We start from the raw sequence: 72,089 nt of genomic DNA, 5'->3' as shown, positions 1-72,089 counted from the left end.
AGCTTCCTCTTTCATTTCTTAGCCCCAATCCATATTCACCTACTACGTTTCCTTCTCTCCCTTTTCCTACACTCGAATTCCAGTCACCCATGACTATTAAATTTTCGTCTCCCTTCGCTATCTGAATAATTTCTTTTATTTCATCATACATTTCTTCAATTTCTTCGTCGTCTGCAGAGCTAGTTGGCATATAAACTTGTACTACTGTAGTTGGTCTGGGCTTCGTATCTATCTTGGCCACAATAATGCGTTCACTATGCTGTTTGTAGTAGCTTACCCGCATTCCTATTTTCCTATTCATTATTAAACCTACTCCTGCATTACCCCTATTTGACTTTGTGTTTATAACCCTGTAGTCACCTGACCAGAAGTCTTGTTCCTCCTGCCACCGAACTTCACTAATTCCCACTATCTCTAATTATAACCTATCCATTTCCCTTTTTAAATTTTCTAACTACCTGCCCGATTAAGGGATCTGTGACATCCCACGTTCCGATCCGTAGAACACCAGTTTTCTTTCTCCTGATAACGACATCCTCTTGAGTAGTCCCCGCCCGGAGATCCGAATGGGGGACTATTTTACCTCCGGAATATTTTACCCAAGAGGACGCCATCATCATTTAATCATACAGTAAAGCTGCATGCCCTCGGGAAAAATTACGGCCGTAGTTTCCCTTTGCTTTCAGCCGTTCGCAGTACCAGCACAGCAAGGCCGTTTTGGTTATTGTTACAAGGCCAGATCAGTCAATCATCCAGACTGTTGCCCTTGCAACTACTGAAAAGGCTGCTGCCCCTCTTCAGGAACCACACGTTTGTCTGGCCTCTCAACAGATACCCCTCCGTTGTGGTTGTACCTACGGTACGGCTATCTGTATCGCTGAGACACGCAAGCCTCCCCACCAACGGCAAGGTCCATGGTTCATGGGGGGGAGGGGGGTAAAAACCACTAAAACAACCCCGGAACATGCCATGGAGGCCGCGTTGTCATCCTCAGCCCACAGATGTCACTGGATGCGAATATGGAGGGGCATGTTGTTAGTACACCGTTCTCCCGGTCGCATGTCAGTTTACGAGAACGAAGTTGCTACGCCTCAATCAAATAGCTCCTCAGTTTGCTTCACAAGGGCTGAGTGCACCGTACTTGCGAACAGTACTCGTCAGACTGGATGGCCACCCATTCAAATGCTTGCCCAGCCCGACAGCGCTTACCTTCGGTGAGCTTACGGGAACCGGTATTACCTCTGTGGCAAGGTCGTTGGCTTGGAGAAATCACAACAGGTCAAAATATAGATGGCCGGAAGGAAATTCGAACTACTGTCCTTCCGAATGCGAGGCCAGAGCTGCCACTCATTAAGTATAAACAGCACAGGCATCCATCATAACCATCGGCATTATACGTGTAAGCGCTCAGACACTTCCAATCAGGACAGAGGGAAGTAATGGCCATGTGGTGGCGAAATACGTTTGTTGGGGCTCGAACAGTCAGTCGGATGAAGAGCGTGGCAAATTTCTGTTGTTGCAAGGGATGTGAGTGTCAAGAACTCTGAGACGCCATCACCAGGCGATCTTCAGCCGATAATTTGTCTTGGTATGACGTGGAAATATCGCTCAATTTTAAAGCTCGCATAAAGCGCAATGCCCTAGAATTATTCGTTCAAGACGTCGGCCGATATATATACCAGTCTCACAATGACTCCTGTCTGAAAACTTACCCATCTAAGTTTCTAGAGCATCTCCATTATACTTTTGTATGTGGTATCCCACACTGTTTCAAAAGTAAGACATCTGGAGGTACCGCCGTCACTGTACAACCGTTTCCTAGACTACGGTAAAGACCGAGTAGTCGAGTGGCAGATGGACAGCCGGAAAGTAAAAGAATTAGCAAACGCTGTCCTCAAGGTCCGATCTGCGGCCCCACCTTATGGGACATAACAATCGAACCCCTCCTACAACTTCTGGATGGGGATGACAGGTCAGACGGAATTGTCGCCTACGCAGATGATTTACTAGCTGTAGTCACTGCAAACAACAGAGTCCAGTTAGAAGAGAAAGCCAGTAGAGTACTACAAACAATTACACAATGGTGTCACAACAATAAACTCAGGATAGCCGAAAACAAAACAACATACACATTAGCGAAAGCATCACTCCAGGGGATTCCTTCGGTTAAAATTGGGGACACAAATATCAAACGAGCACACATTACGCGCTATCTTGGGGTACACATAGATGAAAAATTAAACTTCCACGAACACAAAAGGCTAACAAGAGACAAAGCAGAAAAAATACTACAGAAACTGGTGAGCCTAAATTCAAAACAGTACAGACTACCTCTACCAGTCACACGGACATGCCACTGTGCGCTCTTCGAATCAGTACTCAGCTTCGCAGCTAGCACGTAGGCACATAGACTGCACAAGGTCACCAACAAAGCATCGGTCAGACGAGGGCAGAGAAGTGTCCTACTTAGGCTATCTGGAGCCTTCAGCACCATTTCAGCGGATGCCCTGTGTGTCTTGCTCGGAATATGTCACATAGATATCACGATCAAATTCGGAGGTGCAAGGTACTGGTTACAGATGGGGAGAATATATAAGGTACACACAATAACTGGCGTACCGATGGAGACGATACGTCATCTTAAAAGCCGGCGTTTGGATACATGGCAAGGTGTGTGGGATATAAGTGATAAGGGACGTAGACTGCACGACTTCCTCCCTGACATAAGGGAGCGGTTGAGAATGAAACATATCGATCCCAGCCAGCAGCGGTATGGTACATTTCTTAACCGGACACGGACCTTATCCCACGCACTTAAACCGCGTGAGTCTGAAGCAGACACCTAAATGCACTTGCGATGAAGAAGGTTCCCCAGAACACACTGTCTTTTTCTGCGGGCAATGCGGGAACAACGGACATACAATACACTTAGACTCACAGATACAGATATAGATAGCAAGAAGAGAGGAAAACAAAGGGCACAATTAAATGTGTTGACAAACAGTATTTAAAAAAACAACACATGAAGAGTACATGCGGACACGACACAACAGACATGCCTATGTGCAACGTAACAACAATCTCCAGAGGGAGCTCAGCGATACACACAGTGACAGCGAGAACAGTGACAATGAAGAGGATCAGGAGCAGGAAGCCAAGATGTGACAGTAAATGAGCATAGTGTGGTGGCGATCTAGCCAAGGAATCACAAAATGCTTTACACGGATGTGCATCTAAAGTTAATGAATATGATTAGTAATAAACAGGATAAGCAATACTATTTCTGTCCTAATAACCATTTGTGTGTGTGTGTGTGTGTGTGTGTGTGTGTGTGTGTGTGTGTGTGTGTGTGTGTGTTCACCATCAGTCACATTCGGTGATGGTACTAACAAATCTCTGCTCTATCCTATTATCTTTTATATTCTTCTTAAAAAACAAAAAAAATTTATTTACATTTCAACCTTAAATTGTTATTTTGGAAAGTACTGTTCTTTGTAAATGATGTAGATAAAAGAAAAGAAAACTGTAAAAGATGAATAATGAAAATTGTAAGATGTACGACCTGTTTTGAAACATCAGGTAACAGGTCTATAATTTGGCAATAATATGGTATCCTGATATAGCATAATACCGACACTGCAGACGAATTAAATCATGCGATGCTCGGAGAATTTGATTAGGAAACGAGGCACTAAAGAAAATAGATGAGACTTTCTGTCTGCGAAGCGAAAACACTGATAACGGCCAAAGGTAATATAAAACGCGGACTAAAAAGCGTTTTTCAAGAAACGGAATTGTAATATAAATGTAAGAGAAAGGAATCCTTTCGTAGAGATATTTCCTGGAGTGTTGCCTTGTACGGAAGTGAAATGCATACGATAAAAACTTCAAGCTTTTGAAATATGGTGGTACAGGAAAATGCTGAAAATCGGATCAGTAGTTTTAATTACTGATGAGGAGGTATTGAATCAAATTGAGAAAAAAGAAATTTATGGAAAGAGTTGACTAAAAGAAGGGATTGGTTGAGAGAACATATTCTGAGACCTCAAGGAATCATCAATTTGGTAATGAAAGGAAGTTCAAATGGCTCTGAGCACTATGGGATTTAACTGCAGTGATCATCAGTCCCCTAGAACTTGAACTACTTAAACCTAACTAACCTAAGGACATCACACACAACCATGCCAGAGGCACGATTCGAAACTGCGACCGTAGCGGCAGCGCGGTTCCAGACTGAAGCGCCTAGAACCGCTCGGCCACACGACGAGCCAGAGTGGCCGAGCGGTTATACGCGCTACAGTCTGGACCTAGGGATGTTTAGGAGGGTGGAAATCTCGCGTACAGACGTACGACACAAGTGACACCCAATTACCTGCCCACGATCAAAGTCCGTGAGTTCCGCGGAGCGCCCCATTCTGCCCTCTCACAACGTGTAATGACTACTGAGGTCGCTGATATGGAGTATCTAGCAGTAGGTGGCAACACAGTGCACCTAATATGAGAAACTTATGTTTTTGGGGGTGTCCGGACACTTTTGATCTCAGAGTGTATGTTACACTTTCTTATAGGCTACCCTGACCTTGTCCTGTGGTGAACAGAGCTGCTACGCCCTTTGTAACGACGTTAGCGTCGACAGTACCTAGTGCAAACAACTTCCTTCCTTCCTTCCTCCCTCCTTGCGAGACTGCCGGCAGGGCAGTATTTGGTGCCTCTATTGGCACAGTGCGCCGGTCTCTTCTTGTTGTGGTACTCTCGACCAGCCCTGTCTCCGCGCTCTCGGCGGTCGCACAGAAGACGCCGGCAGACGGGGGTCTCAGCATTACCTACCGCAGCCCGAGGCAATTAGAACGCGCTGCCGTCTACCGGCCGTCTATTTGCGTCCCGGCTGGGGTGGTCTGGTGGCGGACCGGAAAAAATGAACGCGGGGGCGCCGGCGAGATGACGACACAGATCGCTTTGAAGTGTAGGCGCGGCGCGGCGCGCCCCCAGGGGGGCAAACTGACATTTATTACGGGCGGTCGCCCAAGGGCGTATCGCTTCGAATCCTATTCGTCCAGCCAGTGGCTGTACATCGTCTTGCCTCCGAGACACTGGCAGCCTCCAAAGAGCGATTTCTTGAAGTATGTGACAGGTATCAGGAAACAGGCGCCGGCTGGCAGGTGTCCTTGTGGTCTTCAGTCAGAAGTCTGGTTTGATGCCGTTCTCCACGACAACTGTTCCGCACGAGCCTCTCCGAGCCAACATAACTGTTGCAACACACGTTCACCAGAATCTATCTTAACGTTCGTCATCAAGTAGCATACGAGATATGTGAACATTATATAGACTTGAATCTTTATCCAGTGCTGAACAGATCGCAAAGATTTTCACTTTTCTGTCCACAAGTGATTTATTGACGCGTTTCAGGTTCTGCCCATTATCAGGAATATCAGCCAAGGAAAAATGAAAAGTCATAACTACAAATGTAATCAACAAAAACATCACTTGAAGTAAATTTTATGAAATATCTAAAACAAGAAAATGGTCTTCAAAAAGAGTTTGAAGTTATGTGTATCAAGTATCAGTTGTTGTTGTGGTCTTCAGTCGTGAAACTGGTTTGATGCAGCTCTCCATGCTACCCTATCCTGTGCAAGATTCTTCATCTCCCAGTACTTACTGCAACCTACATCCTTCTGAATCTGTTTAGTGTATTCATCTCTTGGTCTCTCTCTATGATTTTTATCCTCTTCGCTGCCCTCCAATATTAAATTGGTGATCCCTTGATGCCACAGAACATGTTCTACCAACCGATCCCTTTTTCTAGTCTAGTTGTGCCACAAACTTCTCTTCTCCCCAATCCTATTCAATACCTCCTCATTAGTTACGTGATCTACCCATCTAATCTTCATCATTCTTCTGTAGCACCACATTTCGAAAACTTCTATTCTCTTCTTGTCCAAACTATTTATCGTCCATGTTTCACACCCATATATGGCAACACTCCATACAAATACTTTCAGAAACGACTTCCTAACACTTAAATCTATACTCAATGTTAACAAATGTCTCTTCTTCAGAAACGCTTTCCTTGCCATTGCCATTCTACATTTTATACCCTCTCTGCTTCTACCATCATCAGTTATTTTGCTCCCCAAATAGCAAAACTCCTTTACTACTTTAAGCGTCTCTTTTCCTAATCTAATTCCCTCAGCATCACCCGACTTAATTCGACTACATTCCATTATCCTCGTTTTGCTTTTGTTGATGTTCATCTTATATCCTTTTTTCAAGACAATATCCATTCCGTTCAACTGCTCTTCCAAGTCCTTTGCGGTCTCTGACAGAATTACAATGTCATCGGCGAACCTCAAAGTTTTTATTTCTTCTCCACGGATTTTAATACTTACTCCGAATTTTTCTTTTGTTTCCTTCACTGCTTGCTCAATATACAGATTGAATAACTCAGGGAGAGGCTTACTACCTTGTCTCACTCCCTTCCCAACCACTGCTTCCCTTTCATGCCCCTCGACTCTTATAACTGCGATGTGGTTTCTGTACAAATTGTAAATAGCCTTTCGCTCCCTGTATTTTACTCCTGCCATCTTCAGAATTTGTAAGAGAGTATTCCAGTCAACATTGTCAAAAGCTTTCTCTAAGTCTACAAATGCTAGAAACGTAGATTTGCCTTTCCTTAATCTTTCTTCTAAGATGAGTCGTAATGTCAGTATTGCCTCACGTGTTCCAATATTTCTACGGAAACCAAACTGATCTTCCCCGAGGTCAGCTTCTACTAGTTTTTCCATTCGTCTGTAAAGAATTCGCGTTAGTATTTTGCATCCGTGACTTATTAAACTGATAGTTCTGTAATTTTTACATCTGTCAACACCTGCCTTCTTTGGGGATTGGAATTATTACATTCCATGGCTACAGGTATCAGTATTGGAACGTAACTGATAGTGGGGTGGCGTTGCAAAGCCAGGTAGCGTGAATCTATGACAGTGGCGCTTCGTGCAACCAAAAAAATAGTTGAACAACCTTGTATTAAAACTAGAAGTAAAAAAAAAACTGTAAGTATAAAACTATAATTATGATAAAACAAGTTTACAGACAATAGTGTGTACAGAATATAGTACTGAATAAGCAGCTTTACAAAAGGTAGCTCGCATGAACTGCCGGCAAGGCGTGAGAGTGAACGCAGAAATGACGTCATCTGCCCCACATAAAAGAAATGATAAAATACAAACTACTCATAAAGCATAATTCAAACAAAAACCAAAACCAAAAGTTAAAGAGTTATCTATTATGTAGCCACAAAGCGTAGCAGTAAACAGGCATATTTAGGATGAGGAGAAGTAGGTTTATTGTGTACGTGGTGCCACCGCGACTATACAGGGTGAGTCACCTAACGTTACCGCTGGATATATTTCGTAAACCACATCAAATACTGACGAACCGATTCCACAGAACGAACGTGAGGAGAGGGGCTAGTGTAATTGTTTAATACAAACCATACAAAAATGCACGGAAGTATGTTTTTTAACACAAACCTATGTTTTTTTAAATGGAACCACGTTAGTTTTGCTAGCACATCTGAACATATAAACAAATACGTAATCAGTGCCGTTTGTTGCATAGTTAAATGTTAATTACATCCGGAGATATTGTAACCTAAAGTTGACGCTTGAGTACCACTCCTCCGCTGTTCGATCGTGTGTATCGGAGAGCACTGCAACATACATCGCGTTTCTAATGAATGATCTGCCAACGTTGCTCGAAAATGTCCCACTGGAAACGCGTCGACATATGTGGTGTTAGCATAATGGTGCACCTGCACATTCCGCAATTAACACTAGGCTGACCCTTGACAGGATGTTCGACGGGCGTTTCATAGGACGTGGAGGACGCATAAAGTGGCCATCCCGTTCTCCTAGTCTTACACCTCTGGACTTCTTTCTGTGGGGTACGTTAAAGGAGAATGTGTACCGTGATGTGCCTACAACCCCAGAGGATATGAAACAACGTATTGTGGCAGCCTGCGGCGACATTACACCAGATGTACTGCGGCGTGTACGACATTCATTACGCCAGAGATTTCAATTGTGTGCAGCAAATGATGGCCACCACATTGAACATCTATTGGCCTGACATGTCGGGACACACTCTATTCCACTCCGTAATTGAAAACGGAAACCACGTGTGTACGTGTACCTCACCCCTCATGGTAATGTACATGTGCGTCAGTGAAAAAGACCAATAAAAAGGTGTTAGCATGTGGACGTAATGTGCTGTTCCAGTCTCTTCTGTACCTAAGGTCCATCACCGTACCCTTTGGATCCCTACGTAATTCGGTGCTCTCCGATACACACGATCGAACAGCGGAGGAGTGGTACTCAAGCGTCAACTTTAGGTTACAATATCTCCGGATGTAATTAACATTTTACAATGCAACAAACGGCACTGATTTCGTATTTGTTAATATGTTCAGATGTGCTAACAAAACTAACGGGGTTCCATTTAAAAAAACGTAGGTTTGTGTTAAAAAACATACTTCCGTGCATTTTTGTATGGTTCGTATTAAATAATTACACGAGCCCCTCTCCTCACGTTCGGTCTGTGGAATCGGTTCGTCAGTATTTGATGTGGTTTACGAAATATATCCAGCGGTAATGTTAGGTAACTCACCCTGTATATGAAGTGCGTGAACAATTGTATAATACAAAGGACTTTGGCAGCCACAGCCGTTAAACTTTACACGGAATGGAAGTAAAATGAACCCCAAGACAACTGTAAATGATGATTTCTTTATTGACGATATCGATTTAGCGCCATTAAAACAGCGTCCTCAGGTGAAAACAGTGTTACCTGACCGCTTTCCGTGCTGCACGCACAATTCGCCCCGACGTCCTGGTTCATTTATTTTCTTGTCTTTCCGTCTTCAATGGTTTGCTATTTGACTACGAACGGTGTGGGCTTGTTGGTGCACCTGAGGGTGCTGTTTCAGTACAATGAAACCTATGTGACAATGAAGAACTCACCAAGTACAGCTGCCTTGCAAGGTCATTTAGCTTCCATTTATTAAGAATTTTACAATAATCATTCACTAAAGTCATCCGTATGTGAATTTACACTCACTTCAATCTGTCGTTACAATGTTGTTGTTGTTGTTGTGGTCTTCGGTCTGTAGATGGGTTTGCGCAGTTCTCTGTGCTACCCTATCCCGTGCAAGTCTCTTCGTCTCCTAATAACTACTGCAAACTACCTCGTTCTGAATATGCTGCTTTGTTTACCTCTCAGTTTCCCTCTACAATTCTTACCCTCTCCCACTTTGCCCTCCATTACTATGATGTTAATCCCTTGCAGTCTCAGAATGTGTCCAATCAACGATCCCTTGTTCTAGTGAGGTACTGCCACAAATTTATTTTTCCACTGTTCTATTGAGTAGCTCTTCATTAGTTATGCGATATACTCACCTAATCTTCAGCATTCTTCTGCAGCCTATTTTTCAAAAACCTCTATTCTCTTCTTGTCTAAACTACATATTTCATTTCCTTATATGGCTACGCTCCAATTACCTTCAGAAAAGACTTCCTAACACTTAGTTCTATATTCGACGCCAACAAATTTCTTTTCTTCCGAAACGCTTTTGTTGCCATTGCCTGTCTACATTATGCAGTATATCCTCTCTACTTCGGCCGTCATCAGTCATTTTGCATTCCAGATAGCAAAATTCATCTACTACTGTAAGTGTCTAATTTCCTCAGCATCACCTGATTTAATTCTACTACATTCCATTATCGTTGCTTTACCTTTGTTGATGTTCATCTTATATCCTCCTTTCAAGATATTGTCCGTTCTACTCGTCTTATCTTCCAGGTCCTTTGCTGTCTCTCACAGAATTACAATGTCATCAACAAATCTCAGAGCTTTAATTTCTTCTCCATTAACTTTAATTCCTACTTCAAATTTTCTTTTGTTTCCATACATGCTTGCTCACTATACAAATTTCGTAACATTGGGGATAGGCTACAACCCTGTCTCACACCCTTACTTACCACTGCTTCCCGTCCATGTCCCTCGACTATTAAAACTACCGTCTGGTTTCTGTACAAGTTGTAAATAGCCTTTCACTCCCCGTACTTTACCCGTGCTGCCTTCAGAATTTCAAAGAGAGTGTTCCAGTCAACATTGTCAACAGCTTTCTCTAAGTCTACAAACGCTAGAAACGTAGGTTCGCCTTCCCTTAACCTATTTTCTAAGGTAACTCGCAGATTCAATATTACCTCTCGTGTTCCTGTATTTCTCCGGAATCCAAACTGATCTTCCTTGACGTCGGCTTCGTCCAGTTTTTTCACTCTTCTGTAGACAATTTGTATTAGAATTTTGCAACGGTGACTTATCAAGCTGATAGTTCGGTAATTTTCGCACTTCTCAGCAACTCCTTTCTGTGGAATTGGAATTATTATACTCTTCTTGAAGTCTGAGGGTATTTCGCCTGCCTCATAGGCCCCTACATCTCGCAGATCAGATGGAAGAGTTCTGTCATGGTTGGCTCTCCAAAGGCTATGAGTAGTTCTGATTGAATGTCGTCTACTCCCCGGGCCTTGTTTCGACTTAGGTCCTTCAGCGCTCTGTCAAATTCCACTCACAGTATCATATCTCCCATCCATCTTCCTCTACGTCCTCTTGCATCTGCCTATCATAGACCCTCTATATCTCTACATACTACTTCCACTCTTCAGCTTTTCCTTCTTTCCTCAGGCGTGGTTGTCCATCTGAGCTCCTGATACTCTTACAGTTGCTCCTCTTTTCTCCAAAAGTCTCTTTAATTTTCCTGTATCAGATATCTATCTTTCCCCTAGTGAAATGTGTTTCTAAATCCTTGCCCTCTAGCCGTTCCTGCTTAGCCATTTTGCACTTTCTATCAATATAATTTTTAGGCATTTGTATTCCCTTTTGCCTGCTTCATTTGATGCTTTTTATATTTTTTTCTTTCATTGAGTACATTCAGTGTCTCCTGTGTTATCCAAGAATTTCTACTAGGCCTTGTCTTTTACCTATCTGGTCCTCTGCTGCCTTTACTATTTGATCTCATGAAAGCTATCCATTCGTCTTCTACTGCATTTATTTCCACTGTTCTAGTCAACTGTTGCCTAATGCTCCTTCTGAAATTCTCAATAACCTCTGTTTTTTTCAGCTTATCCAGGTCCATCTCCGTAATCTATTACTTTTCTGCAATTTCTTCAGTTTTAACTTACAGTTCACAACTAATAAATTGTGGTCAGACTCCGCACCAGCCGCTTGGAACGACTTACAATTTAAAATCTGGTTGTGAAATTTGTTTTCATTATATAATAAATCTGAAATCTTTCGCCGTCTCCAGGTCTGTTCTACGTATACAGTTGCTCTAATGATACCTAAACCAAGTGTTATCGATGATTAAATTATGCTCTCTGCAAAATGCTACCAGGCGGCTTCCTCTTTCATTCCTTTTCCCTCGTCCATATTCACCTACTACTTTTCCTTCTCTTTCTTTCCCTCCTACCGAATTCTAGTTTCCTATCACAATTAAATTTCCCTCTCTCTTAATGATCTGATTAATTTCTTTTATCTCAACATATATTTCTTCAGTCTCTTCATCATCTGCGGAGCTAGTTGGCGTATAACCTTGTACTACTATGGTAGGTGTGGGCTTCGTGCCTATCTTGGCTATGTTAATGCGTTCACTATGATGTTCATAGTAGCATGCCCGCATTCCTATTTTTTTGTTCATTATTAAACCCTCTCCTGCAATATCCTTATTTGATTTTGTATTTATAAGCCTGTACTCACATGCCAGGAAGTCCTGTTCCTGCCACCGAATTTCCATCTATATCTAACTCCAACCTGTCCGTTTCCATTTTTAAATTTTCCAACTTACCTAGCCGATTAATTTATCCAACATTCCTCGCTCCCTTGCTCCTGAGTAGTCCCGCCCGGAGAACCGAATGGCGTACTATGTTACCTCCAGAATATTTTACCCAAGAGGACGCCATCATCATTTAACGATACAGTAAAGCTGCGCGCCCTCGGGAAAAATTACGGTTGTAGTTTCCCCTTGTTTTCAGCCGTTCGCACTACCAGCGCAGCAAGGCCGTTTTGGTTAATGTTACGAGTCCAACCATCCAGACTGTTGTCCTTGCAACTACCGAAAAGGCTGCTGCCCCTCTTCGGGAACCATACATTTGTCTGGCCTCTCAACAGATACCCCTCCGTTGTCGTTGCACCTATGGTACGGCTATCTGTATCGCTGAGGCACACAAGCCTCCACACCAACGGCAAGGTTCGTGGTTAATTGGGGGAAGTTAAAATACAAAGAACAAATAACTTACAAAACATAGGTAAAATAGTTGACTTACAACTTCTTCTCAAGACACTATGTCTTCTGTTACATTAATCTTCCAGTTCCTTTACCATCTATGACAAAAAAGGAATGTCACTGGCAAAGCTTAAGGATTTTATTTCTTCTAACGTCAGTTTCTCTCACTGTGACCGAGCCTCTAATGCAATTCACACATCTGGCCAGGTTTTAGTTTTCGTGATCTTGTCGACTTGAAGATTTCGCGAGACATATGTAGGAGAAAGTAGCGTCTGGCACTGGTGTTTGTCGATCATCTCTTTAACTTCCTCGCACTTACTGGGCAAAGTGTGATGAAACAAGTTGCTTTTCGTTGGATCTTCCCCATTCTTTCTATTAATTAAACTTTGTCTCTTACTGTCTGTGGAAAGAACAGTGTCATTCATTCTTAGCTCTGAATGTTTCTTATCACTGTAAACGGCAGAAAATGCGTTCTAACTGGGAGACAAGTGGACAGTTTTTGAACAGAACTAAGATTCGACATCAATATCTAAATGACGTAATAACGTGTGGCACTTTCTCTTCAGCTGTCTCTTGCCCCCTTTCCTGTGCACAGTCACGACGATTGTTGCAAGCTTTGTGTGAGATCTAATTTCTCTGATTTTATGTACTTAGTGTTTGCGCGTTGTGTACGTAGTAGGAAGCAACATGCTGGGTTATTCATAACTACTTCCGGGCTTACAGAAGACGACTGCACGATAACTGCAAGACATGCAGAAAATAAGCACACTTCAATGGTTAGAGCATTTCCCCAAGTTTTTAACTCACACTGCAGGTCCTCAGCATGGATACCGTTTGCTTTGCGGCAAACTTCAGTATGCGTGTGCAGTTAATAACTGAATTCACTGCTGCTGGCGCCCAAAAAGGCGCTGTTGCTTCTGCAATCGTGTAATCGTACAGTAACTGCTCTTTGGTTCAAAAATGGTTCAAATGGCTCTTAGCACTATGGGACTTAACTTTTGAGGTCATTAGTCCCCTAGAACTTAGAACTACTTAAACCTAACTAACCTAAGGACATCACACACATCCATGCCGAGGCAGGATTCGAACCTGCGACCGTAGCGGTCGCGCGGTTCAAGACTGTAGCGCCTAGAATCGCCCGGCCACTTCGGCCGGCAACTGGTCTTTGCAACGGTTTATGGTCAATACGTTCTACCTACGTCTTCATTGCCTTTTTTTGGGAGGGGGGGCCTTCTGATTGGTTTGATGTGGCCCGCCACGAATCCCTTTCCTCTGCCAACCTCTTCATTTCTAAGTAGCAACCTGCGTCCTCAATTACTTGCTGGCTGTATGCCAATCTCTTTCTTCCTCTACAGCTTTTGTCCTCTACAGCTCCCTCTAGTACCATGGAAGTCATTCCCTGATGTCCTATCATTCTGCCCCTTCTACTTGTCAGTGTTTTTCACATATTTCTTTCCTCTCCAATTCTGCACAGAACCTCCTCTTTCCTCACCTTATCAGTCCACCTAATTCCTAATATTCTATGTAGCACCATGTCTCAAATGCTTCGATTCTCTTCTGTCCTGGTTGTGCCACACTCCATATGGCACTACCATACAGTGCTGTACTCCAGAAGTATATTCTCACAATTTTCTTCCTCGAAGTAAGACGTATATTTGATACTAGCAAACTGCTCGTGGCCAGGAGTGACTTTTTCGGCAAAGCTAGTCTGCTTTTGATGTCCTCCTTTCTCCGTCTGTCATGGGTTATTTTGCTGCCTACATAACAGAATTCCTTACATTTGTGTATTTCGTGTCTATCAATCCTGATGTTAAGTTTCTCGCTGTTCACATTTCTGCTACTTCTCATTACTTTTGTCTTTCTTCGATTTACTCTCAATCTACATTTTATACTCGTTGCGCAGATCATCCCATTCAGCGTATTATGTAATTCGTCTTCACTTACACTCAGGATAGCAATGTCATCAGCGAATAGTATCACTGATATCCTTTCACCTAGAATTTTAATTCCACTCCTGAACCTTTCTTTTATTTTCAACACTGCTTCTTCGATATACAGATTGAATAGCAGAGGCGAAAGACTACAACCGTGTCTTAATCCTTTTTAATCCGATCACTTCGTTCTTGGTCGTCCACTCTTGTTTTTCGTCTTTGTATATTATTCGCCTCTTCCTGTGGTGTACCCCTATTTTTCTCAGAATTTCGAACATCTTTCACCACTTTACATTGTCGAACGCCTTTTCTAGGTCGAAAAATCCTATGAACGTGTCTTGATTTTTCTTTAGGCTTGCTTCCATTCTCAAACGCAGCGTCAGAATTGAATCTCTGGTGCCTTATCTTATCTGAAGTCACAATCATCGTTATCTAACACATCCTCAATTTTCTTTTCCGTTCTTCTGTATATTATTCTTATCAGTAATTTGGATGCATGAGCTGTGAAGCTGACTGTTCGCACCTGTCACCTCTTGCAGTCTTCGGAATTGGTATGTCGCCAGACTCATATATTCTATACATCAAATCGGCGTTTTGTCGCCACTTCTCTCAATTATTTTAAAAATTCTGATGGAACATTATCTAGACTTTCTGCCTTATTTGAACTTAAGTCCCTCAGAGGTCTCTTGATTTCTGATTCTAATACGGGATCCTCTATTTCTTCTAAATCGACTCGTGTTTCTTCTTTTACCACATCAGATAAATCTGCCCCCTCATAGAGGACCTCAGTGTACTCTATCCACCTACCCGTTCTGTCCTCTGCATTTAACAGTGTTATTAGCGATGCACTCTTAATTTTACCACATTTGCTTTTAAATTCACCGAAGGTTGTTTTGACTTTCCTATATTCTGAGACAGTCCTTCCTTCTACTCTCCACTCTGCAAACGACCTTGCAGTGGTTACATTTCTTCAACATGAGAATTGACAGCAAGCTGTGGGGCGTAGGGTGGAATAATAGAATAAATGTTTTGTATTTATGCTGTTTGCTGTTCTCAACACTGGTTCTCTAACTACAATATTGGCAACCAGAAAGTGATTAGCAAAACATGAAGACTGTAATTAGAATTCCTAGTGCCCACTTCATCTGAGAAATACATTTATGGCTACAGATTATAGCTCTGAGGAATTAGGAGATTGTCTGGGATTCATAATCAAAAACCATTCTCTCTAAAATATTCACTATATTCTGAAAGTCACAGACCAAAAAGAATCCACACAATCCAACTATCAGAGCAGTTCAGAGTCTAATGCGCTGATGCCACTATAACTGTTCAAATTAAATGTTTAAGTGAATGCTCGCCATAATTTGATGGTAATGTTCATCAAACGCCACGCTAAATAATGGTAGAATGTCTGTCCTGCGGCGGCACGTGAAAATACGATATACGCAAACTGAAGATAGATCATTAAAGTCATCCCAGAATTAACGCTTCACTCGAAAACGATTTCATGGTTACACGTATCCCGAGTAACTTATTACGGCATCCGAGGCTGTTTCGACTCCCGGCACAGGTGGTGCGCTAATTAGCGTCTGGAGAGAACTGGGGCCTTCTTCTCTCTCGCGCAGCGTTCTTACATATAAAGCCGCGGTGCGGACGGCTAAGGGAACGCCTGATCAAATCTGCTCTCCCGACTAGCCGCTGGGCTAGTAATGCACCACTTTAAGTTATCGAATAAATCATTGCTTCCTATGCTGATGGCCGTTCAAGCTTTCGATTTAATTGTGCAATCAGCACACAAGTAAGTAATCATAATAAAAGTCTGACGTGGCTAAGTCAAATATTTTGGGCGAGAGAATTAATTTAATTACACTACACGCAGTAGACGAGCTCTGAACTTGCTCTTTGGAGATACGCTATAGCTATAGTTTTATAGTTATTCTGTTGAAACTTCTCAAATTTTTATGATTATAGCGGATCTCCCTTGTACTTAAATTTAAACACCCTAGCTTTATTTATTCGCCTACTTAATCTATCTTGCTTCCTTAATTTCTAAGACAAAAACCAGAAAATCATGAATTTCAACTAAAATTTTAATATGTGAAATCCTGAATACTGTTTCTACTAAATTATTATGCAAAAGGAATCTAAATACAAATTTTTAAGTTGCTAGCTCTTTTCTGTTGCACCAATGATTTTTACAGAAAAACGTTCAAATTTCGAAAATGGTTAAAGTTATTGAACTGATATTCAACACATATTGATTTTGTATTACTCCTGACATGCTAGAAACGTTTCAGGTTATTTACTTGATTTTTAAAGTATTGCGCAACATTTATGACGTCAGAGCTAGTTACAGCGGACTGGATGGCACACAATGGAAAGACTGATGTGGATTTTATAAGGCGTGAGTATGCTGCTTCCCTACAAAGCCCCTGCTCCTAGCGCCGATCTGCTACGAGCGTATTCTGGTTTCCACCTACGTTTCTTGCATGATCTGGATGTGATATACACTATGTGATCAGAAGTATCCGGACACCCCCAAAAACATACGTTTTTCATATAAGGTGCATTGTGTTGCCACCTACTGCCAGGTACTCCACATCAGCGGCCTCAGCAGTCATTCATCACACATCATGAGAGAGCAGAATGGGGCGCTCGGTGGAACGCACGGACTTCAAACGTGGCCAGATGATTGGGTGTCAGTTGTGTCATACGTCTGTACGCGAGATTTCCACACTCCTAAACATCCCTAAGTCGACTGTTTCCGATGTGACAGTGAAGCGAAAACGTGAAGGGACACATACAGCACAAAAGCGTGCAGGCCAACCTCGTCTGTTGACTGACAGAGACCGCCGACAGTTGAAGAGGATCGTAATGTGTAATAGCCAGACATCTATCCAGACCATCACACAGGAATTCCCAACTGCATCAGAATCCACTGCAACTACTATGACAGTTAGGCGGGAGGTGAGAAAACTTGGATTTCATGGTCGAGCGGCTGCTCATAAGTCACACACATGCCGGTAAATACTAAACGACGCCTCGCTTGGTGTAAGGAGCCTAAACATTGAACTATTGAACAGTGGAAAAACACCGTGTGGAGTGACGAATCACGTACACAATGTAGCGATCCGATGGCAGGGTGTGAGTATGGCGTATGCCCGGTGAACGTCATCTGCCAGCGTGTGTAGTGTCAACAGTAAAACTCGGAGGCGGTGGTGCTATGGTGTGGTCGTGTTTTTCATGGAGGGGGATGTTCCCCTTGTTGTTTTGCGTGGCACTACCACAGTGCCGGTCTACATTGATGTTTTAAGTACCTTCCTTCTTCCCACTGTTGAAGAGCAGTTCGGGGATGGCGATTGTATCTTTGAACACGATCGAGCACCTGTTAATAACGCACGCCCTGTGGCGGAGTGGTGGCAGGACAATAACATTCCTGTAATGGACTGGTCTGTACAGAGTCCTGATGTCAATCCAATAGAACATGTTTGGGATGTTTTGGAACGCCGACTTCCTGCCAGGTCTCACCAACCGACATCGATACCTCTCCTCTTTGCAGCACTCCGTGAAGAATGGGCTGGCATTCCCCAAAAAATCTTCCAGCACCTGAGTGAACGTATTCCTGCGAGAGTGGGAGCTGTCATCAAGGCTAAGGGTGGGCTTACACCATATTGAACTCGAGAATTACCGATGGAGGGCACCAAGAGCTTGTAAGTCGTTTTCAGCCACATGGCCGGATGCTTTTGATCACATAGTGTATTAGCTGTAAGTTTTCTTTCGGATACGCAATGAACCCAATTTCAGCCCACGAGGACAGAACGTTAACGAGTCGCAGTTCCAAGGGCGGTAGACAGCCACCCCACCCTTGCGGTGTTCCAGCGGTGCTCCCGGAATCTGGCCACGATCAATCGCCGCCCCCGGCGTCGCTTGCCTGGAGGCGGCAAAGATTCCTGCGGCCCGCCGCCTATCAGGGGGCGCTCTCCACTGATTGCTGGTCGCTGCTGACGGCTGCCAGGGGAACGCCATCTTCCTCACTAACAACGCAGACTCTGAACATTGCAGGTAGCGCAGGACGATCGTGACAGTAAACATTCCTTATCTGCCACGACCCCCACCCATGGCATCACGTCCCTAACTACCTGAGATACTAGGAAAAAACTTTCTAGAACCGAGATAATATAAATGTTTTCTTATTTACAACAACTGTTTTCGACATACTCCGCTGCGATCTTCGGATCTTCAATAGTTTTCGTTATAATACCTGTCCATTCTGAGTTGGAACCACACTTTAAGTTGTCATGTTTGTAATATCTCTTTATAATCGATGAATTATTCTGATACAATTCTACCCTTGAATGACGTTTACTAATTTTCTATCCTCATACTCGCAGAATCCATGCGCAAAGTAGTTTCATACAATAGCTATACCATGAGCGCATAATTATTCTTTGTAGTACTCTCTCTGGGGGTTGTTAGAAAAAAGCTTCCGAGATTGTCTTCGTGCCGATTAGCCTGAGCATTGTTTGAAGAATTGTAATCTGAATATTGAGATTTATGACCAAAGATAACTGATACGAAATTGTACGATTAAAAGGGATATATATATATATATATATATATATATATATATATATATATATTGCTCCTTCATATAAAAGGTGTGTAACAATTTACATTATTTGACATTTGAGAATTGATGATATTCATCTATGTATTGCGTAGTTGTTAATCAGAAGGGAACTTCCGAAAGACTGGATACGAACCTGCATTTAATAATCCAAGAGCTCCATTACTTCTTCGGAAGGTTAAACTTCATCAAAGCCAAATATCCGCTTGATCTCAGGTTTCCCGACCGATTATACAACGCTCCCAAAAATACGAGGCATTTTATTTGTACAGATTAGCAGACTGCCGCATAGCACGAGCCTGCAGAGAAGAAGAATCATCGCCTGATTTCATTCTAACAAGTAAAATTTCTGAATCATTTTGAGTGACAGAGTTATGAGTGTGTTTCCTATTATGAATGATTGATTGCTTGAACGAATTGAGAACTACATAACTACATAATTACATAGATTGGAGGAAAAATTACATGTTAATAGCTAAAATGTAGCACCTTATACGAAAGTTTGTTATAAATAAAACATTTAAAATCAAAAGGACCTTGTTCACCTGGCCATGTACCGCTCACAGATGAGTCTTAAAAAGCAAGCACAAAACAAGACACACAGCAGCACACATGTTTTCGTTAAGTGGACATTTTCTAATTATTGAAGATCCACCTTAGACCGCTCGTAAGGTGGAGGTCATGCCATATACCTGTCTAGAGTGGATCTTCAATGATTGGAATATGTGCAGCTAACGAAACATAATGTGCCACTGTGCATTTTATTGTGTACTTGGTTCCCATGACGTAATATTCATGTGTGAGTGATACGTGTATCGACAGGCGAAGTGCACGAGACGCATTTTGTTCAAATGTTCAAATGAGTGTGAATTTCTAAGGGACCAAACTGCGGAGGTCATCGGTCCCTAGACTTACACGCTACTTGAACTAACGTAAACTAATTTATGCTACGAACAACACTCAACCATGCCCGAGGGAGGACTCGAACCTCCAGTGGGAGGGGCCGCGCAGTTCGTGACATGGCGTCTCAAACCACGCGGCCACTCCGCGCGGCGACGCTTTTTGATTTTAATTGTGTTATTTATGACAAACCTTTGTCTAACGTGCTACATTTTAGCCAATAACATGACAACATGGCGTGAGTTTCCTACTCAGAATGGACACGTTTTGTAACAAAAATTATTGGAGATCAGAAAATGGCAGCAAATTATGTCGAAAACGGTCGTTGTAAATAAAGAAACATTTATAATATTTTGGCTTTAGAAACTTCTTACCAAGTAAAAGAGATTGCTTCTTCTGACCTCTCAAATTATTCAAATGGCTCTAAGCACTATGGGACTTAACGTCTGAGGTCATCAGTCTCCCAGACTTACAACTAACTACTTAATCCTAACTAGCCCAAGGACATCATACATATCCATGCCCGAGGCAGGATTCGAACCTGCGACCGTAACAGCAGCGCGGTTCCAGACTGAAGCGCTTAGAACCGCTCGGCCACAGCGGCCGGCTTAATTCATCTGAACATGAGGAGATACTATCGGTGAGGTTCTGAGAGGCTTAGTCTTTTATCCAACATATTGGCACAGTTGTTCGGTCCTTAACTTTCCACCACTACCTCTCCGTCTCTTGGCGGCCAAATGCTGGTGACGATAAGTTCTTTCACCAACTGGTTGCGTCTAGGCGTGCAAGATTCACCAAATTACGTTGCCGGCATTCGTGAATATTCACTATAGATGTGGGATTTGTTCTCAGTCCAAGCAGCAAAAAAAAGCGTTCCTTCTGGTTTGATGAATCTGCATAATTTACCTTTTCTTTTACTCTTACTTTATACGAACATCTCTATCTACGGCTACACTACAGTAAAACTCTACAACCGCCGCGTTTTTCGAACTGGTTGAGGTTATCGTAGGTAATCTGAGTGTAACTTTGGGCAACATTACAGGCTTTAATTTGTCAATATCGGTCCTCGAAACAAAAGATACCGTAATGTAAAGTCTTAGGAGTCTGCTGAGTTTAATAGTTCGAATATTATTCTTATTGGCCGCTTAGTATACCTAAGGACCAGTAGATGGCGCGGTAAGTTTCGTAGTACACAAAAAAAAAAAAAAAAAAAAAAAATTGGATGGCGCCGTTAGTTCTTTTACCTCAGTGACAGAAGTATTTGCGGAAGTTTACGTCAGTTACAGTATTAAGAGCCGCAGTCTTATCTTTAAAAATACAAACTAACATTGGATTCACTTGGTTACGATACACAGATTTCCTAATTTCGCTTTCTATACTAAAATATTTGCTTGATTCGACAGGTTTTCTTTTATTATTTTTCAGTTCATATCTAGGAAAAACTGATTTACTGACAAAACGATCCTATAAGAGTACCGCTATAGCGAGTGAGGTACGGAATCCTAAAAAGCGGCGATATGCAGAGGCCGCTGTTTAACAACCGTTACGTAGGACGGGCATATAGCTCGTGCCACATATACGGATACATTCGAGCAGCTCACTGAAGACTGTTCTGGATTCACGTACATTAAAAGTGACACTGTTTTTAATATGGCCGGCTGCAGTGTCCGAGCCGTTCTAGGCGCTTCAGTCTGGAACGGCGCGACCGCTACGGTCGCAGGTTCGATTCCTGCCTCGCGCATGGATGTGTGTGATGTCCTTAGGTTAGTTAGGTTTAAGTAGTTCTAAGTTCTAGGGCACTGATGACCTCAGATGATAAGCCCAAAGAGCTCAGAGCCATCTGAACCATTTAATACGAAGACGTAATGAAAATCAACGCCTCCGATTTTTTCATTCTGTTTTCAATATCGATTGAGATATTGTATGTCATGCATATCACTCTGTTGAATTTCCCTCTGCTACTAGAAGACTCTGAATTGTAGCATGTGTAAGTAGGCTGTTCAGGTTTTTTTATTGGTAACGCCACGTAGCGCTCTGTATAAAAATCACTGGCTGTGCTGTGTGCAGTCTGTGGCTGGTTGGCATTGTTGTAATACTCGCCATTGTAGCGTTGGGCAGTTGGCTGTTAACAGCGCGCAGCGTTGCGCAGTTGGAGGTGAACCGCCAGCAGTGGTGGATGTGGGGAGAGAGATGGCAGGGTTTTGAGAGCGGATGATCTGAACGTGTGTCCATCAGAGACAGTAAATTTATAAGACTGGATGTCATGAACCGATGTATATATTATGACTTTTGAACACTATTAAAGTAAATACATTGTTTGTTCTGTATCAAAATCTTTCATTTGCTAACTATGCCTATCAGTAGTTAGTACCTTCAGTAGTTAGAATCTTTTATTTAGCTGGCAGTATTGACGCTCGCTGTATTGCAGTAGTTCGAGTAACGAAGATTTTTGTGAGGTAAGTGATTCATGAAAGGTATAGGTTATTGTTAGTCAGGGCCATTCTTTTGTAGAGATTATTGAAAGTCAGATTGCGGTGCGCTCAAAAATATTGTGTGCCAGTTTAGTGTTGATCAGAATAGGTAAAGAGCGAAATGTCTGAGTACGTTCAGTTCTGCTCAGCTGTTTGAAAATTAAATAACGTACAGGTTTACCAGCACTGTCATCCATTAATTTTTCCAAGGGGACGTTTCACGTGTAATATGGCGGTGTGTAACGCAACTACGTCTTTAAGTGAGAAACAGCGTTCTGTAATCGAGTTCCTAACCGTAGAAAACGTCAGCCCATGGAGCATAACGGTGCCAGACCACACACGAATGCTGTGACGATCTGTAACAAGCCGACGCCTTGGGTTCATTGTCATCGATCATTCTCCATACAGTTCCGAGTTGGCCGCATCCGATCTTCAGGTGTTTCCAAAACATAACGCTTTCGTGGACCTCACTTTGATTGTGATGAAGCGGAGGTGGGGTTGTGGCTCCGTCAACAAAGTCGAACATTCTACAGTAACGGTATTAGCAAACTGGTCTCTCGTTGTGAAGGAAGGAATATTGGGTTTCACGTCTCGTCGACATCGAGGTCATCAGAGACAGAGCAGACGCTCGCATTGCGTCAAGGATGGGGAAGGAATTCGGCCGTGCCCTCTCAAATGGACAATCCCGGCATTTTGCGGATCTAGGCGCTACTGTCTGGAACCGCGCCACCGCTACGGCCGCAGGTTCGAATCCTGCCTCGGGCATGGATGTGTGTGATGTCCTTAGGTTAGTTAGGTTTAAGTAGTTCTACGTTCTAGGGCACTGATAACCTCAGAAGTTAAGTCCCATAGTGCTCAGAGGCAGCAATCCCGGAATTTTCCTGGAGCGGCTTAGGAAAATCACGGAAAATATATATCTGGATAGCCGGACGCGGGTTTGAAGCGTCGTCCTCGCGAATGCGAGTCCACTGCCCTAATCACTGCATTACCTCGCTCTTTATCTCTTTCGTTTGGAGAAATGTGTTTGCCGTCAGATCCACTATCTTGAGAAATAAATACGTAGACATGATGAACAATGATGTAGAATGTTATCAAAGCTTGTTTTTTTTTTAACAGCTGTAAGAGTTTTCACTTAAAAGTTTCGGAGAGGTTACTCTTCAGTACATCCTCGTGTATTGCGTTCTATCCCTCTTTCACAACATAACATAGACGATTTCAGTTTTAATTCTGTGCTGTAAACGAATACAGTTACTGAGCAGTATTAACAAAAACACGGCCAAGCCACAGATTGAAACCTTAAGCTGTGTTTGATCGAAAGAAATCTTCATGCGTCTGAGGGATTATACTGTTTCGCACAAAATAGTGGAATACATGTAACATGCCTTGTGAGATATTTTGCAGCACCAACATACTGTGAAGAGATTTACAAACTTTCCTACACCAAAGTAATTTTTCCCTGTAAATTTAAGTAATTAATTCTATCCTCTTTCCCTCACTGTTGCAGATACAGACTTGAAAAAAGCGACGCTGACGGCGGCTTTTGCATTATGGCAGGTGAGAAGCAGACGTTTCATAATCTCATTACACCTGTTAATTAAACAAGTATTCCGGAGCACATACAAACACCAGAAGTAACTCGAAAATATACGTGGCAGGCTTTGCTTGAGTACTACGTTCATTCGGGATAAACGCGGAAAAAATAAACTACGAAAATCTGTGGTACTGCATCTAGTCTCCATTAAATTATGAAATTTGAGCACTGGAAGGTGAAAAAATAATTATTCTAATTAGGAATCTAATTATTAGGACTACTTCGTCGAACATTCAGGACAGTAGTTGCTATTTCGAAGTACGACTTTACAATTCCGAGAAGCCGACCATATATAGTGAAGAATACAGAAATTCACAACCGGCGTGCATTTCCTTGGGGATACAGCTTGATTTTCTTTCAGATATATCCTGCGACAGACGTCATCAGTGATAATATCTGCGACGCGTATTGCTTCGAAAAATGTTTTCCCAGTCGTTGATGTCGTCTTCTGAAACAAGCACCGCAACTTTTTGTACGTTTAGCTGTCTGTCAAGAAGATGGGATGCTCGAAGTTTTGGCTAACACATAAAAGACAGAAATTTTTAATTCCCAAATAACCTCAAATTAGTATAAATTAGGAAATGCTCCCATGCGTGGTCGAAAGCTATTTCAAGGTCTGAAATAGATATTGTTACTTCGACATTTACGTCTGTAACAAGAGCATGACTACAGATTTCCCTTGAAAGGTACCTTTTGTTCCACCACATATTGATCTTCCTTCCCAACTGCATTAACGGACGGAGAGTGGAGTGCGTGCTTGAATAAGTAGGGGGTCAATGATTAATTTTTGTTTCCGTCATGAAATTCGATTTCTGGAATTTTTAGAGCAGATTATTATGAGATGCACTGTGTGTTTCCTCAAGGGCCTGCCAGTTGATATTTTTCGTTTGTGTTACACTATCGCGTCGATAAAGAACAAGATAGTGGCCGTTCCCACTTCCCTTCTGCGTCTACAATTAAAATCCTATATTAACTAAAACTGGAATGTATCTCGCACACTTTGTCGTACAAATGTTTTTCAAACCATCCTCTTGCAGACGAAATGCGGTTGCTCCATATCCTACCAATAAATCAAATCAGTTAATTTGTTTTGCCTACAACTGAGTATACGATCGTTCCACAGTCGTCATACCTCGAAGTGATAAATACTTATTCACTTTAAGGTATGACATGACAGATTCCAGTTGTGATTAATAGTCGTGCAGTCATAGGTTGCTAAATTTTTATGTTTTGTAGGATCTTCAACTTTATATACTCTACATAAACAGCTGGCCGCCAGTCTTTGCTCCGTCCTGATATTTTGTAATGATCATTTTTTTCAGTTTACTATGACAAAGACTTTTTAGAAAATCTCATACAAAGAAAACGTGGCTCGTTGTCGTTTGTCTCGAATAAGTCTCGTACAGTTACATAGTTATCGCTAATATGGTGATTAGATTTTTAAAGATGCAGCTGCAGTGTCAAAATCGCACTTCTTCAGCCACCATATTTTTCTCTCAGTGTAACGTCCAGTTTGCAGTTAAGGTAAAGGTACTTTAATTTCACAGCCGGTACCTTTCCGCTCTGTTACTACATGTATGTTGTATACTGTTTAACACAATGATAAGATAGTCACACTACTGTCTGGAAAGCTGAGAAACGAAGACAGAGATGTAATCACAATGAAAATTATTCCACCGTTTCGGGACACGACGCTACACACATGATTAGCATTACAGACCTGTAAAGGCACCGTGACTGTGTAAATTCAGTGGCGCCACCTCGTGCAGCAATCAGAGCTGCTAGTCGTCATGGAATGGATTCAAAGAGCGCCTGAATATGCTGTTGGGGAATACTCTGCCACTCGGTTTGTAAGCACATCCACGAAGCAACAGCCGTGGCGGTAGGAGGACCTGACCGAAGAAATTTCCAAACGATCGGCCATGTTTGATGGGCGACATGTAAGGCGAACGGGCAGGCCAGGGAAACTGTGGTGCCAGTACTTCTGCAAAGAAGGTTTGCGCATTCCTCATCACATATGGTCTGTCGTTGTCCTGCTGAAGTATGACATGTGGAAGGGCCTGCATAAGGGGTAGTGTTCCAGGCTGTAAGATCTCCCTCATGTGGCAGTAGCTGTTCAGACTTCCCTCAAGACATAGGAGGCAAGACCGCGTGTTACAAACAATGACGCCCCAAATCATCATACTTGCTATTTGTCCGCTATGCTGCCCAACAACAGAACCTGCCTGACTGGGTTCACCGTGGCGGCATCGAAGCCGTATGCGGCCATCTCTATAGGACAAAATGAAGCGGGACTCGTCCGAAAACACTATATTTTGCCACTTAGCGCGGCAGTTTTGGCGTTCACGTGCCCAGTGCGGGGTCCACATCAGATGGGACTGACGGAGGACATCGAAAAAGTTTCGTATTATTGCGATATAGGGGAGAGAATGCCACGGATATTATACGTGAGCTTGGGTTGCATTCATTAAGACAAAGGCGTTTTTCGTTGCAGCAGGATATTTGTGAAATTTCAATCACCGACTTTCTTCTCAGATTGCGAAAATATTCTGCTGGCGCCCACCTACAAAGGGAGAAATGATCATCATGATATGAGAAATCAGAACTCTCACAGAAGGATTTAAATGCTCCTTTTCCCCGCGCGGCATTCAAGAGTGGAACGGTAGAGAAATAGCGTGAAGGTGTTTTCGATGAACAGTCTGCCACACACTAAATTGTGAACTGTAACGTAATCATGTAGATGTAGATGTAAGTTGAATTACAGATTTCTTATCTCTGTATGAGGGATAAGGGTACCGAAGCTAAAGATTTAGGACACGAAGTTATACCTTTATTTTATTTGATTAAGTAATAAATTTCTGAACAAAAGCATGTAAAAGGAAATATTAGCCGCAGCAATGGATAATAACCAATGAGTCTCTATTGACAGCCTGACACATGAAAGGGGTGTTATGGTTTTATTTCGACAACGAAGTCATTAGACAGAGCGCTAACTGTGATGGGAAAATGATGAGAAAGGAAATCGCCCGTTTCCAAGAAACCATTCTAGCATGATCGATTTCGGGGCTCTATAATAGTTGGATATGGGTTTCAACCCGGCTCCTCTGCAGACCAATGTCTTGGTGACTACACCGGCGGTTGAGGGGTAGCTTCGTCGTGACGTATAACGGAGAAAATCGCAGAGGCAGCAGCTGCTCGAGGAGGCACAAGAAGCAATGAGATGTTAAAGGTGTGGACGTTGCGTCAATTAGCACCGACCCCACGACAGGTGTTGGAAGGTTCCTGGTTATCAGACAGCAGGTGTTACGGCGCTATGACGCACACTTCCGCCAGTGTAAGAAAAGACTGACGCCATCTGAAGTGCGGGCACTGCCGAATTTGTTCTGTAGCCTTCAGACATTCGTAGTTCAAATTATACTGAACCAAGTACTGTGCAACAAACGACAAAGCAACGTCTTCCGATAAGAAAGTGGGTAGATGCGATCGCTTTGCAATGCTGCATTCGGTACCTGTGCTAGAAATTATTCTTGCACAGTTGCTTTTGAAGCGTTAAATCCACGATTAAAACTGCGGTTTGTCTTTTGACGACGTCGGCTTCACCACTCGGCTCTTAACTGAAGTTTTCTGTCCTGTGACTCAGTGTTACTGCAGCAACAATCTGGAAATAGCAGGGTCCTCCTCTCCAACGCCTCCGAAATTTGTCGATACCTTGTTAAACGTTACCCTCAGTTGATCGGTTAGCTACAAATCTTGTCCATAATGTGAAGGACAATTTAAAAGATGCTAAAATAATCTACGTTGAACTGAGTGAAAATCCAAATCCGCAACAGCTGCTTTTTTTTTTTTTTTTCTATATGACGGCCGGTGTCATACCCTGAAGGTACATATGTTCAGTTCATACAAAACCAATACTTTTAGTGCCGCGACTTACAATTGCGCATAAGAACGTGTCACTCTGTGTTAGAACAGTGGATAAACCGGCAAGTGGGCATCCGATCCGAACCGTGGATTATTAGTAAAAAGACTCTAAAACTCTTGTTAAAAGACAGCACATGAGAATCCACGTCTGATAGGATAAAACGGTTGCCAAACTCTACAGCGGAAACTCCTTGGGAGTCGTCAACGTTCTGAAACACATTGGTGCGCGTCAAATAGAAGTGCACCTCACAGTCCTAGCCACACACTGTAGTTACAAATCTGTTACTGTCTCAAGTTTCACAAGGATTTCACAAAAGCTTATTTGCTCTTTGCGTTGCATCAGAGAAAGAAATTTGTTGTATCGCTTTCTCTCTTTCATTTTGTTATGTGGATTATCTTTGAGATATAGACAGCTGCTTTACATTACACCAAATGTTTGCACCGTCTAGTTCAAAAATGGTTCAAATGGCTCTGAGCACTATGGGACTTAACGTCTATGGTCATCAGTCCCCTAGAACTTAGAACTACTTAAACCTAGCTAACCTAATGACAGCACACAACACCCAGCCATCACGAGGCAGAGAAAATCCCTGACCCCGCCGGGAATCGAACCCGGGAGCCCGGGCGTGGGAAGCGAGAACGCTACCGCACGACCACGAGATGCGGGCTACTGTCTACTTTCTTCTGTGTTTCTTTATAATCATTCAGCAGTTATACGTTTCTACAGACGATAACAAAGGGTGCTACTGACTTGTTTAAATACACAGGATGAGTCGCCGAAGACATAACACCCCCTTTATTTCTTCGGCGGCTTAAGATAGCTGAACGAGGTTTCCGGCGATGAATGGCACACTGAAGTTTGCGTCGTTTTCTTGTATATTAACCTCTTACCGCACGACTCAAGTGTGAACTGCCCGTGCCCGAAATGCAAACACGACAGGCCGGCCTTCGAGCCATTCCGCAATTTGGCAAATCGGTCCGTTGTTGTACCAACCGCGCACTACTTACGGAATGTAAGTACAAGTGTAAGATCTAGCTGGTTTAATTTTGTGAAATATCTGATAAGTAATCACAAGCTCGTGTAATAATCGTGTCAGAAATACTACAAAATATTTATTATCATGCAATACAATATAATGTAAATCACTACCATTTATCTCCAGTTCCCGAAAACTCACAATTCACATAATTAGCACTATTCCCAAGTCACTAATATTCATGGGTGTGATGTCGTTCGAAACATACAGGTAAATGGAACTTTGCATCTCTTGCAGTCCCACGTTCTTTCACTGCATTTCTTTTTTTCATTTTTCGGGCAAAGTTTGCCTGGCCGACTTACCACAGGGCAGGCTTGTGATAATCACATTTTGCCCGAATACCGTACCACGTGTCTCACACGCGGTTGTAGATTAAGGGGTTAAACGAGTTTCACTTTTATATCAATTGCGATATTGAAGGAAGTATGTCTTTATTGAACAATATAATCGTTTGAACAAATCCGAAAGCGCAGCGATGTAAAGCTTGTTAATGTTAAAAGTTATTCCAAAAATGTCCGAGGTGTGCTAGGAGCACGTCTCCCGCCCCAGACCCCATCTTTGCATGCAGCCTGTTTACCTGTTTCCAAACAAATGTACAAATGTGTGTGAAATCTTATGGGAATTAACTGCTAAGGTCATCAGTCCCTAAGCTTACACACTACTTAACCTAAATTATCCTAAGGACAAACACACACACACACACGTGCCCGAGGGAGAACTCGAACCTCCGCCGGGACCAGCCGCACAGTCCATGACTGTAGCGCCCACCTCTTTCCACTCAAGCTGACCACTTAAACGTATGTCTGGAACGGTGGTGCAATAACTGCAAGTGCCTCTTCGAGACTGTGTCGGTAGCCCTTTGTCTAACCGCTTCTGCAACGTTCCTTACCTGTGCCAAAGGTATCCCCCTTGACAAGTGATCACAGATTGGGCTCCGCTCAACTGTCACTTGTGTAACTCAGCGCACCTAACATAGCAGCTTCGATCAACACGCGTGGCAGAGTACGCGCAAGGCATGAAATACTGATTACGATTCAAGGGAAGCTGTGTCTCAGCTTGTTCCTGTCAAATCTACATGGGACTTCTACCAAAATAGGTACGAATTTTAAAACATCGCATGAAAAATCAAATGTTTCACTGTTACCCAGTCAGCCTCACATGCCAGATACCTTTTGACGTCCTGTTGATACCCTGTATACGTTTTTAGAACATTATGAAATAAAGAATGTGGAAAGGAAGGAATGGGATGGGTAGGAAATCGTGTAATGTATAAGTACATTGCTAGAACATTTCAGTTGAAAATTTGTCGTCCAGTACACTGTACTAAAAATTCTTTGAACCAATCTGTCGCGCGACCTTTTGTAGGCAATTTTCCTTGTAGACTAACTGCACATCCTTAGTATTACACCAATGAACCACAATCTGTCACTTGCCTTACCTAAAACGGAGACTGTCCCTTTGTTCCATTTCATATCACTACAAGTTATTACATACAGGTATTTGTATTAATTGACCGATTAGAACTTTGACTCGATGATATTGGAGTCATGGAATATTACATCTCTTCGTTTTGATAATTTTACATTTCTGAACATTTAGAGCTAGTTTCCAGTCCTTGCACCACCTTTATATCTTGTGAAGATCTGACTGAATATTTGTGCATATCTTTTCACAGTACTTCAAGACAGTTGGATCATCTGCGAAAATTTGAGAATAGTGATGGTACCTGTAAGGTTATTAATATGCATGAACTGCAAAAACTCCAACACATCGCCCTGAGGCACAACTTCAATTATTTCTGCAACTGTGCATGACTCTCCATTTGAGGTGCACTCTAGTGAAACTATTTTCGGTGGTTTTGTTACGGCAAATAAATGATGTAGTAAATGTTAAGATTACCGATATATTGTTGGCATAGGAAAGGAACATAAGTGAATGTGTCAGAGAGAATCTAGGATACGACGTCGTCTCTTTTTTATGCACATAATTTACATAGAAATGCACAACACTCATTGTTAGTCCATTGTGTATCTTATATCCTTACAGTATATAAACTGCCTTTTATAAATAACGAAAATTAGTTGACCGCGTAACTTTTGCATTTTATGTAACCAGGGCAATTATTTTTTATGTAAGTACAGTTGACGTGCACGAACACAAGAAATGTATATAATTATGGTTGTTATTTTATTCTCAGTGGAACGTTCTTCATAATGACGAAAGGCAAGTTTCCTGCGATTATTGATAACTGCGAAAGTTGTCTATGAATAATAGAAACATGTTTTATATACGTTCTGTGAAGTATTGAACCGACATTTCACATATTTCTGTTTTACAATTTTTCTAATTTTACCTTTTTTTTAAGGAAATTGCATTTCCTAACGCCGTATGATAAAGCTATAATGTTTTCTTTTTTTGCTGCAATATCCCTCTGTGTCACATTACAAACCAACAACTTTCGAATAAAATCTCAGTTAAATACTGAAATCTTCAAGTTTGCTACAGATGCTACTTATGTGTAAGTAACAAATTGCAGGATAACTCTGTAGAATAAAAATGTTCCATAGGTTACACAGCCGTTTATATGTTACCACACAGTCTCTAGGCGGTTCACCGCTTTCGGCTTCAAGTGGAATCTAGTAAGACACTGACGACACACGCAGAAAAATCGATCGTTATGAGGTAACGCTTGATAGGTAAGCAACACACCTAATCTACAGGCAACGTGGTGTGGGGCGGCGAGTACGTTTCCTCTTACACTGGTTTAAAGTTTTGATGCCGTCTTTAATCACGCGACCCTGGCAACTAATTTGGTGGTCAGCCAGAAAGCGAAGGGAAACATACTGACCTTAGTTTCCAGTCTGCACGGCCACATTCTGGTCCAGCCCCCTGAAAGAAAAGTGCCTATTTCCCATATCTTTGCGGGATCAGGACTATGACTTCAGTAGAAGTTTAAAGTTCCAATCAAGATTTAATTTAATTGTAGTTTCTACAAACAACACTTAAAATAGCGTTATGTTCAATTGAAAACAAGTCTTTCTAATCTAACAGTACCTTTAGCAGTTCAGAGGCGACCTCTACGGTAACTTCCTACCAGATTGTTTTTCGCCCTGACTAACATCACTCAATTGAAAGACCGCAATAAATGTTCAAAAATTGATGCTCTCGATAAAACTGGAAATAAATTCATCACTTGCCACGCGGAATTGAATTTCACACGGACGGCACACTAACAGTTATTTTACCGAATTCTAAACGACCGAGGACGGTGTACAGTCCTCGCGAGTTCACCAACCGTTTTCACTGCCAAATATGCGCTAGTCACAACTCGGCTCTGACGTCATCCGAGGCAGAGCGCGACCAGACGTTTAACTGGCGTGGACCTCACAGTGTCTGAGAGCGAAGTGAACCTTCCTACTGCTTCAGGGGCTGCCTTTATTAGGTGCCGGTGCGGACTGCCGAGAAAACATCTGTTGTCTCTGTCTATTTGCATACGGCGGCTGTCTACAAACGACCGCTATCTCGGGCACATAATCTTTAATAATATAGTTACCAATTACTTCAGAAACTTTTAAATTTTTGCTGGTATGCAGATAAGCAGTTTGAAAGCACGTAGAAAGTTTCAGCTCGCTAGAATGAAGACATTGCTTAATAGAAGTTATTTAGTGGAACTAACAGTAGATTTTTACCTCTGAACCATACCTTTGATAAGACTTATATCAGTTGCTATTTACGTTACAAGTCTTAAACTTGGCGCAGCTCTATTATTTGATATATTTGATCATCTGGTTTAACCAAAATCCTCTATCATTAAAAGTTCAAGTACTTAGTCTACAACACTTAGGTACATTTTAGTTACAAAATTAGTTTTTATTTAATTACTCAAAAACTATAAGTGGTACATTAACGTGGACTCTCTGTTATTATTTTTGGGGTGTACTGGAGCATAAAACAAATTTTCAAGTTTCTAAGTCCATTATTTAGCGCTTCTGATTTTTCCGAAAAACGTGGATTCTGGCGTTAATTTTTGTTTTATGGTTTTGGAAACCAGCATCACTTATTTATAACTTCTAACTGCACCTTCTGGCCAAATTATGGCTTCCTAGCGTCATTATTTAGCGCCTCTGATTTTTCTCTTAAAACGGCACTTTTCTGTAAATGATTAAGTTTAGAACATCAAGCCTTGGTATTTGGAACATTATTACACTAAACTATAATTTAACAAAGTTTTTAACATAAATTTTAATTTTTAGTTACATACTAAATTGTGGCGCAATACTTGTGCGCTACATGCAGACGCGTTAAGGTGACGTGGCGCTACTAGCAGTGAACTGGGTAAGTCACGGTGCACTCGCTCGCCTCTGTATCTCACACATGATACAGCGCTTGGTTTGCTTCAGTGGGGACGGCTTTAACTGATCCAAGCTACCTGGAAACCTAGCACAGTCTACGTTTATTGATGACAGTCTGTGGTAGCCTACAGTAGATTTACAATTTTACTCTCCGTCCAAGACAACCTGCTTCATCTTAGCTGCTAAGAAGTCATCAATCCAAATTTCGCTTGGAACTGCAAACGTTGAAACGTCCCCTTGGAAAAATTTATGAATGTCTGTGCTGATAAACCTCTTACATTACTTGATTTTCAAACAGCTGAGCAGAATTGAACGTACTCAGACATTTCGCCCTTTACCTATTCCGATCAACACTAAACTGACACAATATTTTTAGCACAGCGCAATCTGACTTTCAATAATCTCTACATGAGAATGGCCCTGACTAACAATAACCTATACCTTTCATGAATCACTTAACCTCACAAAAATCTTCGTTACTCGAACTACTGCAATACAGCGAGCGCCAATAGTGCCAGCTAAATAAAACATTCTAACTACTGAAGTCACTAACTACTGATAGGCATAGTAAGCAAATGAAAGATTTTGATAGAGAACAAACAATGTATTTATCTTAATAGTGTTCAAAAGTCATAATATACACTCCTGGAAATGGAAAAAAGAACACATTGACACCGGTGTGTCACACCCACCATACTTGCTCCGGACACTGCGAGAGGGCTGTACAAGCAATGATCACACGCACGGCACAGCGGACACACCAGGAACCGCGGTGTTGGCCGTCGAATGGCGCTAGCTGCGCAGCATTTGTGCACCGCCGCCGTCAGTGTCAGCCAGTTTGCCGTGGCATACGGAGCTCCATCGCAGTCTTTAACACTGGTAGCATGCCGCGACAGCGTGGACGTGAACCGTATGTGCAGTTGACGGACTTTGAGCGAGGGCGTATAGTGGGCATGCGGGAGGCCGGGTGGACGTACCGCCGAATTGCTCAACACGTGGGGCGTGAGGTCTCCACAGTACATCGATGTTGTCGCCAGTGGTCGGCGGAAGGTGCACGTGCCCGTCGACCTGGGACCGGACCGCAGCGACGCACGGATGCACGCCAAGACCGTAGGATCCTACGCAGTGCCGTAGGGGACCCCACCGCCACTTCCCAGCAAATTAGGGACACTGTTGCTCCTGGGGTATCGGCGAGGACCATTCGCAACCGTCTCCATGAAGCTGGGCTACGGTCCCGCACACCGTTAGGCCGTCTTCCGCTCACGCCCCAACATCGTGCAGCCCGCCTCCAGTGGTGTCGCGACAGGCGTGAATGGAGGGACGAATGGAGACGCGTCGTCTTCAGCGATGAGAGTCGCTTCTGCCTTGGTGCCAATGATGGTCGTATGCGTGTTTGGCGCCGTGCAGGTGAGCGCCACGATCAGGACTGCATACGACCGAGGCACACAGGGCCAACACCCGGCATCATGGTGTGGTGAGCGATCTCCTACACTGGCCGTACACCACTGGTGATCGTCGAGGGGACACTGAATAGTGCACGGTACATCCAAACCGTCATCGAACCCATCGTTCTACCATTGCTAGACCGGCAAGGGAACTTGCTGTTCCAACAGGACAATGCACGTCCGCATGTATCACGTGCAACCCAACGTGCTCTAGAAGGTGTAAGTCAACTACGCTGGCCAGCAAGATCTCCGGATCTGTCCCCCATTGAGCATGTTTGGGACTGGATGAAGCGTCGTCTCACGCGGTCTGCACGTCCAGCACGAACGCTGGTCCAACTGAGGCGCCAGGTGGAAATGGCATGGCAAGCCGTTCCACAGGACTACATCCAGCATCTCTACGATCGTCTCCATGGGAGAATAGCAGCCTGCATTGCTGCGAAAGGTGGATATACACTGTACTAGAGCCGACATTGTGCATGCTCTGTTGCCTGTGTCTATGTGCCTGTGGTTCTGTCAGTGTGATCATGTGATGTATCTGACCCCAGGAATGTGTCAATAAAGTTTCCCCTTCCTGGGACAATGAATTCACGGTGTTCTTATTTCAATTTCCAGGAGTGTATATATCAGTTCATGACATCCAATCTTACAAATTTACTGTCTCTGATGGACACACGTCCAGATCATCCGCTCTGCAAACTCTGCCATCTCTCTCCCCACATCCACGACTGCTGGCGGCTCACCTCCAACTGCGCAACGCTACGCGCTGTTAACATCCAACTGCCCAACACTACAATAGCGAATATTACAACAATGCTAATCACCCACAGACTGCACACAGCACAGCCAGTGCATTTCATACAGAGCGCTACGTGGCGTTACCAATATAAAAACCTAAGCAGCCTACTTACAGCGTTTGTATTTCCTATAATAAGTGTATGAGTGGTACTGTATCAGAAGTTTCTCAGAAGTCAAGAAATACTGCATCCACCTCATGGATTGATCCATAGCTTTAGGAAGTCATGTGGGAGAAGCATGTTGTTGGTTTGACGTGATGGATGTTTCTTGGGTATCCGGGAGTTATCTCGAAGATTTTGTCCAAGCAGTGTACGACGCTGGATAATTTTGTCCAGTTCTCGTACAGTCCGTGTTACGAGTAAACTTCGACAGAGAGACTATTGCTGGTGAGGGAGAGAAGGCCCTGGAGGATCCACGTGGGTCGCACGGACGGCGCTCCTCTGCAGGAGGCCGCCTTGAGCAGACAGGGCAGCGCAGCGCAGCCGTCCGAAACACCTGTCGCTGGGGCGTTAGCAGCGAGCAGCGAGGCGCCACCCCGGGGCGAGCTGACCGGACTGGTAGCCATTGGCAACGGCGCCGTAACAAGTAGGCGCTGCTGTGAATCCCTGTTTTCTAAGAGAAGTCTGGGTGTATGAGCATCTGAAGGGCATATGTATTAGGGACGTCTGCTATAGGGTTCAAATGGTTCAAATGGCTCAGAGCACTATGGGACTTAACATCTATGGTCATCAGTCCCCTAGAACTTATAACTACTTAAACCTAACTAACCTAAGGACATCACACAACACCCTGTCATCACGAGGCAGAGAAAATCCCTGACCCCGCCGGGAATCGAACCCGGGAACCCGGGCGCGGGAAGCGAGAACCCTACCGCACGACCACGAGCTGCGGACTCTGCTATAGGGGCAAGTAACAAAAAAATACATAGGATGTAAGGGGTACAAGTGCTGCTATTCATATTGGTGGCTGAGAACATTGTATTGAATAACATTACTCCAGCATTTACTTCATTTGAAGACTAATAATTATAATTATCACAAGTCATATGTGTGGTGTCACCGCCAGACACCACACTTGCTAGGTGGTAGCTTTAAATCGGCCGCGGTCCATTAGTACATGTCGGACCCGCGTGTCGCCACTGTCAGTGATCGCAGACCGAGCGCCACCACACGGCAGGTCTTGATAGACGGACTAGCACTCGCCCCAGTTGTACGACGACTTTGCTAGCGATTACACTGACGAAGCCTTTCTCTCATTTGCCGAGAGACAGTTAGAATAGCCTTCAGCTAAGTCCATGGCTACGACCTAGCATGGCGCCATTAACCATTTCTAGAGAGAGTCTCACTTGTATCATCAAGAATGCTGTATACAAATGATGGATTAAAGTTAAGTATTCCAGCAGCTACGTACTTTTCTTTATAGCATTCATTACGTATCCTTTTTCAGACCTAAGCCAGTCTGCGTGAGTTGACGCGTGCATTTCGGCCTCCTTCTCTAAAAACAGTGTCGGCACGTCTGCCGACACTTCAATATGTTTGTTGGTTGGGTAGTATCTCCAAGTACTTGTGGCAACAACAAGCCATTGAAGTTTATTTTTCTCTCTGAAGCATGTCAGACGTTGAAGTGTGGACGCTTGGACAAAAGAGTTAAGTTTCTACTGACAGGTGTAATCCACTTACAAGGGGAAGGCCTCAGACACGGCCAACCGATTCGGCTCACATTTGGCAGGCCGCTTGTGTACAACCTAAAACGAAGGAATCTGAGATATTTTGGGTCAACGCCCCCGCGTTTTTGAGAAAATCACCCCTAGAGATTATGACGAGCAATCGACTCAAAACTGGAACGATCGATAGATAATTGTAAATAGAGCTCTTTTCATCGCCAGGTACCAGGTCCGAAAACGCACACTTTTCTAGATATCGAGGTAAGAAACTTTTACAACAGCCGCTCCTGTACCCAGATGGTAAACGCTTTTTGCCGACAGCACCGATAGCGCAACGGCCAAGGTAACGCCGGCACGGTAGCTCAGCGTGTTCGGTCAGAGGGGTTAGCTACCCTCCATAACAAAAAAACTGAGTGAATGAATCAACATAGAATCTAAACGAGTGCCATCGGAAGTCCGCACCAAACAAATTCAACGAACAATGTGGAACAAAATGAGATAAAGAAAGGTAACTGCCTGGGAATCGGAGAACCCGAGTTCGAATCTCGAAGAAACCTATCGGATGTTCTTCTTTTCGTTTGTCTTTTTCCATATCTCAACTGATAGGGATAGAAGGGTTAATAAGGTAAGTAAATCAATAAGGAATGATAATAATATTTAACCCTCCTATCTCTGTCAATTGAGATATGGAAAAATACAAACGAAAAGAATAACATCGGCTAGGTTTCTTCGAGATTCGAACCCGGGTTTTCCGATTCCCAACCAGTTTCCTTGCCCGTTGCACTATCGGCGCTGTCGACGAATAGTGTTTACCATGTGGGTACAGAAGCGGCAGTTGTAAAAGTTTGTTTCCTTGATTTCTGGAAAAGTTTGCTTTTGCGGACACCATACCTGATGATGAAAAATGCTCTATTTACAATTATCTATCGATCCCGCCAATTTTGAGTCGATTGCTCGTCATAAACTTTAGGGGTAGTTTTCTCAAAATTGCGGGTGTGTTGACCGAAAATATCTTAGAGTCCTTCGTTTTAGGTTGTACACAAGCGACCTGCCAAATTTGAGCCGAATCTGTTGGCCATGTCTGACGCCTTCCCCTTGTTAGTGGTGTAGTTACGGTCGTACAGAAAACATCAGGTCACAGAGTTTGTGTGATAGTCTATCCTGACAGGAATAATTCACTTAGTGGTGTACTTACGACCGTGCAGAAAACATCAGCTCATAAAGTCTGTGACATAGTTGTGGGAAGACCATTAAACACAGTGTTTTCAGCTGTGGGCCTTGTTGTGAAGCTGTGTCTTACAAGAAAAGCCTGTGTGTGTTTGTGTGTGTGTGTGTGTGTGTGTGTGTACTAGTGGCGAGGAGGGAGGTGCAAATGACAAATAAAAAATGTAAAATGTGTAACAGGTATAAGTGCAGACATTTTTATTCGTGGCTGAGGATGGTGTACTGACAACATTACATCAGTATTTTTTTCATTTGCAGAGTAATAATTGTAAATGCCACAAGTCACATGTTTTTAGGTTGGGTAGTACCTAGAAGTACATATGTCAAGAGGTGGTCATTAATTCTTATTTTCCTCTGGACAGCAAGTCAGGTGTTCAAGTGTAAATGTGTGTACACAAAAAGGTTAGTCTAAAGTGACAGATGTAGTCTACTTATTGGTGCAGTTATGACTGTGCAGAAGACATTAGGTCGTAAAGGTTGTGATGTGATTGTGTTATGACTGTTCAGCACAGAGAAAAAACAATCAGTACACTGATGTATCTACATATTAAGGTGCCACCCATACACCCATTACACCCTGTGTATGTTCCTCTCTGTGACTAACCATATTCTTTATTACTTAATCACTGTTCCTAATGGAAAACTGTCTCAAAGTACAATCATATTCAGAAAAAATAGAACACCTAGAACGACTAGAGATAGAACGTTCACATTCACAGGACATGTGCATTGGTATGATCTGAAGCAAATGATTAGCATTTCAGTCCCCTAGGATCAACATGTGTCTTGTTGCGTAGCACACACAGGGTATGCAATGGTCCCTGATAACTTGTTCCATGCACAATGGCACGAAACGTATAAGTTGCGAATGGGTCCTGTGGTATAGCTATGCTGCATTCACCTGGTCCCAAGGTTCCTCTATGGTGGTTGGCACTGGGTCTTAGCGCTGGACCCATTGTTTCACCATACACCACAATTTTTGATTGGCGACAAATCTACTGATCTGGCGGGCGAGGGTAAAGGGCTGACATCCTGTGAAACTAAGCAGGCACATGTTTGAAAAGCAACATGTAGTCATGCATTGTCTTGCTGGAAAATGGCTCTCGAGTGTTGTGCAGAATGGGTATGGCTACGGGAAGAAGGATGGCATTCGAGTAGGTCACACTGGCCACAGTGCTCTGGACACGCACCAACTGTGATTTGCGATTGTAGCCAATAACACTCCACACCATAAGCTGGCGCTGTATGTTTTGTGCGAATGTAGTCACTGCAATGGCGCTCCCCCTCACTGCGACGAAGCGAAATGCGTCCATCATTTTCAAACAAACCTGGATGCGTCCGAAAACACTACCTGATGCCATTCCTGTCCCCAGCGACGCCGTTACATACGCAGTTGCCGTTTATCATGTGTCTGCACATTCGTCAAAGGTAGGCGAAGAAATGTACGACTAGCTCATAACCCATGCCGTAATACGAGGTGCATTCAAGTTCTAAGGCCTCCGATTTTTTTCTAATTAACTACTCACCCGAAATCGATGAAACTGGCGTTACTTCTCGACGTAATCGCCCTGCAGACGTACACATTTTTCGCAACGCTGACGCCATGATTCCATGGCAGCGGCGAAGGCTTCTATAGGAGTCTGTTTTGACCACTGGAAAATCGCTGAGGCAATAGCAGCACGGCTGGTGAATGTGCGGCCACGGAGAGTGTCTTTCATTGTTGGAAAAAGCCAAAAGTCACTAGGAGCCAGGTCGGGTGAGTAGGGAGCATGAGGAATCACTTGAAAGTTGTTATCACGAAGAAACTGTTGCGTAACGTTAGCTCGATGTGCGGGTGCGTCGTCTTGGTGAAACAGCACACACGCAGCCCTTCCCGGACGTTTTTGTTGCAGTGCGGGAAGGAATTTGTTCTTCAAAACATTTTCGTAGGATGCACCTGTTACCGTAGTGCCCTTTGGAACGCAATGGGTAAGGATTACGCCCTCGCTGTCCCAGAACATGGACACCATCATTTTTTCAGCACTGGCGGTTACCCGAAATTGATTTGGTGGTGGCGAATCTGTGTGCTTCCATTGAGCTGACTGGCGCTTTGTTTCTGGATTGAAAAATGGCATCCACGTCTCATCCATTGTCACAACCGACGAAAAGAAAGTCCCATTCATGCTGTCGTTGCGCGTCAACATTGCTTGGCGACATGCCACACGGGCAGCCATGTGGTCGTCTGTCAGCATTCGTGGCACCCACCTGGATGACACTTTTCGCATTTTCAGGTTGTCATGCAGGATTGTGTGCACAGAACCCACAGAAATGCCAACTCTGGAGGCGATCTGTTCAACAGTTATTCGGCGATCCCCCAAAACAATTCTCTCCACTTTCTCGATCATGTCGTCAGACCGGCTTGTGTGAGCCCGAGGTTGTTTCGGTTTGTTGTCACACGATGTTCTGCCTTCATTAAACTGTCGCACCCACGAATGCACTTTCGACACATCCATAACTCCATCACCACATGTCTCCTTCAACTGCCGATGAATTTCAATTGGTTTCACACCACGCAAATTCAGAAAACGAATGATTGCACGCTGTTCAAGTAAGGAAAACGCCGCCATTTTAAGTATTTAAAACAGTTCTCATTCTCGCCGCTGGCGGTAAAATTCCATCTGCCGTATGGTGCTGCCATCTCTGGGACGTATTGACAATGAACGCGGCCTCATTTTAGAACAATGCGCATGTTTCTATCTCTTTCCAGTCCGGAGGAAAAAAATCGGAGGCCTTAGAACTTGAATGCACCTCGTAAACTGTGACGAATTTTCATCCTTGATTGTCTACGATGTGTTACGCTGTTCCACTGTTGCGCCAGAGCGGTGGCGAAAGCAGATCTGTCCTGCAACGCCATTCGCGTGAGGTGATGATCTTCTCAGGGGAGGGGAGGGGGGAGGGTGGTCTGGGCGGTGCGACTCGACCCATCTCGTCGTGTTCTACATCTTTCCGCGAACCATTCTGCAAATACCCGTTGCACTGCCGAAACACTTCGTCCCAGCAATTTCCCTGATGGATGTATCACATTCTCTCATACCATACTCACTGATTTGACGGTACAGTTCGTTCATAAGTCTGCGCAGCATCCTGCACGTCTGCTGAAGTCAGAGTGATCCATTTCCTTCGGTTTATAGCGACAACGAGAGCTGGAAGCACATTTTGCTAGTACGGGGTGCTGCGCCACGATATTGATGTGGACCTTGAACCCGCAAGCCGACATGGTTCAGATGGTAATCATTTACGCAGAACTTGTCCTGTCCTGTGGTTATGAACGTCCTATCTCTAGTCGTTTTGCTTTTCCTGGATCTAGAAGTATATTCGGGTAGAGTTGACACCTAATCAATTGGAGATCATGGGTACCATTCTCACCTAGGTAGTATGTAATATTTAGATTGTTGTTACCAGTCTTCTGACTGCTTTTATACAGCCCCCCACGACTTCTATCCTGCGCCAGCCTCATCATTCCGGAGGAGAAACCAAGGTCCTCAGTTATTTGTTGGACATATTGCAGTCTCTGTCTTCCCTTATAGTTTTTGCCCACTACACTTCCTTCTAGTGCATGGAAGTTATTCCCTTATGTCTTGACACTCGTCGTATTATCGTCCTCTTCTAACAGTCAGTATTGTCGAACCATTCTTTTCCTCGCTAATTCCAAACAGGGACTCCTTATCTATTACCTGATCATACTACTTTATTTTCATCATCCTTTCGCATCACTGCACCTCAAACGCTTTTATTTTCTTCTCTTCTCATCCCCCCCCCCCCTCCCCGGCCCGTCCGTCGATACTTAAAGTCCTTATAACTCTGCACTCCAAATGCACGTATTCGTAGTTTCTTCCTCAGTAATTTAACTACGAATTCTGTCTTTGTCTTTGCTTGCTGCTTCTTATACCTTCCTCGCCTGCTCCGATGTCAGTTATTTTGCTTCGAAGGTAGTAGAATTCCTTCGCTTCCTATGTCGCATGCTTCCCAATTATTATGTGAATTTTATCGCTAATCTCATTTCTTCTATTTCTCATTACTATCTAACGTTGTTAATTATAATATATGCACAGTTGTGTGATTATGCACAGACAGCTGCAGCGTTGGACCAAGAGCGCCTTTCGCCAAGGCGTGTAGAACAGTCACTTCAGTGAAATGCAGTCGGATGTTCCACTGGCCGTCAGCGGGAGAATCAAGTGTGTATGGTTTTGATGTGCGATTGTTAGGCCACATAGAGCTCTCCTAGGTCGAACTTTCTGTCTGGCGAGGGGGGGGGGGGGGGAGAAGGGAGGGAGGGGGGCAGGTAGAGATGGGCTAACGTATTTACAGGAGAATGGAAAATAGAACAGAGAATCTGTTAGAAGACGTTCATTTTGGGTTTAGGAAATGTAAAGCCACAAGAGAGGCAGTTCTGACGTTGGGTTTGATAATGGAAGCAAGACAGAAGAAAGATCAAGACAGATACACAGGATCTTTCGCTCTTGAAAAAACATTCGACTATGTAAAATGCGGCAGAATGTTCGGAATTCTGAGAGAAAAAGGGATGAGCTGTAAGGAAAGGCGGGTTATATATACAGCATGCGCAAGAACAAAGAAGAAAGAGCAAGACTGGACTACCAAGAACGAAGTGCTAGGATTAATAAGGGTGTACAACAGGAATGCAGCCTTTCGCCCATACTGCTCAATCTATACATCGAAGAAGCAGTGACAGAAGCAAAAGAAAAGTTCCAGGGTGGGACTGAAGGCCAGGACAGAGAGAGGTGGCGCAGTGGTTAGCACACTGGACTCGCATTCGGGAGGACGACGGTTCAAACCCGCCTCCGGCCATCCTGATTTAGGTAGGTGTTCCGTGATTTTCCTAAATCGATTCAGGCAAATGACGGGATGGTTCCTTTAAAAGGGCAGGGCCGTCTTCCTTCTGCATCCTTTCCTAACCCGATCGGACCGATGACCTCGCCGACTGGTCCTCTCCCCCGAATCAACCAATTAAAAGTCAGAGTGAAAGGATATCAATGACAGGATTGATTCGGTGATGACATCGCTAACCTCATTGAAAGTGAACAAGAATTACAGGACCTGTTGATCGGAATAAACCGTTAGTGAATTCAGAATATGGATTGAGCGTAAAATGGAAAAAGACTAAAGAAGGGAGAAGCAGGAAAATGGGAACTGGTAGAAACTTAACATCAAAATTTGTGATCACAAAGTAGTCGAAGTTAAAGAACTGTTGTACCTTTCTGTAAATGTGGTAATACTTATTTGGAGATTTATGTCTGGGGTCCTCACAGTGTAAGTAGGCTGTTTAGGTTTTTATATTGATTATAATGTCACCTAGCGCTCTGTATGAAAATCACTGGCTGTTCTGTGTGCAGTCTGTGGCTGGTTGGCATTGTTGGAATATTCGCCATTGTAGTGTTGGGCAGCTGGATGTGAACAGCGCGTAGCGTTGCGAAGTTGGAGGTGAGCCGCCAGCAGTGGTGGATGTGGGAAGAGAAATGGCAAAATTTTGAGAGCGGATGATCTGGACGTGTGTCCATAAGGGACAGTAAATTTGTAAGACTGGATGTCATGAACTGATATATATATATATATATATATATATATATATATATATATATAAAATGACTTTTGAACACTATTAAGGTAAATCCATAGTTTTTTCTCTATAAAAATCTTTCATTTGCTAACTATGCCTATCAGCAGTTAGTGCCTTCAGTAGTTAGAATGTTTTATTTAGCTGGCAGTGTTGGCGCTCGCTGTATTGCAGTAGTTCGAGTAACGAAGATTTTTGTTAGTCAGAGCCATTCTTTTGTAGGGATTGTTGAAAGTCACATTGTGTTGCGCTAAAAATATTGTGTGCCAGTTTAGCGTTGATCAGAATAGGTAAAGAGCGAAATGTCTGAGTACGTTCAGTTCTGCTCAGCTGTTTGAAAATCAAATAATGTAAGAGGTTTGTCGGCACAGTAATTCATAAATTTTTCTAAGGGGACGTTTCGACAGCAACGAAAACACTTCCCAGAGAAATATGAGCACTGGATAGCACAAGTCGTTGTCCGGAGCTTCCCTTAGAATGCTGAAGACCTCCACGAAAACTGGTGCCGCGTCCTTCAGCAAAACAATCAGCGTGGTGTCGTCTCTCTGCTCCCCACCCACATATATAAATGTCTCCCACTCAGTAATGAAGGCCTCGAGGAGAGAGAGAGAGTCTTCAGTGCGCGCCAGGGGGCGTAGCAGGGCGATCCGCCAGCGAAAATTCGGAACAATGGAGCGTAACGCGTTCGAGCAGAGCTCGGAAAACCGACCGCCGATGAGAGCAGAAATATAAAGTCAGATTGGAAGTCGAGGGCTCGTGGTGGTGGGTGGGGGGTGGAGAGGGGGTGGGTTGGGAGGGGGGGGTATGACGGGAGACGGCGCGGTCGCGCCTGCGAGCGTGGCGGCGTCCTAATCACCGAACGTCTAAGTACGCCGCCCGAGGGCGAGATTACATTTCCGGATCTCATCCAATAGTCGGTAAGTAATTTCGGCCCTCGGGGCGGAGGCGGAGACGCCGGATCCTTCGTCCCACCCTCGCACGCCCCGGCGCAAACTTACAAGGAAGGCGCCCCGCTCTCACGTTGGGTGTCGTCCTTTTTAAATAAAGTGGATATTGTTCGCTGGCGAGCGGAAGACAAGGCCCGGGGCAATTTTAATTTCGCAGAAATCGCTGGCTTTCAGTTAATGAAAGGCGCTTGGTGTGGGGTGCCTTCGCCAGGCGAGAACCGAAGGTGGTGGTGGTGGCGGCGGCGTTGGTGGTGGTGGTGGTGGCTGCAGTAGTAGTAGTTGTAGTAGGTGTAGCGGCAGGCTGGAAGGCGACGGCGCGGCATCGCCGGTGGGGGCGGCGGATTTCTTGGCGAACCGAATGGCAAGGCGCGAAGAAGCGGGGACAATGTCGTTAAGATCGGAGCTGGCCGAAGGGCCGCACCGACGCCGAAGCTGCCCCGCCCCCGGGCGTCGCGACGACCCGACCAGGTGGGGGCGGCTAATTAAAATCCATCGTCGCGGCATGCAAATACGCGAGGCGGGGGCATTCTTAATAATCTGGTTGCTGCGATCCGGAACAGCTGCACGCTCCGGTATCATAGCCCAGGGCAAGGTCTGTTCTCTCCAATATTAACTTAGATTACCGACCTGGTGATCACGACTTGTTCAGCGAACGTGCTGAAATTCAGAAGGAAAAGGTGTAATTCGACACATAATAGTGTTTGTTATGGCAGTGGATTTATTATTGTTCTCTTCAGTGCGATGATCGATTTCAGGTAGCTATCATATTAAAGATGTCAGTAATAAGATCAGATGGTGACAATGGTGCAGTTCAAGCATTAAGTTATGTCTCCTGTGATATTAAGTATCCAAATAAGAACAAAGCATGATTTTAAAGGATGCAGGATGACGAGCAACTGGACATGTCACTGAACACTATAACTCAATAACTTCACTTTTGTAGGTAAACCGCTACGTCGCAGGTTCGAATCCTGCCTAGGGCATGGATGTGTGTGATGTCCTTAGGTTAGTTAGGTTTAAGGGGCTCCGGAAAGGCTCAAAATCATGAAAAGTTCAATTTTTACTGTTTTGCGTTTTCTGAATCTGCAGACTATTACCTTTTAATATATATATATAATTTATTCAATTCCGAAGACTACAACTATTTTTAAATTTTTTTTGAAATGTGTTCTACATGGGCGTGACCCACTGTGGCGCTGTTAAACTGCTGTCAAATGGTGTTATTGTTAACGTCCGTGTTCATCAGGTACATTTTAGTGAAGTGAGATAAAGTATGTGTTGTGGCTAACCTGTGATGGTTCAGTATATATCGCTGGTGTGATTGTCGATTGTTTCATGTTTATTTACTCTGTCGTTATCTCGAAAATATTCGTAATTAATTCTGTTTCTTGAGTCTCTGTTTTGTTGAAGTATAATAATGAGTAAAAGTAAAGTTATTAGAAATCCTCTGAAGGCTTTTAAGAAAAGGAGAAATGTTGGAAAGCCAAAGGTATGTGTTATTACTGTAAACAATAAAGACGATAACCAAGTGAGTGAACCTAACCTCTCAAGTACACCTGCCCATAGCAGTCAAAGTGGGCTGCAGACAGGGCTGTAAAGAGTCTAGAAATACAAGCAAGAGTAAACAGGAGAAGGAACAAGAGGAAGCTGGAGGAGGAGTTTGCAGAGGATGAAGATAATCCATCCTATGGACCTGGAATGCACTAAAAAGTTAATCCAATCTTTGTCGCTCGATTCCCAAAACTTTTATTTTCTCACACTAATTACATGTTTTCTAAGGATCTTCCAAACATATTTGTTTCAAACTTTCAGTAAATGTTACACAGTACCTTCTGCATAATTTAACCCAGCCTTTTTCCAAAAAACTGTGTATTTTTGAATATATAAATAAAAATTTGCAAAAAAATGTTGTGAATTTTCATTACAACTGAAAAAAAATCATCTTTAATAACTGAACTAAAGTTTTGTAAAATCCCTGTGTTAAGTTGTAGCCCATATTCCAATAAATAATCTGTAAAAAGTTCAACTTCCTACCTCAAATACTTTGTGAGGAAAGATGTAATTTATAAGCGTTATTTTAACATTGCAAGTATAGAGCGTTCCGGAGCCCCTAAGTAGTTCTAAGTTCTACGGGACATAGTGCTCAGAGCCATTTGAACCATTTTGTAGGTACACTGTGGTAACAAATGTCATAGAATACCTCCTAATATTGTGTTGGACCTCTTTTTGCCCAGTGTGGTGCAGCAACTCGACGTGGCATGGACTCAAGTCGTTGGAAGTCCCCTCCAGAAACACTGAGCCACGCTGCCTCTCTAGCCGTCCATATTTGCGAAAGTTTTGCTGGCGCTGGAAATTGTGCACGAAGTGATCTCTCCATTATGTCGCATAAATGTTCGATGGGACCCATGTCGGGCCATCTGGGTGGCTAAATCATTCTCTCGAGTTGTCCAGAATGTTCTTCAAACCAGTCGCGAACTATTGTGGTCCTGTGACACTACATCGTTGTTTGGCAACTTCAAGTCTAAACATTGCTGCAAATGGTCTGCAATTAGCCGAACATAACCATTTACAGTCAATGATTGGTTCAGTTGGACCAGAGGACCCAGACCATTCCATGTTATCACAGTGCACAAAATTACGGAGCCACTATAACCTTAGACAGTGCCTTGTTGACAACTTGGATCCATGGTTTCGTGAGGTCAGCGCCACACGTAAACCCAACCACGAGATGTTACCAATTGAATCGGGGCTCATCTGACTAGGTCACGATTTTCAAGTCCTCTAGGGTCCAACCGTTATGATCAGGAGGCCAGGAGAGGCACTGCAGGTGATGTCGTGCTGTTAGTAAAGGCACTCATGTCTGTCATCTGCTGTCCTAGAGCATTAACGCCAAATTGTGAAACACTGTGACACCATGTACGTTCGCCGTACGTCCCACATCGTTTTCTGCGGTTATTTTCACGCAGTGTTTCTTCAATGTTAGCACTCACTCGTTAAGTGAAGGCCGTTGGCTATTGAGTTGTCCGTGGTGAGAGTTAATGCCTGAAATTTGGTACACTCGCCACACTCTTGACACTGTAGATCTCAGAATACTGAATTCCCTAAGGATTTCCGGAACGGAATGTCCCACGTATCTAGCTCCAACTATCATTCTGCCTTCAAATTCCGTTACTTCCCGTCGTGTGGTCATAATCACGTCGGAAACCTTTTCACATTAGTCACCCGAGTACAAATGAGAGCTCTGCCAATGCATTGCCCTAATATATCTTGTGTACACGATACTGCCGCCCTTTGTATATGTGAATGTGTGCATATCGCGATCCCATGACTTTTGTCACGTCTGTGTATTTTAGACTAAATTTAAGCAGTGTCTTGGAAGTTTCAAAGTGGTGGCATTGCATAAGGCCGAGGGTGAAAGGGAGGAGATGTAATTCCATTCTGGACGTTGTACAGAACGGACTTTTGATGCTTTGCAAAGTGTCTCTTTGCTGTTGTTTTAGAGCTTCGTTTCCGGACGACATAAAGGATGTACTACTTCTGGGTGATATTCAAAATGGTTCAAAAGGCTCTGAGCACTATGGGACTCAACTGCTGTGGTCATAAGTCCCCTAGAACTTAGAACTACTTAAACCTAACTAACCTAAGGACATCACACACATCCATGCCCGAGGCAGGATTCGAACCTGCGACCGTAGCGGTCGTGCGGTTCCAGACTGTAGCGCCTTTAACCGCTCGGCCACTCCGGCCGGCTTTTGGATGATATGTCGTGTCCTTGTGCAGAAGGCCTGAGACAATTACGAAAATTCTGAGTGCGTTTATAAACGGTCTAATGGGTCGCTTAAAACCAAAGAACGCTTGTTATTAAACAAAAATAATATTTGACGCGCTTCTAGCCTAGCCTATCCTTAGAACATCTGCTAAACGAAGAACAAAAGTGTGGTAGCACAAGCATAAAGTACGTTAGACACTGAGTGCAAATGTATTACAAGATATTTAAAAGAAAAAGAAAAATTCACAATTACGTCATCATACCCAGCAAAATGCCTTAACATATAGCATGACGTCTTATGAGTACGGTCTCAACATCTGTGCTCAACTGACGGCGAGCCGCTCTTATAAGACATCTACCGATACACGCCAGGTCAAGGTGAAGGATACATGTTGATGATATATGCGATTGCAGACTTTCTCGGCGTATTTCAGCCGAGTGGCGTGGTCTTCTATTTGCAACGTTTCAGTGGATTGCGTATCCATCATCTTGTAGCGTTGCTCTTGGGGGGCAAAAAGAAAAAGAATTGTTATTTTATATATTTTTTTTCGAAAAATGTCGAAAAAGTGAATATTTTGGTGAGCCACTTGGCAATAGAATGAGGGTTTGATTACACTATTATAATAACATACGTTGAGCACTAAATACCTGAATAAGAGAAACATTACCATTTATGTGCATTTTTAGATTCGCGATGTAGTCATACCCGGAACAACACTAAGGGACCAGAAAATTTATAGACTTTAAAAGAAATGCAACACTACACAATTTAAAAAAAAGTTGGTTCAGGAATAATAGGAAAACGGTAATGTTCCTTCTGCCTCTGCTGCGTTCGGCATCGTAAGTGTGATCGTAATTCTGGTGATGAACTAAGACAAAATAATTATCAATTAGGTAAATGAGGAGATGGAAATCATCAAGGTCAATTTACTAAAATAAGCACACTTATCTTTAACACACTTCGGGCGCTGATAACCACGCTGTTGAGCGCCCCACAAACCAAACATCATCATCAAAACATCTTTAACACACTTTTTGTAATGCTGCGTATCTTTATATATTAAATTACAATAGATGACATTTGTGGTTAAATACTTTATACATAACAGTCAAAATGTCCTCTTGATGCTGTCTGTTCGTAATCAGTTACAAGAAACTACATGTTTTCTGATTGGAAAAATAGCAATTAGCATATTCACTCAATATTTTCACATGAAATATAAATACCGTTGCGGAACGCAGCAAGTCCGCGTCCGCCTTTCATGGAATACAAACAGTAAAAGGTGAGGCGCCAATTGCCTCATTTGTCTTGAAACAACAGAATTCTTTTTTTATCTCATTAATCGATACATGTACATAGAGATTTCCAGGCACCGCGCAAGAACGACAAAGATAAAGAATAATAGATTCTGTCGCTGCTATGCGATGGTTCATTTCTTTTACTTTACAGTTGTTCGATAACTTTGGGCCATCAGGCGTGTACTGTTGAGCGTATATTAATGTTTGTTAGGCGAAAATTACTAATATTACAATCTTCAGGCGAAGTGTCGGGGTGCTGTCTGTAGGTAATCAGTGAAGAGGTTCTCCGGCTAATCGGCGAGGAAAGGAATCTGTGGAAAACACTGACAAGAAGAAGGGACAAGATTATAGGACATTTGTTAAGACGCCAGGGAATAACTTCCATGGTGTTAGAGCGACCTGAAGAGGGTACAAAATTGTAGAAGAAGACAGGCATTTTTATAGGCCAGAAAATAATTGAGGGCGTAGGGTGCAGGTTTTACTGTGAAATGAAAACCAGTCAGAAGATTGACTTAAAAAAAAAAACTGGTGGTCGGTTGTGACAACGGATTTACAGCTGATCCTGTACAGAGAACACGAGAAATCCAAATGTGGATGTTCAGATTTGAACTAAGCTCAATGCGAGTCCAGTGCCTTGATCATTGTGGGACCTCTCTTGGCACGAATACGGATTCCAGCTAAAGGTGAACCTGCACGCTTCAGGAGGCTGAAGCTACTTGGCTTGTCATTGCTGTACTCGCAGCTCTAGGGTCAGCGGCGGTCACGATCCCTGGAGCGGATACTAGTGCGAGTTACGACTCCGTTCACACGGAGCCTTTCAGAGTAATTGGAAAGTTTAAATTTGGACCGCTCGCCGCCGGGTCGCACCGGTGGCCATCCTGCGCATGCCTCCACCCCTGGCAGTTTCGCGGCGACGCCGCTTCGACGACCCCGTGCGAAAAGTTTGCGCCCCGAACTCAGCTCGTAGCCAACCCGCCCTTCGACTCCTGGAGCGGAGAGTTGGGGAGCTGCGAACAGCGGCGCGGCGTAATAGATACGTAATCCAGGCGCCGCGCCGTCGCTCGTCCGCCCGTTCCCCTGCCACCTTCTGCTGCTGCTCGATTGAAAGGCGCAAGATGTTCCTCGCCTGCAGCTAACTCAAGTAATATTACGGCATCGCGTCCCTGTCTCTCCTCCCGGCGCTGTCGTTGGATCCTTCCAGTCCTCCCTCCCTCAACTCTAGACCCCCCCTCCCTCTCTCTCTCTCTCCTCTTTCTGTCTCTGTCAGCACTGCGCGATCCGTCGCCCGAAATTCGTTCTCCGACACATCCTTCAAGAGCCATCCAGTCCCACCGGACGAAGCGGCGATGTACGGTGTTGTTGACAGCGAATACAATTTTACTAACAGTAATTAGTCTTTTGCAGTAAGAGATTTTTCACTCTGCAGCGGAGCGTGCGCTGATAACTTCCTGGGAGATTGAAAGTGTGTGCCGAACCGAGACTCGAACTCGGGACGCCGGCCGGAGTGGCCGTGCGGTTCTAAGCGCTACAGTCTGGAACCGAGCGACCGCTACGGTCGCAGGTTCGAATCCTGCCTCGGGCATGGATGTGTGTGATGTACTTAGGTTAGTTAGGTTTAATTAGTTCTAAGTTCTAGGCGACTGATGACCTCAGAAGTTAGGTCGCATAGTGCTCAGAGCCATTTGAACCATTTTTTGAACTCGGGACCTTTGCCTTTCGCGGGCAAGTGCTCTACCAAAGGGACGAGATACTGGCAGAAGTAAGGCTGTGAGGAGGGGGCGCGAGTCCTGCTTGGGTAGCTCAGTTGGTAGAGCACTTGCCCGCGAAAGGCAAAGGTCCCGAGTTCGAGTCTCGGTCCGGCACACAGTTTCAATCTGCCAGGAAGTTTTAGTTTTTTGCAGTGTTACCTTTAATCGCCCTAGGTGACTTACATATTCACTTCAACAGATTCACAACACCATGCTGCTCTAAATCGTCCAGCACGTAGAGCTGAACAGTACCGATGTGGACTGTATTTTCACACACAGCCTCCTCTTCATTCCTCCGCACTTTTCGTACTAGGGCAATTGTGGCCTGTTAAGCTTCCCATCTTTTCCTCTGTCTTCAAGGATCTCTCTTCCATTTTGGCATAAGGATCTTTAAATGCTGTAGTAGTCTCTTTGGATCCATTCATTGTCAATTTTCACTCTGTTTCTTTTTGTTTTCATACACTTTCTCTAGAATATCTTCAGTTTCTATTTTATCTATTCTTTCACGTCCATTCACCACTCTAAGAACTCTCATTTCTATTCCTCGTATTTGCTTTTCTTGTCTTTTATTCACGATCTACTTCCGTATACCATAGTTGCCAATGAGACTGTTTTTTAAAATTTCAGTTGTCTTTCCTCGTTTGACGCTCTTAAGTTCTATTAATTGCTCCATAGAGACTTCCAAATATATTCAACTTTATCTCCTTATCTTCTCCGTATTCATACGATATTTTACATTAGATACAGTTAAATTATGTTAGTGTGAAGAAAGCTTCAGGTATGAGGTGTTTATTGTCTTGATGGTGTTTATGTACACTGGTTTAATAGTTTCGACAGGATTAAGCTGCCATCTTGAGATCCAGTGTGTACAGGTTACGAAATCAAGCTTTATACATATTTTTATAGTTGATATAAACTGTGAAGATTGTCTGTGTTTCGAGGTGGAACCATCCTATGGTTGCGAGACTTCTTCTAATATGCGCCGAGCGGTTCTAGGCCCTTCGGTCCGGAACCGCGCGACTGCTACGAATCCTGCCTCGGGCATGGATGTGTGTGACGTCCTTAGGTTAGTTAGGCTTAAGTAGTTCTAAGTCCTAGCGGACTAATGACCTCAGATGTTAAGTCCCATAGTGCTCACAGCCATTCGAACCCAACTGGCGAAAAGGCGGTGTAGCTGCTGCAGGTGATAATTCTTCCGTGAGGCGCTTAGTGTTGGCCAATAGCTGCTGCACCGTGTTGAGCAATGTAGATATTTGCTGCGTCTGGAACTGAAACATCTGTGTTACTTGTGTTGCATCTAATGCTGGCAGCTGTGGCGCCTGAGCGGGGGTTGGTATTGGTGGGGTGGAAGAGACACATGCAAGAAACAGGCAAGAAAGCAAGAAAAAGAAGTAAAAAAGCAATGAAAATTTCTGCAACGCCCACCTGCAAACACTGACTAGCAAAACCACGACACGAGACTGTTAAAGCAAGTGAATATCCCTACAAAGTAAAGACAAGGGAGAAATAAGGCGTCAGCAAACCACAGAAGAAAATTCTGAGGCCGCGAGGAGTGGGGTTTGTTTGTGAATCCTCGAGGTCTAATAGAGGGCGCCTAGGAAGCTGTTTTCTCGGACAGCTAGACAAGAACTCAAGCAAATCTTATTACAGTAGAGTCTCGATAGTTCGATTTTCCAATAATCCGAGCCTCTTTAAAAAAAAAAATATTGCAACGATCTACTTTCTTTTTTAGTGAGATGATAAATAATGAAAACATCATTGCAAAAGATAGATAGGTAGAGTACAGTTCAGTGACAAAGCAGACAACAATGCAATCAACACCGACGATTAGCTCGCTGCCCTGTTGCACGAACATCTGTTGTCAGTATGGTAACCGATCAAAACTGGGGAGTTTATACGCTGCTGTAGTTCCCAGTACCTGTACTGTACAGTGTTGTGTGTCGTTTTCTTTGTTGACTGTGTGTTCCGTTGCACACCTTAGAAAGGTGTGTGCTGTAATAAAAAAGAGAAAATTTGTGCCTTTGCATCTAAAATTAGAAGCACTAAGACGACTCGACAAAGGTGAAACAATAAAAAAACTTGCTCTCGAATATGGTGTCGGTGAAGTTACTGTTGGTGACTGGCGAAGAAACCGACTTAAATTGGAACAGTTTTCTTCACAGAAATGCTCACACGAATCTCTCACTCGAAGAAGTACACTCCTGGAAATTGAAATAAGAACACCGTGAATTCATTGTCCCAGGAAGGGGAAACTTTATTGACACATTCCTGGGGTCAGATACATCACATGATCACACTGACAGAACCACAGGCACATAGACACAGGCAACAGAGCATGCACAATGTCGGCACTAGTACAGTGTATATCCACCTTTCGCAGCAATGCAGGCTGCTATTCTCCCATGGAGACGATCGTAGAGATGCTGGATGTAGTCCTGTGGAACGGCTTGCCATGCCATTTCCACCTGGCGCCTCAGTTGGACCAGCGTTCGTGCTGGACGTGCAGACCGCGTGAGACGACGCTTCATCCAGTCCCAAACATGCTCAATGGGGGACAGATCCGGAGATCTTGCTGGCCAGGGTAGTTGACTTACACCTTCTAGAGCACGTTGGGTGGCACGGGATACATGCGGACGTGCATTGTCCTGTTGGAACAGCAAGTTCCCTTGCCGGTCTAGGAATGGTAGAACGATGGGTTCGATGACGGTTTGGATGTACCGTGCACTATTCAGTGTCCCCTCGACGATCACCAGTGGTGTACGGCCAGTGTAGGAGATCGCTCCCCACACCATGATGCGGGGTGTTGGCCCTGTGTGCCTCGGTCGTATGCAGTCCTGATTGTGGCGCTCACCTGCACGGCGCCAAACACGCATACGACCATCATTGGCACCAAGGCAGAAGCGACTCTCATCGCTGAAGACGACACGTCTCCATTCGTCCCTCCATTCACGCCTGTCGCGACACCACTGGAGGCGGGCTGCACGATGTTGGGGCGTGAGCGGAAGACGGCCTAACGGTGTGCGGGACCGTAGCCCAGCTTCATGGAGACGGTTGCGAATGGTCCTCGCCGATACCCCAGGAGCAACAGTGTCCCTAATTTGCTGGGAAGTGGCGGTGCGGTCCCCTACGGCACTGCGTAGGATCCTACGGTCTTGGCGTGCATCCGTGCGTCGCTGCGGTCCGGTCCCAGGTCGACGGGCACGTGCACCTTCCGCCGACCACTGGCGACAACATCGATGTACTGTGGAGACCTCACGCCCCACGTGTTGAGCAATTCGGCGGTACGTCCACCCGGCCTCCCGCATGCCCACTATACTATACTATACTAAAGTCCGTCAACTGCACATACGGTTCACGTCCACGCTGTCGCGGCATGCTACCAGTGTTAAAGACTGCGATGGAGCTCCGTATGCCACGGCAAAGTGGCCGACACTGACGGCGGCGGTGCACAAATGGTGCGCAGCTAGCGCCATTCGACGGCCAACACCGCGGTTCCTGGTGTGTCCGCTGTGCCGTGCGTGTGATCATTGCTTGTACAGCCCTCTCGCAGTGTCCGGAGCAAGTATGGTGGGTCTGAGACACCGGTGTCAATGTGTTCTTTTTTCCATTTCCAGGAGTGTATAAAGAAGTGAGACTTCGAGAAAACAAGTGAGGCATTGTTCATGTGGTTTACCCAACAGAGACAGAAGGGTGCTCCGATTTCTGACCAAATCTTGGAAGAAAAAGCTTTGTTTTTCAGGAACCGGCTGCAGGAAGGAGATGGCAATTTCGCCGCTAGTGTGGGCTGGCTCGACAAGTGGAAGAAGAGGTTGGGGTGCGTCAACTAGATGTATGTGGAAAAAAACTCTCTGGTGACGCTCAGGCCGTTTCAAAATTTATCGTCGAGTTTAAAAAAATCATAACTGACGAAAGTTTGTCTAATGAACAAACATATAACTGTGACGAAACTGGGCTAAATTTTAAAATGTTACCAGCAGGAACACTTGTTCTTGTGAAGAAAAAAGTGCTCCTGGGCACAAAAAAAGCAAAGACCGGCTCACAGTTATGGCAGCTTCAAATGCAACTTGAAACCACAAACTAAAACTAGTTGTGATTGGGAAGTCTGCCAAGCGAAGAGCATTCAAGAATGTATCCATCTCAGCTCTTCCGGTTGTCTATACACATCAGAATAATACCTGGACGTGTTAGGAAATCTTCAAGAACTGGTTTTTTAACTCATTTGTACCTGATTGCAAGAATTTATTAAAAGAAAGGGGACTGCCATGCAAGGCAATTTTACTCATGGTTAATGCGTTCTCTCATCCAAGTGCAGGAGAACTGCAGTGGGACGGTACCCGCGCCTTGTCATTCCCACCAAACGTTACCTGTCTCATTCAGCCCATGGATCAGGGCGTTCTGGAATGTCTGAAAAAAAAAGTATCGACGGCGATTGCTACAGTCAATCCTGCATTCCGAAGACAACGAAAGCATTGTAGGAGCTTTGAAGAAAGTGACTTTGAAGGACGTCGTGTACTGGATTAGCGAATCTTGGAGCGAAATAAAGTCAGACACAGTTTCTAATTCATGGAGAAAATTCTACAGGAAAGTATGCCAGACACAGAAACTGAAGATTTAGCAGATGAGGACGATCAACCATTGTGTAATTTAATCAGAAGATTGCCAGGGTGTGAAGAGGCAGAGGAGGTGAAAGTAGGCGAGTGGTTAAATTCGGACGAACAGTTGGAAGTGACAGACTCTTCTGTAATTGACGTGGTTAACATTCCATCGCAGTGTGAGAGTGGCGAGGCAGAGGCTGCACCGATGATGAGTCACACCGATGGCTACGCTGCTCTCTAGGCCGCCATATGCTACGTGGAACAACAAACAGCCTGAGGCGACACCAACTGACCTACTGCTCCAGAGACGGTGGCGCGACATTGCCGGGAGGAAACGTGGCAGCTTCGCCAAACAAAAGACACTTCACCATTACTTGTCTAAATAAATAATTATTGTTATTCTGCCAATGCAAATGCACGTGTAAATACTTTTATTGTAATAAAGTTCATATTTTACCTGTATTGCTTACAACATCATAATATTTCTTTTTTCCCATTTAAATTTCGATAGTCCGAGTTTTCGATAGTTCGAGGTGGTTCCAGTCCCGCTCACCTCGAACTATCGAGACTCCTGTAGTGGGGTTTATCACAGTAAATTAAATTGACAATACTTAACTTTGCATATTTACAAAGATGGCTCACAAGCAAATGGCGACAAGCAAATAATCAATGTTATTCGATGTATACAACTTCCATGCAAGCAAATAACACAGTTCACAAGTCACAGCTATAGCCTTTATATCACGACTCGTCTTCTAGTTCGGCCACGACTAGGCGGAGGGGGCTTATATTGTCTTCGTATAGGGGCCGCTCCTGTTGTGTGGTTTTTTTTTCCTTTATTGAATTTCAATTCCCCCCGAAGAGGGCGGGCTGGCAGCAGCTTAGTAAGCCGCTCTTCAGCCTACAGACTTTGTTAGGAAGATGAAGAGAAGAAATAATAAAAACAGGCGAAAAAATCGGAGACTTAAAGAGTAACATGGCGAAAAGAAATCGTGGAACTTAAAACAAAGAACAGAGGGTTGATGACGCTAAGAAAATACATACGAAGCAGACAGGTAAAACAATAGACAGACAATTAAAAAACACGGCGACAGTCTGGTTTCTGTTCGCAAAAGACATAAGATTCACACCCAGCGACAGCATGGTTTCTGTTCGCAACACGAGAAAGACAAACAACACTGAACAGTCACTGGAACACTGCACTAAAAAGTTGGCAAATGTGACATACCACAGCCGAGAGCAGGTGGGGGGAAACTCCTGTTGTGGTGTCGTCCTAGTCTGCGTACTATTGGCTGATGTCGTCTCACAGCCTTCTCTACTGTAACGTTCCAGGCAGACATGCCCGCGCTTGATGTTACTCCGGAACGGTTAATACACTAACAGTGGTAAATACAAACTGTACACATTGTTAGAACTGTAGACAAATCGATTACACACTGTTGCCATCAAGAAAACAGATAATCGAGTACAACTCCGTTTGCAGGCGACTTTCTCTTTGTGTCCGTCTATCGTTCATTTGTTTCTCTCTTACGTACCTTACTACAGGAAACACAGCAGGTGAAATAACTGTGAAACCGAAGGAAGCTATTCGATAGTGCATTAAATGTTAACAGTAATGCCGACATGAGCAGAAGGTTAAGGCGTCCGTTAGGAACTGTTTTTCACACGAGCGAATATTGATCGTTGCTCTGATACTGAGAACTAGCGGCACTCATTCATGGCAACTGGACAACGATAAGGAGATTCTGAGTCGTAGAAATTTAAACTATGTAACGGAACAGAGAAAGCGTTGCGCGGCCGTTTGCAAGACAGGTGGAACTACATTGCGGACATTAATGATAGCCTTTATTAATGAATGTACTACATGATGGTCCGCTTAATCACCTACTGGCATTCACTTGCTTGTGATTGCTTCCGATAATTTTAAATGTACTCGCATAAATCTTTTTTGACACATGGGCTTAAGCAAAGCGATAGCGATCTGTGATACAAGGAACGGAAACGTGGCGCTTGCGGGAAGTAAGGATTAACGAACGCCGTCAAGGAAACGATTTACCGTTATCTTTGATGGGACGCTTTTAATATCGTCTATTTAGTATAATGTTTCTTCTCTGTAAGATCGAGCTGTTGCGGCGAACGGTGTGTAATACGTGACGTAATGTCTGAAAATTACGGGAGGTACTGTGAATATGAGAATCAAGTTTGTTTCCATATGGAAACAATTATACCCAGCGACTGTATTCATTTAAAGTAGTAAATGGTACAGTAATCAGTCGCTAATTATAATTGTTGCATATCTAGGTTTCAGTCACTGTGTTCCAATCAACAGTGCTAAAAAAGGGTGAATTCACACTGATGCCGCTATTTAAGCTGGCTTCAGTGTATGTCATACTAATCTACAGCACCCTTCTTACTTATTTGACATATCGACAACATGAATTAAATTCATTCTGCAGATGAGGGCTGCAGCAATACAAAAGAAGTTTGCATTTTTTTTTCTTTTTTACGGATCATCAAGGTTACTGCATAAATGAGTTACTGTATGTATTGCGATCAATGATGAGACAGAAGCAAGGCACGTGATCTCTCATGCGAGGTACAGTGGCGTATTCGCACTCAGGAGTCGGTGAACCAGCCATGGAAAATAGCAGTCGTGCAATTTACCTGTTCACAGATATCCTAACTGCGCTTAGGAATCATAGACGTGGTCCAACACAGATGTTGCAGATATAACGCACACAGGTGCTCATGGTTAATTACAACAACTACTCATGTTGTGGTGCATCATATCGCAACAGTGAAGGTTACACAGAACGAATAACAGAACAAGTTGGCGTTTTACTTCGTGTGGGAAATCCATTCAGAGACTTACGGAGGGAATAGAAGCAAACGAAACTCTTTCTATACATTGCAACTGTATTTTCTGTCCAGTTACGGTGGTCACCCAAATTTACGCTAAAGATTTAAACCGCTTTTAATATAATAGTAGTTAAAGAGGCATATTTCAGTGCAAGAGCTCATGTGCGTGTAAGCACTCTGCTGCTGTTTTTTCTGGTATTTGATTTCATTATAAGAGTGCGTAGTTCCGTTTGGAATGCTATAGTGTCTCATTTGGTGGAACACCAACGCGCGCTCGCAATGTAACTGTGACTGTGCTTAAACTGACACACAATTTTTTTTTTTTTTAGCGCAACGCCATCTGACTTTCAGAAATCCCTACAAAGGAATGGCCCTGACTAACATTAACCTGTACCTTTCACAAATCACTTACCTCACCAAAAATCTTCGTTACTCGAACTACTGCAATACAGCGAGCGCCATTACTGCCAGCTAAATAAAAGATTCAAACTACTGATAGGGATAGTTAGCAAATGAAAGATTTTAATAGAGAACAAACAATGTATTTACCTTAATAGTCAAAATATATATAGCAGTTCATAATATCCAGTATAACAAATTTCAAAACTCCGCCATCTCTCTCCCCACATCCACCACTGCTGGCGGCTCACCTCCAACTGTGCAACGCTACGCGCTGTTCACATCCAGCTGCCGCTGCCCAACACCACAATGGCAGACACCAATGCAAACTAGCCACAGACTGCACACAGCACAGCCAGTGATTTTCATATAGAGCGCTACGTAACGTTGCCAATAAGAAAACATAAACAGCCTACTTACATAGCCCCCATGCTCCCCACAAAAAATTTTACAAATTGTTTTGGCCACTGGGCAATACATATTTGTTAAAATTTTTCATAATCGTAATTACAATAACAAAGAAATCAAATGCACACACTTATTGATACAATGTTGGTCAAAAGCTAAAATTTTCTCACAGTCCATAAAGATAGTCCTGATCATTCATCATAATAGTAATTACAGTTTTTTTTTTCACAAAGTCTCATTAGTAAAAGAAATTACACACAGAAGTAGTGGATTTCCATGCAGTCTTGAAGAAGTAGTGTTGTCCTTCCAACGGAAAGACAGTGCTGACTCTTGACATGCAGACAGGTAATGGGCCACAACAGAGCAAACCCACAGCAGAGTCAGTCGAAGTTTTGAAGAATTAGAAAATTGTAGGCTTTAACTCCTGTTGACATCGGAGTCAGCGGTTGCTACAGTTCCGTGGGATGGAACGTTGGTAACATACATAATACAATGTCCGCCACACACCGTTGGGTGGCTTGCGGAGTATAAATGTAGATGTAGATTAGGGTGGCCACATGTCAAACGCCTCAGCAAGGCGGATCGCTGCGAGGAGCGCGGGAAGAGTCGGTGAGGTTCTGGAAGATACCGACAGGGACGTTGTGTCATGCCGACTCCAGCGCCGTCGCCAGCTGCTGTAGGTTTCTCGGTTGAGGATCCACGGCTCGGACAGTCCGATCGAAGTGGTCCCACACACTCTCGATTTGGTCTAATTCCGGGGGTTTGGTGGCCAGAGGAGTCCGGTAACCTCATTCTGGTGCTCTTCGAACCAAGCAAGTACACTACGAGCTGTTTGACTTGTTGCATTGTCATGCTGGTAGATGCTATCGTGTCCTTCAGAATGACGAGATCACCCAGGAACGTCACGAATACATTCCCTGAACCATAATGACCCCTACTCCAGCTTGGATCCTTCCGACGATTATTGCCAAGTGTTCGCATTCAGACGTTTTCACGCCAATCCAACGGCCTTCTGGCCAATGGAACATAAAATGTGATTCACTTGAAAAGGCTACCTGTCGCCACTCAGTGGACGTCAGGTTGTGTAAATTCCAGTCTTCGTCAGCATGGGTGCGTGAACAAGGCACCTACTGCAGAGGTCCAACCGCAGCAATATTCTCAAAACGGTCGTTGAGCAGACGCTGTTGGTAGCCCCTTGGTTCATATGGGATGTCAATTACTCAACAGCTACACATCTAGTCACCTGTGTGAGGGACGTAGCAAGACTCGATCGATACGCGCCAGCATCATGTCATCCGACTCCTATTCCTCTGCTGCCATAAAAGTGCCAAGTTATTTTGTGCCTTCTGTAGCGTGGTGAGGGTAGCGGTGCGGTTTGGGGAGTGGGGTGGGGGTTGGGGGAGGACTGTTTATCCCTTCCGTGACCACCCGAGCCGCATACCGGAGGAGCGCGCTGGCCACGGCACGGTCGGGGACGGGCGGCCTATCTAAACCGAAACAATCACACAGTCCGTTAAGTTTTCCCTCCGGGCCGGCGGCTGCTGCTGCTGCGGCGGCGGCGGCGGCAGCGGACACAGACAAGTTTGGGCGTCGCGCGGGCCCACTAGTTTAATTACACAGTAGCGGAGCGGCGCGTCGGTGGGGGCGGCAATGGAGATGTCAGGGGGCGTCCCGCGCAGGCCCGGCGCAAAACAGCAAGTGCGGCGGTTTAATTCTCGTGTTAGGCACGCGCCAGCACACATGTCCCGCGATCGCCCGCCTCCAGTGGCTGCCTGGAGCTGCTCTCTCCGCGACGTCTGCTCTCCAGCTCCGGCTGCGAGCGTGCTTCTGATGCCTCGCGTGTCCACGCGTCACTTCAGATGACATAACCGTACTGCGCAGCGCCGGGTAGTACCGAGCCGTCTGCTGGGAGGACCTGCTGCCCCGCGCTCCTTGACACACACATACGCACACACACACACACACACACACACACACACACACACACACACACACAAACACACTACACGCACTGACACACGAAATGTGACGTTGTTACCACTTGATTACTGTATATACAGGGTGTTACAAAAAGGTACGGCCAAACTTTAAGGAAACATTCCTCACACACAAAGAAAGAAAATATGTTATGTGTACATGTGTCCGGAAACGCTTACTTTCCATGTTAGAGCTCATTTTATTACTTCTCTTCAAATCACATTAATCATGGAATGGAAGCACACAGCAAAAGAACGTACCAGCGTGACTTCAAACACTTTGTTGCAGGAAATGTTCAAAATGTCCTCCGTTAGCGACGATACATGCATTCATCCGCCGTCGCGTGGAATCCCTGATGCTCTGATGCAGCCCTGGGGAATGGCGTATTGTATCACAGCCGTCCACAATACGAGCACGAAGAGTCTCTACATTTGGTAGCGGGGTTGCGTAGACATAAATGAAAGTCAAGATGGTTGAGGTCAGGAGAGCGTGGAGGCCGTGGAATTGGTCCGCCTCTACCAATCCATCGGTCACCGAATCTGTTGTTGAGAAGCGTACGAACACTTCGACTGAAATGTGCAGGAGCTCCATCGTGCATGAACCACATGTTGTGTCGTACTTGTAAAGGCACATGTTCTAGCAGCACAGGTAGAGTATCCCGTATGAAATCATGATAACGTGCTCAATTGAGCGTAGGTGGAAGAACATGGGGCTCAATCAAGACATCACCAACAATGCCCTCCCAAACGTTCACAGAAAATCTGTGTTGATGACGTGATTGAACAACTGCGTGCGGATTCTCGTCAGCCCACACATGTTGACTGTGAAAATTTATAATTTGATCACTTTGGAATGATGCCTCATCCGTAAAGAGAACATATGCACTGAAATGAGGATTGACACATTGTTGGATGAACCATTCGCAGAAGTGTACCCGTGGAGGCCAATCAGCTGTTGATAGTGCCTGCACACGCTGTACATGGTACAGAAACAACTGGTTCTCCCGTAGCACTCTCCATACAGTGACGTGGTCAACGTTACCTTGTACAGCAGCAACTTCTCTGACGCTGACATTAGGGTTATCGTCAGCTGCACGAAGAATTGCCTCGTCCATTGCAGGTGTCCTCGTCGTTCTAGGTCTTCCCCAGTCGCGAGTCATAGGCTGGAATGTTCCGTGCTCCCTAAGACGCCGATCAATTGCTTCGAACGTCTTCCTGCCGGGACACCTTCGTTCTGGAAATCTGTCTCGAAACAAACGTACCGCGCCACGGCTATTGCCCCGTGCTAATCCATACATCAAATGGGCATCTGCCAACTCCGCATTTGTAAACATTGCACTGATTGCAAAACCACGTTCGTGATGAACACTAACCTGTTGATGCTACGTACTGATGTGCTTGATGCTAGTACTGTAGAGCAATGAGTCGCATGTCAACACAAGCACCGAAGTGAACATTACCTTCCTTCAATTGGGCCAACTGGCGGTGAATCAAGGAAGTACAGTACATACTGACGAAACTAAAATGAGCTGCAACATGGAAATTAAGCGTTTCCGGACACATGTCCACATAACATCTTTTCTTTATTTGTGTATGAGGAATGTTTCCTGAAAGTTTGGCCGTACGTTTTTGTAACACCCTGTATATTGGTAAGGATAACTACCAGTCCAACCAAACCCCTAACCACCTTGGTATCGTAAGAACGTCCCACAACATTTTTCTCAGTTATGTCCAGTTCATAATTCGTGGTTTGATAGAAATCCATACATACTATAAATACTATAAAAGTGGACGTATGTATGTATGTGGAAAATCTCTTCCTAAACCACTGGATCGATTTCGACCAATCTTGGTACGCCTTCAACTTACTGCCTGGAGAAAACCACTAAACTTCATGATCGTGTGGCCCCTGTAGCCGGCAGGGGAAGTTAGGCCAGCGAAGTGTAAGTCTTTTCAGTTGACGCCACCCCGGGCGACTTGCGTGTCGATGATGATGATGTGATTGTCAGTACAATGGACAGTCCCCGACTGGAGAAAACTTCCGATCCGGCCGAGAAGCGAACCCGGGCCAGCTGTTTGGCAGTCAGAAGTGCTGAAAACTAAACTAAACTGGCGGACTAAGGACCACTGTTGAGATAAGTACCACTCTCAAAATCGGGGATGGGGGAGGGAGCGGAGGAGTGAAGAAGTAGCATACCTCACGACACGCAGATACTCGTCTACACTCCTGGAAATTGAAATAAGAACACCGTGAATTCATTGTCCCAGGAAGGGGAAACTTTATTGACACATTCCTGGGGTCAGATACATCACATGATCACACTGACAGAACCACAGGCACATAGACACAGGCAACAGAGCATGCACAATGTCGGCACTAGTACAGTGTATATCCACCTTTCGCAGCAATGCAGGCTGCTATTCTCCCATGGAGACGATCGTAGAGATGCTGGATGTAGTCCTGTGGAACGGCTTGCCATGCCATTTCCACCTGGCGCCTCAGTTGGACCAGCATTCGTGCTGGACGTGCAGACCGCGTGAGACGACGCTTCATCCAGTCCCAAACATGCTCAATGGGGGACAGATCCGGAGATCTTGCTGGCCAGGGTAGTTGACTTACACCTTCTAGAGTACGTTGGGTGGCACGGGATACATGCGGATGTGCATTGTCCTGTTGGAACAGCAAGTTCCCTTGCCGGTCTAGGAATGGTAGAACGATGGGTTCGATGACGGTTTGGATGTACCGTGCAGTATTCAGTGTCCCCTCGACGATCACCAGTGGTGTACGGCCAGTGTAGGAGATCGCTCCCCCACACCATGATGCCGGGTGTTGGCCCTGTGTGCCTCGGTCGTATGCAGTCCTGATTGTGGCGCTCACCTGCACGGCGCCAAACACGCATACGACCATCATTGGCACCAAGGCAGAAGCGACTCTCATCGCTGAAGACGACACGTCTCCATTCGTCCCTCCATTCACGCCTGTCGCGACACCACTGGAGGCGGGCTGCACGATGTTGGGGCGTGAGCGGAAGACGGCCTAACGGTGTGCGGGACTATTCCAAGCTTCATGGAGACAGTTGCGAATGGTCCTCGCCGATACCCCAGGAGCAACAGTGTCCCTAATTTGCTGGGAAGTGGCGGTGCGGTCCCCTACGGCACTGCATAGGATCCTACGGTCTTGGCGTGCATCCGTGCGTCGCTGCGGTCCGGTCGCAGGTCGACGGGCACGTGCACCTTCCGCCGACCACTGGCGACAACATCGATGTACTGTGGAGACCTCACGCCCCACGTGTTGAGCAATTCGGCGGTACGTCCACCCGGCCTCTCGCATGCCCACTATACGCCCTCGCTCAAAGTCCGTCAACTGCACATACGGTTCACGTCCATGCTGTCGCGGCATGCTACCAGTGTTAAAGACTGCTATGGAGCTCCGTATGCCACGGCAAACTGGCTGACACTGACGGCGGCGGTGCACAAATGCTGCGCAGCTAGCGCCATTCGACGGCCAACACCGCGGTTCCTGGTGTGTCCGCTGTGCCGTGCGTGTGATCATTGCTTGTACAGCCCTCTCGCAGTGTCCGGAGCAAGTATGGTGGGTCTGACACACCGGTGTCAATGTGTTCTTTTTTCCATTTCCAGGAGTGTATATTCGTCAAGTACTCATACTATATTCATCCAGTATTTGAGAATGAGAGAAATTAGAGACCTGCAACCAATGTGCAGATAATTTAAAACATTTGCGAGACTTTTCCTTGCTGACACTCCTACAAAATGCCGAAAATGTTATCGCTTACCACATTTCCGCTGTTCAAGCAATAAAATGACGCATCAGGCATGACCTTTTAATTTGTTACTTTTAACCCGCTGGGCAGAACAGGTGATGAGGATTGTGGAAAGCGACAAATAAGGTTGGGTTCAGTTTCACCTTAAAATTGTAATTTATTCCAAACAAGAAATCATAAAAATGAATAAGATAAAAAGCAGTTAAAATAGCAAATGAAATAATTTATATATATTCAGGGTGGATATATAGGGTGGATAGACAAATATAAACAAGATGCAATACAAACGGCTGAAGACTCACAATAAAATTTTCAAGATTTTAAAATATATTACCATAACATTTCAAAGGCAGAAGGCCGCAATTTTTAAGTTTGAAAGGTAATTTTAAGAATAAGGCTCGAAGCCGGAATGTTTAAGCTTGAAAGGTAATTTTAAGAAAAAGGTTCCAAGGCAGAAGACCCACAATTAACTTTCCAAAATCTTAAAGAAATATAACCGTAAGCCTTAAATTTTAAGTAGATGAAACCGGACTAAAAGAAAAGACAACAGAACGGCAAATAACCACTTGCCGGAATTCAAACTTACTTACATAAAACACGGTAAAACCAAGACTTTTTCTTTTATCATTGGCTCTGATAGATTATAAACAGACAACTCAACACCGGGAGAAAAACAGTAGAGACAACAGCACTCAGAAGCCTCCAGGGAGTCGGTCTGCCCTCGTTCACTTCGGTGAGACAGGTGGTGAGTTCAACTACACTTGATCCGTCGGAACCCAACCAAGGGACAGTCACGGACCGACCGACAAAAACGACTTGCTTGTCACTAATCGGTACATGAGAACTCAAACATCAAAATGTTACGGGTGTGATTATCCACAATCAACTATGTATATGTATTAAGCTGTCAAAACTACATATCGCGTTGGACAGCGACAACAGGTGAGGAAAGGACACTGCCTGAAATTACGTTAGTGGCCAGGGCTCGTAACCGGAACACTAACGGCCACAAGGCAGGAAATTCCGCTGGCACACTTCAATTGTAGTCAACCAATATAGTTAATTCCACCGCATGGCGGCTAAATCTCAGTAAAACGAACACTCGTTAGAACGTACCACAACACCTTTGATAGTTATTTCCAGTTTATAATTCGTGGTTTGATAGAAGTCCATACATACTGTAAAACAGGACATATGTGTGTACTTTGCCAACAGCGAACCACAGAAACGAACCACCGCAACATGAATGGACGTGGCTTGGGTAGTTGAAACCACTACTCAACTTTGACGTCCTGGGTCAGTGAACCACGAAGCTCGTAGCGATCGGTCAGCTCCACACACGTTCTGACACTGCGCAGGGACCGCCAGCGGACCCAGCCGACTGCACCGCGCGAAGATATCCTTGTGGTGTCACCGCCAGACACCACACTTGCTAGGTGGTAGCCTTTAAATCGGCCACGGTCCGCTAGTATACGTCGGACCCGCGTGTCGCCACTGTCAGTGATTGCAGACCGAGCGCCGCCACACGGCAGGTCTAGAGAGACGTCCTAGCACTCGCCCCAGTTGTACGGCCGACTTTGCTAGCGAAGCTACACTGACCAATACGCTCTCATTTGCCGAGACGATAGTTAGCATAGCCTTCAGCTACGTCATTTGCTACGACCTAGCAAGGCGCCATTACCAGTGTATATTGAGATTGCACTTATGTATCATCGAGAGCGATGTACACCAATTATGGATTAAAGTTAAGTATTCCAGCAAATACGTTCTTTTCTTAGACTCAACTACTTTACATTGTTCCAGACCTCACGCCAGTCTGCGTGAACTTAAACGCGTGCATTTCGGCCTCCTCTAGCAACACGGTGTTGGCTCTTCTGCCAACCGACCGACTGACTGGCAGTACGCCGTCAACATTTAAAACAAGTTGTCAGTGGAAACGACACCAAGTACACACACAGTTTGACACACACTTGCACGAAGACCTGAACGAGACTAAGCAGTGGCTCGGCAATCACGAAGACAAATAGTCGATGCACACACACACACACACACACACACACACACACGCACACACACACACACACACACACACAGCCGACTCATGAACGATCGGCGAGCCAAAAAGCGTCGTCCGGTAGGACGATCCACCAAGACCGTGGCCCGGCTCAAGTGGTGCGTGGCGGCAATGGTCAGGCGAGCCATGTCGACGCAGACCTCACTGCTGCTCCAACCCGACTGCACTAGTGCAGCATTGCAACTCCCGGACTGGCAGGTCCGGACTGAGATCCAGACGCATTCACACTGACTGGCAGACCCGAACTCGCAACCCGAACTGCGACCAACTGACTTACAAGAGACAACGAGCGGGAAGTAATAGCAGTCGAGCAAAGATATTAAGAGAGGGGATATATCGATCCGCGCTGCTAACGCCGCTGACGGTCAGGGAAAGCAGCAACTCAGTGACAGTATTAATTTAAATTAACGTAGTGAGGTGGAAGTACGTTAAAAACAGGGTGTAAAATACATGATGGCGGGAACACGAGCCACGCACGGCTCACTCTACTTCCAGCACCCCTTTTCAGACATTAATCGCGTATACCACTGAGTTGACTTGCAAAATTATATCATTGTACCACACATTATCCAGGAGGCATGACGTCATGAACTCCGAGATGCGCCTAAAACTGCCGCATGATGTATGGCGTTTTAATTTATTTGTTCTTTATTGTTACCTCAGTCGCAACACATTTCACACACAGTATCCCAATATACCAATGGGTGTACCTTAACAATTAAGTAGTGGTACATCACTCAGTTCAGAAGATACACTCCTGGAAATTGAAATAAGAACACCGTGAATTCATTGTCCCAGGAAGGGGAAACTTTATTGACACATTCCTGGGGTCAGATACATCACATGATCACACTGACAGAACCACAGGCACATAGACACAGGCAACAGAGCATGCACAATGTCGGCAATAGTACAGTGTATATTCACCTTTCGCAGCAATGCAGGCTGCTATTCTCCCATGGAGACGATCGTAGAGATGCTGGATGTAGTCCTGTGGAACGGCTTGCCATGCCATTTCCACCTGGCGCCTCAGTTGGACCAGCGTTCGTGCTGGACGTGCAGACCGCGTGAGACGACGCTTCATCCAGTCCCAAACATGCTCAATGGGGGACAGATCCGGAGATCTTGCTGGCCAGGGTAGTTGACTTACACCTTCTAGAGCACGTTGGGTGGCACGGGATACATGCGGACGTGCATTGTCCTGTTGGAACAGCAAGTTCCCTTGCCGGTCTAGGAATGGTAGAACGATGGGTTCGATGACGGTTTGGATGTACCGTGCACTATTCAGTGTCCCCTCGACGATCACCAGTGGTGTACGGCCAGTGTAGGAGATCGCTCCCCACACCATGATGCCGGGTGTTGGCACTGTGTGCCTCGGTCGTATGCAGTCCTGATTGTGGCGCTCACCTGCACGGCGCCAAACACGCATACGACCATCATTGGCACCAAGGCAGAAGCGACTCTCATCGCTGAAGACGACACGTCTCCATTCGTCCCTCCATTCACGCCTGTCGCGACACCACTGGAGGCGGGCTGCACGATGTTGGGGCGTGAGCGGAAGACGGCCTAACGGTGTGCGGGACCGTAGCCCAGCTTCATGGAGACGGTTGCGAATGGTCCTCGCCGATACCCCAGGAGCAACAGTGTCCCTAATTTGCTGGGAAGTGGCGGTGCGGTCCCCTACGGCACTGCGTAGGATCCTACGGTCTTGGCGTGCATCCGTGCGTCGCTGCGGTCCGGTCCCAGGTCGACGGGCACGTGCACCTTCCGCCGACCAATGGCGACAACATCGATGTACTGTGGAGACCTCACGCCCCACGTGTTGAGCAATTCGGCGGTACGTCCACCCGGCCTCCCGCATGCCCACTATACGCCCTCGCTCAAAGTCCGTCAGCTGCACATACGGTTCACGTCCACGCTGTCGCGGCATGCTACCAGTGTTAAAGACTGCGATGGAGCTCTGTATGCCACGGCAAACTGGCTGACACTGACGGCGGCGGTGCACAAATGCTGCGCAGCTAGCGCCATTCGACGGCCAACACCGCGGTTCCTGGTGTGTCCGCTGTGCCGTGCGTGTGATCATTGCTTGTACAGCCCTCTCGCAGTGTCCGGAGCAAGTATGGTGGGTCTGACACACCGGTGTCAATGTGTTCTTTTTTCCATTTCCAGGAGTGTATGACATCATAAACATTGAGCTAAGTGAAAAGGAAAATGCAAGGAAAAATTCGCTAGACATAAATATGTGTGGAACACCTTAAAAAGATGTGAAATTGTCAGTAAGGGGGTAAAGCCACGAGTAAGAGGTTCTTGGATCACTTTTGAAACGTCCCCTTAGAAAAATTGTACATGACTGTGCTTAAACTGACACACAATATTTTTACCGCAACGCAATCTGACTTTCAAAAATCCCTACAAAAGAATGGCCCTGAATAACATTAACCTATACGTTTCACAAATCACTTACCTCACCAAAAATCTTCGTTACTCGAACTACTGCATTACAGCGAGCGCCGGCTAAATAAAAGATTCAAACTACTGAAGGCACTAACTACTGATAGGCTTAGTTAGCAAATGAAAGATTTTGATAGAGAACAAACAATGTATTTACCTTAATAGTGTTGAAAAATCATAATATACATAGCAGTTCATGACATCCAGTCTTACAAATTTCAAAACTCCGCCATTTCTCTCCCCACATCCACCACTGCTGGCGGCTCACCTTCAACTGCGCAACGCTACGCGCTGTTCACATCCAGCTGCCCAACACTACAATGGCAGACAACAATGCAAACTAGCCACAGACTGCACACAGCACAGCCAGTGATTTTCATACTGAGCACTACGTAACGTTGCCAATAAGAAAACATAAACAGCCTACTTACACTTTCAAACAAATCTGGTATACATATTAGTTAAGATCTGGAAAGAAAACTGTGGAGGTAAGAACCACCAGGCTGTTACTGGTGTTGTGGTGATTGAGAGAGCAGGGGGGAGGGGTGGGGAGAGGAGGAGAAGGACACAGATAGGGGGTGGAGGCCTGGGGCAGAGAGAGAAGGGCGGGGAAACGGACAGAGACGGAAGAGGAGGTCATTGACAGAGAGATGGGAGAGGATGAGATGGGCAGAGAGAGGGGCAGGAGGAAATGTACTAATTACAGATTTTAATGTGACAACCCACCAGTGTGGTTTATCTCTTTAGGTATATAACTTACCGAATGGTGGGACTCCGTAATTGTCTATGTACGTTATGATATATAACCATTGTGAACACTTGTCATGTTTTTTATTGGATGCCAATACTATGATTCTGTAATTGAATCATTTCAAAAAAATTTATTCAGTGATTTGCATTACTGACAGATAGACCTGACGATACGTCTATACTGCCGTGAAACTGGCAGCTGAGAATAAAAGACCTCCATAGAGCTATTCGGACTTTAGAAATTCCTCATCACTCTTGACTTTTAATTGTTAAAATTTTTGTGATAATTTGAATGGCCATTTAGCGTTGAGTGCTTTTATTGTCATTCATAGTATCTACGAGCTGTGGTTGTCCTCTCCGGAAAGTTGTCTGTAACAAAAGATTGGAATAAATACATACTGAGCTAGTACATAATGTTCAGTGTGTGTATGTGTGTGTGTGTGTGTGTGTGTGTGTGTGTGTTTGTTTGGTGCTTACGGGCGCTGATCGGAGAGGTCGTCAGTGCCCTCACACTCGTTAAATGAAACGAATGTGGAAAAAAATTACCAAAATGTGATCATACACGCTAAGGCAACCGGAAAGAATAAAAAATGCTGTGCAGCAGGCTAAAACTCAAGTAAGACGAGAAAGTAGCTAACTGGAAGACACAGGAAAATGTCAGTGGCTGACCATTTACGTAAAATACGGGCGAGTCAGTCACTCTTTGAACATATTAAAATCATTTCTGTAAAATCTTGGTAAAAACGTTAGACAGTTCACGAAACGTAAAAACTCTAACCGCGTTCGTTCGATCGTTACCTAACATAGATTGCTAATCCGACGGCAAATCAGCCGCTGGTCGGAAAATAAAATACAGTTCGTGTAGTATTCAGCGCACTTGAATTACATAGCATGCCACGCTGTACTTAACACTGATGTCGACATAACAAGTTGCTTGTAATTAAACGTGTGTAGGGCTCAAAGGCTCTTTGCAAGTCTTTGGGTGCCATTTCGGCGATTTGTCTGCCGCTAATCTGTCCCAGTCATCCAACTATGGACCTCCAGTTTAAAGCGGGATCCTAACAATGTGTCGTTCTTAGTGACTCCTCACATCGCTGGAAGGTGAAGGGTAGATTAAATGGCTCTGAGCA

Source organism: Schistocerca cancellata, chromosome 9, assembly GCF_023864275.1.
Source record: "Schistocerca cancellata isolate TAMUIC-IGC-003103 chromosome 9, iqSchCanc2.1, whole genome shotgun sequence".
In the NCBI taxonomy this organism is placed as follows: Eukaryota; Metazoa; Arthropoda; class Insecta; order Orthoptera; family Acrididae; genus Schistocerca; species Schistocerca cancellata.
This window is presented reverse-complemented; position numbering follows the sequence as displayed.